Source organism: Salminus brasiliensis, chromosome 12 (assembly GCF_030463535.1).
Source record: "Salminus brasiliensis chromosome 12, fSalBra1.hap2, whole genome shotgun sequence".
In the NCBI taxonomy this organism is placed as follows: domain Eukaryota; kingdom Metazoa; phylum Chordata; class Actinopteri; order Characiformes; family Bryconidae; genus Salminus; species Salminus brasiliensis.
In genome coordinates this window covers 3,170,283-3,232,782 of record NC_132889.1, presented here as the reverse complement: position 1 = coordinate 3,232,782, position 62,500 = coordinate 3,170,283, and the positions used below count along the sequence as shown (strand labels likewise).

The 62,500-nt window shown below is 42.7% G+C and overlaps 2 protein-coding genes across 2 annotated transcripts in view; one reads left to right on the top strand and one right to left on the bottom strand.

The window, feature by feature from the left end:
• LOC140573784 (ephrin type-A receptor 7-like) overlaps window positions 1-3,558 on the top strand; it is a 173,925-nt gene extending 170,367 nt beyond the window's left edge. Inside the window, exons 15-17 of the mRNA XM_072693346.1 lie at window positions 1,020-1,210; window positions 1,507-1,674; window positions 3,384-3,558. Of these exons, the coding sequence (XP_072549447.1) occupies window positions 1,020-1,210; window positions 1,507-1,674; window positions 3,384-3,498 (474 nt within the window). The 3' untranslated portion in view covers window positions 3,499-3,558. The remainder of the gene's footprint in view (window positions 1-1,019; window positions 1,211-1,506; window positions 1,675-3,383) is intronic.
• A 9,101-nt stretch (window positions 3,559-12,659) lies between these two features.
• Window positions 12,660-32,994, bottom strand: LOC140573725 (prolyl endopeptidase-like). Its single transcript, XM_072693248.1, has 15 exons — window positions 32,781-32,994; window positions 31,797-31,871; window positions 30,898-31,031; window positions 27,924-28,054; window positions 27,014-27,223; window positions 26,628-26,749; window positions 25,876-25,981; window positions 25,320-25,511; window positions 20,078-20,275; window positions 19,314-19,417; window positions 17,907-18,043; window positions 16,864-16,958; window positions 15,396-15,527; window positions 14,510-14,666; window positions 12,660-13,273 (listed from the first exon to the last, which is right to left on the bottom strand). The coding sequence occupies exons 1-15, from the start codon at window positions 32,820-32,822 to the stop codon at window positions 12,979-12,981; spliced, it is 2,130 nt and encodes a 709-aa protein (XP_072549349.1). The 5' UTR covers window positions 32,823-32,994; the 3' UTR covers window positions 12,660-12,978.
• Window positions 32,995-62,500: the final 29,506 nt, after the last annotated feature.

The following is a 62,500-nucleotide window of genomic DNA, read 5'->3' as shown; positions in this document are numbered from 1 at the left end:
CAGCCTTCATCACACCTGAAGGGGAAACGGCGTGCTGGTTTCAGCAGCTCTCTACTAGATGTAATTGAAGCCTTTTCAGGATGTGAACAGTGCTGCGATGATGATGATGATGTTTATGGTATTCAGCTCTTTGCATTGGGTTTAATGATTAGGTTTAATGATTAGGTTTAATGATTGTGTCTAGGAGATTCCGGATTTGTGCGCCAGAACAGTATCGGCTGAAATGGGTCCAACTGAGAGATTATGGCACCGCTTATTAGACTAAGGGGTCTTTGCTTCAATGCCAGATGTCATAAGTGATAAGAGTGATATGAATAGCCATGAAATAGGCGCCATTTCCATGTGCAGTTTTTATTTATTTACTTATTTATTGCTTACTGAGTGAGTGACTGGCTGGCTGAGTGACTGGCTGGCTGGCTGGCTGGCTGAGTGACTGGCTGGCTGGCTGGCTGGCTGAGTGAGTGACTGGCTGGCTGGCTGGCTGGCTGGCTGGCTGGCTGGCTGGGTGACTGGCTGGCTGGCTGGCTGAGTGGCTGGCTGGCTCGCTGTCTGATCTTGTTGAAAAGCACATGCACAAGAACTGCCTCTTGTTTCTGTGGAGGAGACACCTGAGAGACGTCTGAGAACGTCTTTTCGCCACAAAGCTAAAAAGTATCTGTGCTGCCGAGAGGAGATGCAGTCTTAAGTGAGCTGAGGTTGGCTCGACTTCCTGGAAAACTACAGTAAAGGGTGGCTACTGTGGTACTGTAGCATTAACGTGTGTGTCTAAGTCCGTAGTGATGGCAACACTAGCACAGCATGAGCAGCATCATTACTGCATCGTTAGCGTGCCGGCCGCCGGCCTCGAGCAGCATCGCTACCGCAGCACCATCAAACTGCACCTTTCATAGAATGACTCTATACACACACACAATATACTGTACACTGTACACTACCTGCTTAAATACACACTATATATCCAAACACACCTTCTCAGTAGTATGAAGTAAAACAAGTGTGTGCGCATGTGTGTGTTGTAGGTAATCAAAGCCATAGAAGATGGTTTCCGGTTGCCGGCCCCTTTGAACTGCCCACCGTCTCTGCACCAGCTGATGCTGGACTGCTGGCAGAAGGAGAGGACTGAGAGGCCCAGCTTCACCCAGATCCACAGCGCCCTCAGTAAAACCATCCGCAGCCCCGATAACATCGGCTCCTCCACACTTGCACGCCGGTACTACACAATATAGTGCTTTTCAAATGTTAAAGTGACGACAAGACAGCTTTTAAAAACATCCTTTCAAGAACAACTAAGATATAGGAAATCTTGAATCAGGTCATAGATCTTTGGACTCTAGAAGCTTAAAGCTGGAGTTTGGCATAAAATCCAATTGAATTGAATTAATTGTTTCTCTGATTACCTTAAACCATGGCAGAAACCTTGCTAGCTAGAGTAGGCCACCCCACCGTATAGTTGAGAAGTCCAATGGTGCTCTCCACCTTCATCTCTCCATCTCTCACTTTTTGTAGGACCCTGGCTTCCTCCTCCATCTCTCTGGCTGAGAGGACTCTACCCTCTTTCCCCTCGTTCAGCTCAGTGGGTGAGTGGCTGGAGGCCGTGGACATGGGCCGCTACAAAGACAACTTCACCGCAGCTGGCTACTGCTACCTGGAGTCTGTCGCCCGCATGACAGTCCAGTAAGTGCTCTGTGTGTGTGTTAATGTATAGAGGCGATTTTATATATATATGTATATATATATATATATTATATATATATATATTATTATATATATATAAGTAAAATATATATTTTTGTAAAATAACTTCAAACTAAAAATTCTGTGAAATCTGATATTTGAGAAAAATCCATGTCAGTTTTTTATGCAGGTCAAAGAATTTAGAAAAATAATCTTAAAATAAACAAAGCATGAGAGATTTATCCTCACTGTTAGACATGCAGATCATGCAGTATTATTATTATTTATTTGATATGGAATTATAAATGATCACAATTAGTCTTGTCACAGTTAATTTGTTGATTATTTATTATGTTTTTATATAAATATGAATCAGCCTTTCCTGTCACCTTTTAAAAATGGTTAGAAATGCTACCATATAAAAAAGAGGATGCTTATATCTCTCCTAACGGAATACCCAAAGTTTGTCATAAAGATATTTAAATATAAAAACTATTTTTGTTTATTTTGTGTTACACCGTATGACATTGTCAAACGTAATAACAAAAATGGAAATGAATGCATTACAAGAGAAAAAGAAAGTGACAGAAACAATCATAAACAATACATTATGTTCCAATCTTAATTTTAAAAATCATTTCTACATTATTTCCCATAGAAAATATGGACTTTTTTTAAGTCACTGACTCAAATTCACTAGAATCATAATTGTAATGTGTTCTACTTTGATAATTATACAGTTCTAAATCCTCATTAAGAATATCTGTCAATAATTTTATCCTTTACTTATTTAAAAAAAAAAAAAAAAAAGTTACATCACAGAAACAGTTTTGGGATTTGGCTCAAAATGTAATTAAATCTAATCACAAGCCTTTTCATAACGGGTTGATGTAAAACTAAGACATGTTCATGCATTTAATGTATTTACATATCAGATCTAATAATATATAATGCAATGGTGCTTAAATGTTTGTGAACCTTTATGATTTTCTATATCTCTGCATAAATTTGACCTTCATATTTTTCTAAAAGTAGATCGAAGAACCTAAAAGTAAATCGAAAGTAAAAGGAAAAACAAATCAAACTTATTAGACAAGAAATATCAGACCTGGTCATTTATTTCTTAAGGAAAATGATATATTACACATATTCCAGATCTTTCTCAAACGATAGATGGTTTCTGAAGGCCTCAGAAGGAGAGGAGTTGTTGATGGTTAAAAAAACATCTTGACTCCACTGTTGTTCAAATGGGGGAAATTCAAGACCATCACCACCCTCCCCTGGAATGGTGGACCAACAAAGATCACGCCACATGCATTAATCTGCAAAGTCACAAAGGAACCCAGTGTAACTTCTAAGAAACTACAAGCCTTCCTCACATTAGCTAATGGTAATGTTTGAGTCCACCATCAGGAGAACACTGAACAGCAGCAATCCTGTCTGCAGTTTGCTAAAGATCACATGGACAAGCCTGCATAGAGGCTACTGGAGCAGTGTTTTGTGGGCATGTGAGACCAAAATAGAAGCGTTATGTTGTTTTGATTGGGTTCTCCTGATCTGCTTTTAGGATCTGAGGATGTTTTAGGTCCAATTTATGCAGAAATGTAGTCCTAAAGGGTTCCCAAACTTTCAAGCACCACAGTGTGTGTATATAAACCTGCATTGAATTGATGTAAAGTGCATCTAGCCAATTCTGTCTGTGTCTACAGGGACGTGCTAAGCCTAGGCATCACCTCTCTGGAGCATCAGAAGCAGATGCTGTCAGCCATTCAGACTCTCAGAGCACAAGTCATCCAGATGCACGGCCGTGGAGTGCAGGTCTAACACACTCACACTCTCTCTCTCTCTCTCTCTCTCACACACACACACACACACACACACACACATAAACACACACACACTCCGAATGAACTGGAGTGCTCTCCGTAAGAGTGAGGAGGGAGACGAATGGACCTCTGTTCCCATAGTGACTCAGTAGGACGTCCACCAGTGAGGAGGTCGGGGAGTGGAGGATCATGTGACCTACCAACCATGAGTACCACTGTTCACCCTTTTTCCTCTTTCGCCCCCGTTTTCCTCAAACCAGAACGCTCCCAGAACGTCAAGGAACGTTCCAACGGTGTGGAACACTGGCAGCCTACACTTTGGACACCATGGACGCTTCCATGGAAAGGACTGGTTTCGTCCACATTTCTTGGATTGTTTTCCCGAACCGCGGGGTAAACACTGTCCTCCTATCACTGTCCGCCACCTTGGAAGTGATGGTTCAGAATATGCCACTAAAGCGCTGTCCTATACGCCTCCCCTGACCTGGGAATAGTGGCTGACCCCAGCTGAAAGGACCTGAGGCTGTAACGGACTCGAGGATCCAGAAAACTGTCCAAAATGCCAAACAGCTCTAACTAAGGCTTGTGAACTAGCAGGACGTGCTAGAAGCCACTGCCCTTCCTTTACAGTGGACTGAGGAGCATGTTGCCAAGTCATAAATTCTGCACCTACAAGCAGGAGAGGACATCTAAACCTTCAGGAATAACAAAAGATACTTCTACTGATCTGACAGATCGACGAAAATAAGACTCTGTAAATCCAGACTTTTTATTTATTACCCTTCCCAACCCTCACCTTCCCTAGTGTGCTTTGGTTGTGTCTTACTATCATTGTCACTTTCACAGTTTTCTCTTTCTTGTTTCTTTTTCTTCACTCGCTGCTTCTGAAGAACCCTAAATGTACACTTCAGACCGAAATGAAGGTTTCAGTTGTTCAGTATTATTATTATGATTATTATTACTACTACTACTACTACATCTTCACCATGGAAGATGCGTGTTGCACTGTAAAGTTTTGAGACTCTCAATAGCGTGTATCATATTTATCAGAATATTTACTTCCGTTTCCGGACACTTGCCGACCCTCGTTTTGAATGGACCTGGCTGTGCACAGCTCTATAGACGCGGTGTGCGGATCCGGGCAATAGGGCAGCAGAAGTATATCTCCATACGTTGCCGTTTCATTAGATCGTACCTTCAGATCATGGCTGCGGAGTATTTTTTGTATATTTTTTTACAGCACTTTTAAGAGTGTGTGGGTCACCTGTGAGTGGTCGGTCGCTTACATACAGACGTTATTATGTACTGTAATGACGGCACTTGTCCGGAACACCCGGACCAAAGTGTGGCTTGATGTTGGTATTTTGTACCACAGCTGTTCTTCAGGAAGAGGTGTGCTGAATGTGGTAGTGTTACTGAATTTTGAAGTGTTACTTTTTGCCGTGTACAGACGTGTGGTTGAGGAAAAAAGGGTGTGAAAGGTTCTGAGATTTTTACCTCTCAGATGTAAGGAGTGTTTAAGTGTAATTGCAGATCTGGATTAGCCAATTCATTTCTGTTGGTGTGAACAGCTGATTTGAATTTGTTTAAGATTTGAAGTACTTCAAATGTGTAACGCCTCAAATATGTATGAGCGGTTTATTTGAATTTGAATGAAATGTAGTTTAAAAGTCACGGATACGGATTGAAATGTCTTGAAATGTTAACAGTTGTGGACAGTTGATCTGAATTCAGATCCAGTTTGAAATGTACTGCAAAATCGCGGCATGTAAACATGAGCATTGACCTGAATTGAATACTTCAAACACAGACACAGAGTACTGGTACTGGTATTCATGGTATGAATGGCTTATTTGAATTTAGATTCAGATTAAAATGTACTTCAAAATTGCAACATGTGAACAGTCTAAATGAACTATAAAAGTGCAACATCAACAGCTGATTTGAATTCCGATTCAGATCGAACCTTACTTTGAAAGTGCAACTTGTGAGCTTGTGTGAACGATTGATTTGAATTCTGATTCAGATTGAAATCTACTTCAAAATTGCAACTTGTGAACAGTTGATTTGAATTGAGATTCGGTTTGAAATGAACTGCAAAATCGCAGCATATGAGCATAAGTAGTTCACATGAATTAAATACTTCAAATGCAGAATTGGTTTAAATGGTGTGAACAGTGCTTATTTGAAATCCTCATTCAGATTGAACTGAACTGTAGTGTGAGCTTGTGTGAACGGTTGATTTGAATTCAGATTCAGATCTAAATGTCAACATCTGATTTGAATCCTGATGAGGATCGAAATGTTCTTTGAAAGCTCAGCTTGTGAGCATGTGTGAACAGTTGATTTGAATTCTGATTCTGATTCAGATTGAAATGTATGTGCTCAACAGCCCAACACACCTGGATTATATGACTTAGCTGTTATTAGTTTTGTCTTTGGTTTCTGCATATCAGACGTCCTTGTTTAGTTTCACTGCAGTAAAAGATGGAATGTGTTTAATGGAAAGTACAACACAAGCATTTCCCTCTCGCTTTTCAAACATTTACACACTGTAGACTCTGTCAAATACACACATGCACCCACACAAACACACACACACACACACACACACTAATACATACAACAACAGTGTTGCACTGTCTGACGGCCGTTTACTCTTTCCCCTAGTGAATGATACTGTATCCTCTCTGTGCATTTAATATATCAAGATCTCTGTTTGATACTGTAAATATGTATTTGAAAATGCAATCTATTTTTATAATTTGTTTGAGAAACAATGCGTTGAACATATCTTCTCACTGTGTTCAGGAGTTTCATTGTTTGAATTAGGAGAGTAGCGAAAAGCCTTGATTATTTGGAATAAACAGAAAAAAATGTTTTGGTTTTTTTTCTTGGTTAGAGATTTTTTGATGATTTTTACTTGTTAGAAAAACAATGGCTGTTACAATATTGAAATGTGTTATTAAAAAAGACAAGACAAGCACTCTTGGGTGTGCAGGGTACTGTTTTTATCCTCATTTCCTGAGATTTGGACTGTTTTGCATGAAAATGTGTCCCCAATTCGTCTTCAAATGATTAAAATTATTGTTTTGCTTCACTTTTTTGAGAACGTTAAGGTGGGAATCAGTAAAATACTAGAGCTAAAATATGATTCTGTTGAGATTTATAATAACTAGTGATACATTATAGCAATATGACGTGTATAATTTATCATATCATATAGCATTATCAGCTATGTGCTGCTGATTTCTCTTCACTGGCTTCCTGTAGCTGCTGCCCAAGTCATCAGATTCAGAACCCTGACTCTGGCCTACAAAGCCAAGACTGGACCAGCCAGCCCCTCCGTACTTGATGGCGATGGTCAAAAGCCGATCTGCACCAAGAGCCCTTCTAGCTCCTGCACCGAAGTGGTGGAATGGACTTCCAACGTTCACTGGTTTCAAACCCAGACTGAAGACCCTCCTCTTCTGAGAGTACTCAGGTTAAGAGAAGAGTATTATGGTCTCCTTATTGACTTGTGTTTAGTAGAGTCTAAGCTTAGAGGATCTTTGAATTTTTAGTCTATTTAAACTAGCTTCAGTAAATAGAAAGCATTTTTGTAAGTCGCTCTGGAGAAGAGCATCTGCTAAATGCCTTAAATGTAATATATATATATATATATATATATATATATATATATATATATATATATATATATATTTTTTTTTTTTTTTTTTTTTTTTTTTTTTAATTAATTTATTACTGCAAAGTGTTGTATTGTATGTGTATTGTCTAAAAAAACTAATCAATGAACCTGAACATCTGACCTGCAATACAACAACAGACTTCAGTAAATTTCTCCTCCAACCTCTGGAGTCTACCAGGGCATTTTCTCAATTTTTCTCAAAAGGTGCTTTCGTAAAAGAGAAGACCCACAGCTTGTAGACCAAAATGTTCAGAGCAGTCTCGGCTCTCCCCATGTGACTTAGAGCTGCTCCGACCATAAACCTGAAAAACCAAAGTCCGATTTTAGAAAATCTTTATTTTCCCTGTAAAAACATCCCTTTGCTCTTGTGGCCGAATTGTTTTGGTGCTTGAAACGGGTTTCCCAGAGTCTCAGCTGCACACGAATCCCCCAATTACAGATGAGAGGCAACTGGCGGACCCACGAGTTCTCCAGTAAGACCCGACGAGAGCCAGAGACGAGTATCTTGACCCTTCTTCATACTCTCGTAACTCTCGTCACATACGATCTGTCAATGGACACGGTGGAAAGGGTGGAGTCTTCAGATTCAGGCAGTGTTTGAAGCGTATTTCTGAGCTGGATGATCTCAAAGATATTAACAGAAACATGGAGAAGCATCGTTCACCAACTCCTTGCTCCAGTCTTGATTTCTACATTTGACAAAGTCTCATTACTCTTCTCCATATTCTGCTTTTTACAGAATGACCCTTGCTGTACGTAAAACAGGGCTGATTTACCATGTTTATATAATATATATATATATATATATATATATATATATATATATATATATATATATATATATATATATATATATATATATTACACTAGCCTGACATTATCCAAGCAATAAAAGTAGCGCTAATGCATTTCTATTAACAGCTGAAGACCGAGCTAGTTAGCTAAGCTACCTCAAATCTTCAGTCACAACCAGATATTTTGCCACAGTAACGTAAAGGAAATTTACTTAATGCTTTAAAATAATCGACATTCTGTTAGAACTGATATTTATTCTCAATAATCACTTTCTACTTGAACTTTATTGTGTTATGAAAGGTTTTCTCTTTTCCTCAGATGCAGCGGTTAGCTGTTAGACATTTGGGTCTGTTGGGATTGCCTGAGATCGCCCACTCAGCTATACCTATATTCATATACGGCCAGCTTTCATCAATACTGTACCGTTGAGCCCCAATTACAGCTAAAATGATGGTTCTGATCAATAATCAATATCCCAACATTATCAATCATTATCTAGTAAAACAGTTCGACATTGTTGGGCCTCTTTTAGCTCTTTAAGCCAGCTCTGTAGCACTGGGGGCTTATGTGCAGCTGTGGACTGGCTGATCTCAGCACTGCATGTTGGCGTCACAGGCCTCCGTCCCATTGACTTAACCTCATACAGTCCTGTACAGTACAGTCTCCCACATTTCCATTTACACTGAAGGCCTTTAGCAGACGTTCTTCTTACAGACGATCTTCACTGTTTACTCAGAAAATACCCTTAATACCCTTAGCTAGTTTGTATAGACGTGGATCCAAAAGATACCTCTTAGCTCAGATACAGGGCCGGCCCAAGCCTTTATGGGGCCCTAAGCAGATTTTCACTTGTGCCCCCCCACCTATACCACCACTTCAGCACCAGAGGGATCATTCCTTTTTTGAGACATGGGAGGAATGCACCTATTATTAACCGGTCCCCTGACTCCGGCCACCTCTGCATATTGCGCAATTCCCTTTCTCTCTGGGCCAGAAAAAACGAATCTAGTGGAAGGCCTTAGCTGAGAGAGGGAGCGATATCGTGCACTACGCTGAAGCGCCCGGGCCTTTATCGTCCACCCAAGCGGCGCATATCTGCATTTGCAGTGGTTGTGGCCACCAGCAGGAATTGATTAACCTAGTATAGGTGTGGGAACTATGAAAATACATTAATATATGCTATTTTTAATATATGCATTTTTATCATGATCTCTTGGTGCTCTTGGGGGCCCCCTGGTGGCCTTGGTCTGGAGACCACAATACTCTACATACACTACACTCTGCCCAGGTACTCTTGGAGGAGAAGGGTCAGCCTGGAGACAGCCTGACCCTCTTCAGCAGCGCGTGCTCGCTGCTTCTGTGGGTGCAGAAGCTGCAGAGAGAGTCATCATCTCGTTTAAATGTTCTCCAGCTTTGCTAATGTGCAACAATTCTGATTATGCAGCTGACTCGTAGTGAAAGCAGGCACGCGCTCGTGTGTGTGTGTGTTGCTGTAATATTTGTGCAGAGCTGCTGAGATTCATTGTTATTATTGAAGCTTTATTGAAGTGGAAAGCTGAGCTTTGAATTAATGAGTTTTACCCCCCCACGTGCTCAGTTCTCAGGTGAACACCTTTCTCATAACGGAGCTCGCGCGTGATGCTGTCGCTGTTTCTCCAAAAGGTATAAACTGCTGATCCTCGCGCTCCTGTCGGGCTGTCACTGTACTCGAGACGTTGCTCTTCTTGTCAGGGTCAGGGCGCGTGCGTTAAACCGCGCGCGAGAAACGCAATAAAGGCTCCTGCTTCTGAAGGCGCGCGCGCCTGACGCTGCAGCGCGAGCTGTTTGTCTCGGTGACATTTAGGGAATCCCATTTCTTCCCTCGTGCACGCAGCAGTGTGGAGGGGAGCGCGCGCGCGGTGAAGTGGAGGACGGTTAAGGAGGAAGAGGGGCAGTTAATACTTCGGTGGCTCCCAACAGTGCGAGCATCAGTGTGTGTGTGTGTGTGTGTGTGTGTGTGTGTGTGTGTGTGCACCTCTCTAAGCCAGTGTGAAGGGGAAAGTTTCCTCACACACAAGTTTGATCCGGGCGGTGCGCGTGCCAGCGATTTAAATGGGATTTGGGAGATTAATCCGGAGTGTGTGTGTGTGTGTGTGTGTGTGTGTGTGAACAAACAGTGGAGTGGGACGGGCCTGGCCCCTAAAGGTGCACACAGGCTCTATTGAGGGAGTTCATCCCACTCACCAAGGAGGGTGGAGATGTCAAAGCTGCTGTGTGTGTGTGTGTGTGTGTGTGTGTGTGTGTGTGTGTGTGTGGCTGTTGAAAGGACAGGGCAGGTCGACTCTTGGAGGACGGACTCTTGGAGCACCTCAAAGACAGGCCTCCGTCTCCTGCTCTTCTCGTCTGTGTTCAACTCCCACTAGATGGACAAAAGTATTGGGACACCTGCTCATTCACTGTTACTTCAAGGGTACTAAAACAAGGGTTGATCCAGCACTGTTAAAAGTGCAAGTTCCTCGAGGAACAAGAGCACCACCACGTCAGTCAGGGTCACTGCAGAGCTGAGAATGACCGACCCACCACCCAAATACTACAGCCAGTGGAGAGAGAGAGTGAGTGAGTGTGTGAGGTGGAGCTAATGACCCATCCTCAGCAGTTCTGCACCTGTCAGTCTCTTGGTTATATCACATCTGCGTCATCCAGAGCATCTGACCATGTGTGTGTGTGTGTGTGTGTGTGTGTGTGTGTGTGTGTGTGTGTGAGAGAGAGACAGAAAGATATATCAGTAAGAGAGAGCACCTTAAAGACAGTCCTCCGTCTCCTGCTCTTCTCGTCAGTGTTCAACTCCCACTAGATGGACAAAAGTATTGGGACACCTGCTCATTCACTGTTACTTCAAGGGTACTAAAACAAGGGTTGATCCAGCACTGTTAAAAGTGCAAGTTCCTCGAGGAACCAGGACCTTTTTGCGGTTCTTTAATTTGAAACTGAAACCATTGAGGAACCTTCAAGGAACCTTAGGAGAACCTTAAGAGGTTCGTCCACAGTGTCAAACTAAACAACCTCCAAAAGTTCCTCAAGGAATGTATACTTTTGACAGCGTGCCTTGGTTGGAGCTACTGTCTCTACTGTCCAGGGAAGAAGGCTTTTAGATTTTGGAGGAGCACTGCTGTGAGGATTTGATTGCATTCTGCAACAGGAGTGCAGCACATGAGGGCAGGATGTTTGATGATTGATCATAACCCCACCTCATCATCCCCAGCTCCGGCAGCAGCACGGCTGGGTCTGATCTACACACACTACTAACACACTCAGCACCACCACGTCAGTCAGGGTCACTGCAGGGCTGGGAATGACTGACCCACCACCCAAATACTACAGCCAGTAGTAGAAAACACTGTCCACGTCCAGAGACAGAAAGACACAGTCCACGTACACCCATTGAAACCCAGTGAAGTCCGTATGTATCAGTCTTTAATCACCCTGGCAACCATGTCTGATTACTCTCTGACAACAGGCTGTCGTCTACCTACAGGCCCACACCTGAACACCACCCGTTTACCTAGTCCCAGTCTGGACAGTGACCAGCAGTGGTGTTTCAGTGTGTATTCTGCTACGCAAACAACTGGCTCCAAATTCCTTACTCAACTCTCCATGACCCCCAGCACTGCCCGCTCTACCCAGCTATCCTCTTAAGCACCTCCACAGACTCTAATTCAGAGCCTTTGCTGGACCTCTACGTCGCCCTCCATACATCGGACCGAAGGATCTCAATCTAAACCCGCCTGTAATCAGCTCAGAGCCCTCGCTGCTTTACGGCCCTCGCTGACCCTAATGTGTGAGAGTCCGATGTGTTGGATTACACGTTGAGGGATTGAGGGGTTGAAGGACGGAGCGCGGCAGAGATGGTTAAGGGCATGGATTGGTAGGCTTCTCCATGACGGAGGATGAAATATGAATAAGAGAGAGGGCAGGCCTATGCTGCCCCTTAGTGGTGTGTTTGAGCATTATAGTGGATCACCAGTGTGGTAAATTAGAACAAGCTGTAGACAGAGACAGATAAAAACAGACTAATAGTCCGGCAGATAGATGGACAGACAGATAGACAGTCGGACAGTCATGAAAACCTTTGTCTTTTTTAATATCAGCAGAAGACTAAAGCTTTCCAGAGAACACAGAGACCAAGACCAGGACATCTGGGGCAATGTGCCGTGGGCAGATGAATCCAAAGCTGCATTATTTGGACACAGTAACAGAGGACATGTTTGGTGTAAACAGCATTTAAAGCACAGGATAGCACAGCATATCAGCTGTGAAGCATGGAGGTGGAAATGTCATGTTTTGGGGCTGCTTTGCTGCAGTAGGGCCTGAAGAGCTCCCACATTACATCCACTAGGAGTTCTTTATTGTATCAGGGGACGTTTGAGGGAAATGTGAGACCATCTGTCTAAAAACCGAAGCAGAAACGACACACAGGTGAAAGATTTCTGCTTGGAGGAGTTGGAAACACCTTCTCCCAACCGATGTCCGAGACTAGTAGATCGTTATAGGACGCGTCGAACTGAAGTTAAGGGGGAAATACCAGCTATTAGGGCATAGGGATGTTTTCCTCACAACATCTTATGCTTTCATGGGGTGTCCTAATGGTTTTCACATGGCTGTAGATAGACAGACAGATAATAAAAGCTCAGACCGGCTGAAAATGGTAAAGTTTATTGGATTAGTTACAGTTACTAGAAGTTACAGTATTTTATGATTTTGTTGAGGATGATTACCCGAAGCCACTTTATCAGCCTTCTCAGAGGAAGAGCGCTGACCCAGGGTCAGTTGTTAGTATGTGTGTAAAAGGCAGTGATGTGGATCAGCTCTCCTCCAGACAAAGCTGATAAATGAACACCCCAGACATACCCGCACAGACTCCAGAACATTATCAGAACCATCTCAAATCTTAAATCTGCCAGACCCCACCGCCTTTACCCTCGCTCGGCACCTCCTCCTCTTCTCCGCCCTGACCTCTCACTCCTTCCAGCTGAGGCCGAGGGTCTGAGCGATGAAGGAGAAGATGTGCGTGTCCTCCAGAATGGCCTTGGCCGTGGGTTTTCCGGCTCCGTGGCCACTGCGGGTGTCCACCCGAACCATCAAGGGCTGCTTCTGACCGGGCCTGCGGCCCACGCCATGCTGCAGAGTGGCCGTGTACTTCAGAGTGTGCAGGGGCACCACGCGGTCATCGTGGTCCGCTGTCAGCAACAGTATGGCCGGATATGGGGGACCCTCGCTGTCGGGTGATGGGAGGTTATGGAGAGGGGAGTACCTGCAAGAGGCGGACAAACAGTAGGTGTTGGATTTATGATTATAAATGTGTTATGTAATATATATATATATATATATATATGTCTCATGCAAAAGTTTGGGCACCCTTGGCTATATGACACATTTTGTGATTGGTTAGCTACAGAGGCTGTAGACAAACTGTCTGAAGATGGGCAAGGCTATAAGGGCGGCAGCCACGCCTTTTCAGCTTGCGGTTTCTACAATGTGGTTTCTTCTGATCAGATCCGAAGAAAGAGAACTCTCAGAGAGAGTAGACTGGTTGTATGCTGGTAAGACTGGGAAATCACCCCCCCCCCCCCCATCATTATTGCCAAGAACCTGCATGAATGTCTTAGCGGAGTCAGGAGAGTGGTGCACTGTTCGACTGTGCAGCACTGCTTACACAAACACAGCTGAGAGTCATCAGAGGAAACATCTAGAGAAGCCAGCTGAGCTGTGACCTGATTATTTGCTCGCTCTACTGTCTAATAAACCCTAAATACCCTCCAGCTAAATCAAACCGTACAAAACTCTGCTGTAAGCTGAGAGAGGAAAAGCCCTATTTTAAGGCCATCAAACATCAAAGGCTACTTTTCTCAGATCCTAATTAGACCTGATGACAGACTAAAGGGAAATACAGTATAATGAGGAGAAGCTTTACATCTGTAAGAAAGCCTTCTATTCTTTTAGTCTTCACTCTTTCATCTGACTGCTTTCTGCAGAACCATTAAGCAGCACTTTGTACAAAAACACTAATGTGGTTAATAGTGAAGCAAAACTGGTGGTGGCCAGTTAGCGTGAGCACCATCTGCAGACACGCACATGATTAATTACCTTATATCCTGAACTCGTAAAAATAGATGTAAAATTAATAAAATTAATAGATGTTTACATGCTTGCTATGAGGGTTCCTGAGGACCTGTTTGAAAACCACTGCGCTAAAGAACTGTGATTGAAGGAGATTCTGAAGGTGAAGTAGCTTTCCCTGAAACAAAAAGTAGGTCTTTTTTTTCAAAGTCCCGCTGGTGACATCCCGCATTGGCCACAACTGAATTATCTCATTCCCACGCCTTACTATGTCGTGGCCATGACTTTTTATCTTATTTATGTGATATAAGATATCAACCGGTGGGAACCGTAATTGACTCTGTAATTGAAGTCTGCAGGACTACAACATTCAGGGCAGTGGTTCTCCAGAAGGAGAGCTTTGTAAGTTATGAAGGACGTTTGTTTGTACTTGATGAGCCATTTGAACTGCTCGGGGTCATCTGCACATCCGTAGTCGGTGGTCCAGGCATGGCCGATGGTGAACTTGTGGAACTTGAGCATGTCCATCACCCCCACCTCAGCCACGGCACAGCCAAACAGGTCTGGACGCTGGTTCACACATGCAGCTGGAAGAGGATGAGCGAACCACTTTACTGGAACACTTGCACTCGTACACTTGCACTCGTACACTTGCACTCGTACACTTGCACTACATTGGGAACACATCTCCAGGCTTCTGTCTGTCTCAGATGATCCAAGCTAAGGATGGTTTTAAGCATCTACAGCTTTTAAACTGTATTTAAAGAGATTCTGAAAGTGTAGAAGGTGAAGAAACTTGTAAAGGTTTAAAGTGCCTTCAGATAAACTTCTATGCCAGTAGAATCTTTTCTACTATTAAAAAAGGGATGGGCGGTGACCTTACAAATTATGACTCTCCCACTTGTTTGCATGGCAATGTCTGCAGCAGAGAGGCCTCTGATTGGCTAAGCCCTGCCTCCACAATGTTTAAATGTGCTGAGAAGGCAGAGACTCGCTGATACTGAGGGTGGATGTACTGCTTATAAAAGCATCACATGATTTTTACCATTTAAAACATTTTTAAAATCCTCTTTTTTTTTTTGCTTTTTTGTTTCATTCCAGATAAAAACGTCTGGGAGAAGCACATTTTCTAAAAGAAGAGCAGGGGTGGCCATATTGATGGCCGTGATTAATTTTAAAGGAATACTTAGCATGCTTTATTTGTGAAGGATAAATTAGAGCTAATGGAGATCATTTCGCATGGTCTAACATGTGCAGAGCTGACCAGCCCGTTAGCTCTCGTTCCTCAACTGTGAAACATATTCAGACCCACTTACCCACAAGTAACCCCCCGTTGGAGGCTCCGTTGATGGCGATGCGGCTGGAGGTGGTGTAGCCCTCCTTGATCAGGTACTCTGCAGCACTCTGGAAATCATCAAAGCAGTTCTGCTTTTTCCCCAAGGTGCCCGCTATAACACACACACACACACACACACACACACACACACTTTTTTTTTAGCTTCTTTTTGTCGCTGTCATACAATAATCATGTGTCTCCATTTTTCATGTTTTTCATTTAGTAACTAAATAATGTGAATCTGGCAGTTGAAATTAAAAAAAGAATTTCCATTGACTTCCATTGAAAGTTACAATCTTTCCTTCTCCTAAAAAAAGGCATTTCAGAGGAATTATGTTTTTTGAGTGACGACAATAAAATGGGTATTTTACAATATGGACAAAAGTATGTGGTTATGTAGTGATGATGCTAAAGCTAATAGCTAAAATCATTAAAATAATGTTAAAATAGCTTAAAATATTGTCGCTATATATAATGAATTTCCCACATCAAGGCCATTGACTGCAGAAATGAATGTAGATTTCTTTTTTAGAAGTCATTTTGAGAACATACCCTATTCTGGTTAACCAGATTTTGACTAGCATAGCGTAGCATATGTTAGACATACTGGTCATGTTCGTCGACCAGCTTGTTCATGCTGGTTTTCTAGCTTGGTCAGGTGGATCATGCTTGTAGAGCAGCTAAACCATTAAACTCCATCAGAAACATGCCCTGTACTGGTAAGGAGCTAAACTGGTCAACCAGCTTTACCAGCTTGAGCTGGCCTGGCTGTTTTGTCAGCAGGGCAGTGACCACAGGTGTATCTGTCTAACTGTATATTGCAGGCATTTATCTATAATAGTGTTAATAAATGTGTGTATCAGTAGAACAGTAGGGCACTGTTAATAATTTTACAGGCAAAATAAATAAATAAATAAATATATAAATCATTTTAAAATACTGATAAACACCTATTTGCTCAAACCGCTCAGTCCAAAAAAAATGATCACCACTATTTCTGGAGCTCTGGAGAATGGGCCTGCTCTAACATTGCTGGACCAGCAGGGGGAGCACTCACACCAGCAGCAAATCTCAAAAGACTGGTCCTGCTATTTTCACACTTTCAGAAATCTGAAAAGTCTGTGTTTGCCTTGACCTCAGAGTAGCTTAGGCACATCTCAAAGGCTTAATATGTGCACAGCTCTTTTCAGGGTAATCAATCAACAGGCCTCTAATTGTATTCTGATGAATTCTGCACCAGTTGCAGCTCCTTCCCCCTCTGGACAGAGTGAACCATAGGCAGCTGCAGGTGGAGAGATGTGTGGTTGCAGGCTAATAACTCTTTGGTGTCACGTTGGTGTTTCTTGATCTCGTTTTGAGTGTGTGAGCCTTTTATCTGAATCCCAAGGTGTGATCCAGCCAAGGAAGAGAGGTGGGTTTGATTTGATTGAAGTGGTGAACGCTTGTACCTTTGTGCCAGGTCTGGCCGTATTCCCCTCCTCCTCTGATGTTGGCCACAGCCAGGATGCCCCCCAGGTGCCTGACGAAGAGCAGGTTCGCTGTACTACACACACACACATACAAACACTCAATAAAGCCACTGCCCCCTTAATTACTCAAGCAACAAAGCAACACATTTAATTGAGAAAAGTATTGGGACACCTGCTCATTGTCATTGTTTCTTCAGAAATCAAGGGTATTAAAAAGAGCTGATCCAGCTTTTGTTGGAGTGACTGTCTCTACTAGGCAAGGAAGGCTTTTGGAACATTGTTGTGAGGATTTTATTGCATTCAGCGACAAGAACATTACTGAGGTCAGACTGTTGGATGATTGATCACCATCTCACCTCATTCATCCCCAACTCCCCAACTCATCCCAAACGTACTGGATGGAGCTTAATCACCATCATTCCAGAGAGCACAGTTCTTCCACTGCTCCACAGCTCCTCAATGCTGTTGAGGGGCTTTATTATACCCCTCTACTAGCCCACGCCTGGCATTATTAGGCAGCAGCATGGTCCCAATAGGTTCATGCTTATCTGCTCCTGCAGAGAGTCCTATTTTATAGCTGTGTGTGTGCATTTGAACATCTGGAGAAAGCCTAATGTCAGCCTAATGAAGGCCTCCATCTACTGCGTTGAAACTTCTGAGAACCTCATTCTCCTAGTTCTAAGGAACGGCTGCAAAATGCAAATTCGATACTTGGAATCAACTCCAGACCCTTTGTCTCCTTAACCTGTCATGAAATAACAAGGGAACCTGACCACACCTGTCCATGAAACAGCCTTTCGAGCGTGTGAAAGCGGATCTTAAATGGTTCGAGATATTTTTGTTCAACCCCCTGAATTCTAGCAGGTCAGCTTTCCATTTAAAATCCAGTGAAATCCAGCTGTACAGAGGCGAAATTACAAGCACTGCCTCTGTCCAAATACTTAATGCACTTCCACTTCCCTGCTTTATAATGTACGTTTCTGCGGCCCGAACAAACCCAGCGTTGGGGGCATGCTCCTTACTTGTAGTACGGCTGAATGGAGTTCTCAAAGCCCCCGTATCCGTACAGGAAAACCGGATGGGAGCCGTTCTTCTGAATGCCACGGGCATGTACCAGGAACATGGGTATTTTAGTGCCATCCTTACTGGAATAGAACACCTGCAACGTGCACAGACACAGGTCAGGTATATTTGAATTTGTGTGTGTGTGTGTGTGTGTGTGTGTGTGGCAGAACCATACATAATTTATTTACTGGAATTTTTGTGCCCAGCAACACACTGTTGTAACAGGCTACAGTGAAGAGTCAGAGGAATTCCGATATTGGCACCAGTCGTGATGTTGACGTGCCAGGTGAAATCAAGCGTGAGCAGAGCATTTTAGACTTCTGAGTAACAACTAATTACACACAGGTACGACTGGTTCAGTGTCGTTTCTTCCTCCGTTTAGTTGTAATGTCAATATGGCAGTTGTACATGCAAAGTTCCTGATGCACTGATCGACAGGTGACATCATGTCTACAAAAGTTTGTGGACACCCCATCTAATGAATGCATTCAGCTGCTTTAAGCTGAACCTATTGCGGGGACACATGCACTGCTGAGAAAGTACCACATGAACCGAATAGAGGGGTAGAAAGCCCCCCCCCCCCCCCCCAGCATTGAACTGTGGAGCAGTGGAAGAACTGTGTTCTCCATCCAGTACTTTTGGGATGAGTGGGGTGGGTGGCCGGAGGTTATCAGACCTCACTTCAATCACTGCAATCAAATATTCACAGCAATGCATGCCTTCTTCTCTGGTCAGTAGAGACAGCTACTCCAACAGCTCCAGCTCTTGATTTCACAATGAGCACAGAAGCAATGAATGAGAAGGTGTCCCAATACTTTTGTCCATGTAGTGTATATGTATTACGAATTCCTGTTGATCTACTGTTTAGCCTCAGTCTTAGTCTAAAACCTGTGCTGAGGAATACTAAGGAAATCCCAGATCTCAGGATATAACAGTCCCCTGTGGTCCGATCTGCAGTTAGAACCGAGGTACGTCCTGCCGTACATTCTCTGCCACTGGAATTTGAGCCGGACCTGTTTAGGTGAGGTTGAGGATGCTGAACCTCATTACAGGAAACAGTAATGCCTGTTACTCAGGGCCACGTTTCTCGACACTGGTGACACGTGTGTGTGTGTGTGTGTGTCATTTCTGAAAGCTGGTGTGTATTGTGAGCTACTGTGGAACTGAAGAATACTTCCTTGTAAAGGGAAAACACACTGGGCCAATAAAGCCAGGTTCTGATCCGTGAGCCGAGCTGCAGGTGCTTATTAGGATAATTGGAATTTCTAAGATTGTCACAATTAACCACATACCTTAAAAGAAGTGTAATCCACTGTGTGTGTGTGCGTGTGTGTGTGTGCGTGTGTGCGTGCATACAGGCCTACCTGGCTGGTCTGGTAGTCTGAGGCTTGTACTCCCTTCACCTCCACCTGTCTAAAGACTGTGGGCTCTGCATTGGACTGACTCAGATCATAGTGATAGATTATTCCTGCAAACAACACAGAAGACACACAGCTCACATATGTAAATATATGCAAATACAGCACTTCATAGATAAACCGATAAACAGACATAGATATGCACTCTATGGACAAAAGTATTGGGACACCTGTTCATTCGTTGTTTCTTCTGAAATCAGGGGTTTAAAAAAGAGCTGATCCTGCTTTTGTTGGAGTAACTGTCTCTACTGTCCAGAGGAGAAGACTTTCTACTAGATTGTGAAGGAGACTTGCTGTGAGGATTTGATTGCATGGAGCGACAATAGCGTTGGTGGGGTCAGGATGTTGGATAATCACCTCCTCACCTCATCATCCCCAACGCATCCCAACTCATCCACTGCTCCACAGCTCAATGGTGTGGGGCTTTATACCCCTCTAGCCCACGCCTGCCATTATTAAGCAGCGGCATGGTGGCAATAGCTTCATGTTGATTTGCTCCAGAGAGTCATTCATTAGACGGGGTGTCCACAAACATTTGGACATGCAGTGTATTGCTATCTATAAAAGATCTGACATGGTTTACATGGAAAGTGAAGCTTAACCATAGCTCCACTACTGACACAAACGTATAACATGAGTGTGTGTGTAAAGGTGAGTGTGAGTGGCCGCTGTGCATGTGTGTACCTCTGTGTGTGGAGCGCAGTGCTTACCAGGGGTGGTAAAGGAAGTGAACTTGTAGAAGAAGTCGGCGTGTTTCTTCTTGCAGCTCAGACCCACCACCGTGCCCACGTCCAGAGGCAGGTCCCGAATCCACTTCCCAGTGGAAAGCTCGTACACCTGCAGGATGTCCTTCACGTCATGCACGTAGTTCACCAGTAGGTGGTGCTGGTTGACACACTGCACAAAGCCTGGAGGGATTCACAAAAAAAGTGTAAGTGCTCACCTGTACAAAACTCTTACAAAACTCTTTCAAACTACCTGTAGGTCCTGTGATGACCTTGTGATAGCACTGCTGGAGATGTCTTTACTTATCTTGAGGTCGCTGCTCTTGGGCTGAACTTTCTAGGACGGCCTGATCTGGCCAGGCTGGCAGTTGTTTTAAATGTTCTCCACTTGTAAATGATTTAGTGTGTGTGTGTGTGTGTGTATATATATATATATATATATATATATATATATATATATATATATATATATATGTGTATGTGTATATATTTATGTATGTGTGTATATATAAATACATACATATACACACACACATATATATATATGTATGTGTATATATATGTATGTGTATATATATATGTGTATATGTGTATATATGTATGTGTGTATATATATGTATGTGTATATATATATATGTATATATATGTATATATGTATATATATGTATATATGTATACATACATATATATACATGCATACTAAATAATTTAAGTGGAAAACATTGTGTGTGTGTATATATATATATATATATATAAATAATGTGTGTATGTGTGTGTGTGTGTGTGTGTGTGTTATTCATCTGTCTCTGTGCATACTTTGTCCTTTCACCCTGTTCATTAATGGTCAGGACCACAAAGCAGTAGTATTTGGGTGGTGAGTCAGTCATTCTCAGCCCTGCAGTGACACTGGCTGACATGGTGGTGGTGTGTTAGTAATGTGTGTTGTGCTGCTGGAACAGTGAAACAGACACTGAGAATAGTCCACCACCCAGAAATACCCAGCCGGCAGCGTCCTGTGGGCTGCGTCCTGTGGGCAGCATCCTACAGGGTAGACCGACTACGTAAGGGTGTCTAATAGAGAGTGGACAGTGAGTGGACAGACACAGTGTTTAAACACTCCAGCAGCACTGCTGTGTCTGATCCACTACTCATACCACCAGCAGCACAACACACACTACTAACACACACACTCACCACCACCATGTCAGTCAGTGTCACTGCAGTGCTAAGAATGACTGACTGACCCACCACCCAAATACTACAGCCTGCTCGGTGGTGGTCACAGAACAAAGGAGGTGAAAGGAGGCTGATAACAGAGACACAGTCTGGACTTATAGAGCTACACAGTGCTGCTAGAGGGGAAGTGGAGCTGATATGATGAGCAGAGGTAAAAGACGGAGGCCAAATTCCATCTGTGTCCAACACTAATAGTGGATAGTGTCAGATTCACTGGAACGTCCACTGTGGTCCACTTTGTTGGAAAAGACTTTCTTGGAACTAATCTTCGTATTTATTCGTTTTAAAGGAAGACCGTAGATAAACATGCCTCCATTTCCTCTTTTCTGTCTGTTTAGGGCAAATAAATCCAGCAAGTGAAAGTACTTAGTCAATGAAGTTGCGGCAGCTTTTCTGAGAAGAAAAATCGAATGTCACAACCGTTTTCATAACATTCACATGAAACACAACAGCATTGCAACACCAAGACGCACTTAGTGGTATAGCTGGTCTGAGTAGGTTCCTGCAAGAAGAAAAACAAGAACATGAAGGCTGCGTTTGGGAAACGAGGTATTGCTGTAATCTCAGACCTAATCTGTGTGGGATCTGAGACCCTGTATATCGGGGACCCTTCTGTGAGACCTTGGTGAGAAGATGCAGATTTGGGTGCTGATCTTTTCAGAGAACTTCAGCCACTGAATGGATTCGCCTGATTTACTGTAATGAAGGACTGGCTAGGTAAAGTAGGTGTGGGATGGGACCTGGAGATCCTGGCCTTCCTCCAGGAGAGCTCTGACGTGATAAAGCGAACCCACTCACACACACCGACAATCACAGAGAACTGTTTATCACTGATTTGATAGACAGCTCTACAATTCACTCTCTCAGAGTCGGTAGCTGGAGTAGCTAATACCGATCACCTGTGGCCGTGCAGGCTAATGAGCCAGAGACTGGAACATTCTGTATATGTGTGTAAGAGCCTAGGCCCTAGACTAGAGCCGGTATGTTCTTCTGAGGTTTTCGTTTGGGTGTGGTGGAGGGTGCAAACTAAATGTGTGTGTCACTTGAGCCCTGTGTTTGTGTCGTCTCTGAGCCCCGCTGCCTATCAGGCCACAGTGGTCACGGCCCTTTCCCCAGGGGTCGTGTCACATAGGGCTGCAGTGATACACTAGGTGTTCATACGGTGGAAACGTATCAGAGGTGGATCCACTAGGACAAGTTGAGGCAAGCCGAGAAGGAGCAGAGCGTGTCTTTATGCTAACACCATCACTGTCCATCTCTGGGACTAAAGAAGGACCTTGTTCCAAAAGCCAACGTTTGTGACAGACTACAGAACATCTAGAGAAGCCAGAAGAGCTTTGTAGATAAGTGCTGTGGACTGAGGAGGTCAACAGAGGACTCTTTGGTCACAGAACCTTGTCAACTGTGAAGAATTTTGGGGGAGGGGTTATGCTTTTGGGCTGTGCTGTGGTCAGTGGCACTGGGAGTATTGCATAAGTAAAGGTAGAAAAATGAATTCCATAAAATACCAGCAAATCATTTCTATGATTTCTATGCTTATGTAAACTTAGTACTGACTCTCTGCACAGGCTGCTGTAACTGTGCTTTAGGATTCACTGAAAATACTGCTGTGTTTACTAATTCGTAAAAATGACCAAAACATAAACAAAATGTAAATTCTGCCACTTTGGCCGACGTGGTCCAAACTTTTGCATAAGACTGCACTTACACAAACACATGCTTACAGAAATTTGCATGTGGTTTTGCTTCTGCTTTGCTCGGTGTTTATTGGATTCTGCAATACCTGTGCAGTGTTACCTGTTTAAAAGCCTAGCCAGAGGGCCGCGGGGGAAGCTAATTAGCTTCATGCTCCCTCCACACTTCGCTACACGTGTCGCTTTTACACGCAGCGTGTATCCACAGAGATACGATAAAGTGATAATCTGACAAATTAATCCATTGCAAATGATTTTTAGCTGGAAGTCTTGGGTTAGTTTGAAGTAGATTTTGCATATCCAGGACTGCGCCACATTAAAGATATTCCGTTTGGTAAATAGTTTAATTAATAGCGTCTGTGTGTGTGTGAGTGTGTTAATAAGCAGGGATGTGCTTCGGTCTGCCCCTACTTTTAAACGTTTCACAACACGCTGAAAAGCACCTGATCTTCTGAAGCTGAGTGCATCAGTCAAATCAACACCTTGATCGTACACACTCACATCAAAGCCTTGAACGAGACGGCAGATTATTGGAAATGATCATTTTAGCCACATGCAATAACACGCCTGTAAACTGGAGGAGTCACAGTCATTATAATGCTGAACTGGCTGTGATATTGCCCAGAGCAAAGACACTCACACACACACACTTTTAACCCAATAAAGGCCTGTTTTTCAGTTCCTTAATAAGAACTTACACAAGTTTCACAGTAGATGCTGAGTAACTCGTTCAGCCTGCAGGTTAAAGGGTTAACTTATTTAGTGCTGCAGTTGAGTGCTCTATATATATATATATATATATATATATATATATATATATATATATATATGTAATGTATGTATATGTATATATATGTGTGTGTATATATGTGTATATATATATATATATATATATATATATATAGGTGGTGTCAATCTATTAAAAAAGTTCATCACAGCTATATTAATAGTGATTAATTCTGATTAATAATAAATTAAAATGCTAGCTTTATGAGTGGAAGAATAAATAAATACCTAATCAACTGTCTAAAGGAATTTGTTTATTTTTCTTATAATATCTCACTGTAGTTTTGAGAACTTTAGGCTATAAAATGATGAAGCTTTAATAAAGAAAACGCTTTTTAAGAGATACATCAGTCGTTAGGATGGATTAGGCCCAGGGATTGTCACATGGCTTATTTCTTTTATTTAAAATTTGTGCAGTTTGTTAAACAGCAAATAAACTGTACTTCTGCTCTACAGTGTGCAGAACTGTGTTTCTCTGTAGATGTAACTTGGATATAAACACACCCCAATCATTAAATAAATACATACCATAATAGAAATGTTACTTTTTGATGTGAAATTATTATGAATTGTATTTTCCACTTCTTTTCATTGTGAAATGTGTTTTGGGTGTCCAAACTTTTGTGTACAACTGTATACGTACATAAACCCATACATACCTACAGTTGCTGTCACACAAAACCTGGTATCTCCAAGAGGGCAATTATACAAGTGAAGAAAAAAACAACTTTTAATGGAAGTCGATGGAAAAAGATTTTACTGTGAGTCAGTTTGGAGCGTTTCTATTGGTCCGGTCATTCTGAAATTTGGATACAGTGTAAAGAACAAAGATGGCGAAGATGAAGATAAAGGTTTGTGTGTGAGCGTGAGTGTGTGTTTAATATATAGATATATTAAAAAGAATTACGTGCTGGACAGACAGACAGGTGTTGAGGTGTGGCTGAGCAGTGCTGGCAGTACCTGGCTGTGTGTGTGTGTGTGTGGCTGAGCAGTGCTGGCAGTACCTGGCTGTGTGTGTGTGTGTGGCTGAGCAGTGCTGGCAGTACCTGGCTGTGTGTGTGTGTGTGTGGCTGAGCAGTGCTGGCAGTACCTGGCTGTGTGTGTGTGTGTGGCTGAGCAGTGCTGGCAGTACCTGGCTGTGTGTGTGTGTGTGGCTGAGCAGTGCTGGCAGTACCTGGCTGTGTGTGTGTTTGGCTGAGCAGTGCTGGCAGTACCTGGCCGTGTGTGTGTGTGTGTGGCTCAGCAGTGCTGGCAGTACCTGGCTGTGTGTGTGTGTGTGGCTGAGCAGTGCTGGCAGTACCTGGCTGTGTGTGTTTGGCTGAGCAGTGCTGGCAGTACCTGGCTGTGTGTGTGTTTGGCTGAGCAGTGCTGGCAGTACCTGGCTGTGTGTGTGTGTGTGTGTGGCTGAGCAGTGCTGGCAGTACCTGGCCGTGTGTGTGTGTGTGTGGCTCAGCAGTGCTGGCAGTACCTGGCTGTGTGTGTTTGGCTGAGCAGTGTGTGCGGCCTCTTACCCAGGACGTCTTTGTCGTGCTGAGGGATAAGTGTGCTCCACTTCTCTCGCTCCGGCTGCTGCAGGTCGATGTTGATGACTCGGTAGCGTGGGGCATCCAGGTTTGTGCGGAAGGTGAACACGCTGCCCTCATTGGTCACGTAGGAGTACTGTGCCTCGAACGTCTCCACCAGCTTCACCCACGGCAACAAGCCTACACAGAGCACTTAAACTCAGATGTGCATGTGTGTAATAGTTATACTACCAATACTATCATTACTGATACTAACAATACTACAATTACTAATACTACTAATACAATTACTGATACTACTAACTACTAATAATACTACTATTACTGATAAAAAAAATACTATTATGAATACTACTAATAATATTCCTTGTCCTACAACTACTACCACTACTAGTACTGCTACTACTCCTACTAATAATACTATTGCCATGAATACTCCTATTACTACTACTGCTACTACACACACACTCTCTTTCTGTCTCTCTCACTGTCCTTTCCCATCTCTCTCTCTCATTTCCACACACACACACACACACACACAGACCTGAGATGCCACTGGGCAGTTGCTGTAAGTCGCAGTACCACAGCTGATTAACCGGCTCACAGCCTTCAGTAATGCACAACACTGCATACCTCCCATCATCAGACACCTAGAGAGAGAGAGAGAGAGCGAGAGAAAGAGAGAGAGCAGTACAGAGTTACTCTGCAGCTGGCTGGAAGTGTGTGGTGGTTAGGGTTAAAGCTGGTTTTGGGACTAAGGCTAGTGTTAAGTTTTAAACTTAGGCTAGGTATTAAGTTTAAAGCTGGTGTTCAGGTTAAAGCTGCTGGTGTTGGGTTTGGGTTGAAGCTGCTGGTGTTGGGGGTTAAAGCTGCTGGTGTTGGGTTTGGGATAAAGCTGCTGGTGTTGGGTTTGGGATAAAGCTGCTGGTGTTGGGGGTTAAAGCTGCTGGTGTTGGGGGTTAAAGCTGCTGGTGTTGGGTTTGGGATAAAGCTGCTGGTGTTGGGTTTGGGATAAAGCTGCTGGTGTTGGGGGTTAAAGCTGCTGGTGTTGGGGGTTAAAGCTGCTGGTGTTGGGGTTGGGTTAAAGCTGCTGGTGTTCAGGTTGGGATAAAGCTGCTGGTGTTCTGGTTGGGATAAAGCTGCTGGTGTTGGGGTTGGGTTAAAGCTGCTGGTGTTCAGGTTGGGATAAAGCTGCTGGTGTTGGGGTTGGGATAAAGCTGCTGGTGTTGGGGTGTGGTGTGATGTCATGTGGAGTATGAAGGTGGAAGAGGTCATGTGACCATGCTGCTTTCTCACCGTGACACTGCTGTGCCATTTTGGGTGGTCAGGAAATTCAGCCACCAGGATGTCCTCTGATTGGTTGGTGCCGATCACATGGTAGTAGAGTTTCTGATTGAGGTTGGTTGTGGTCTCAGTGCCTAGAGGGAAGGACAGAGCGGAAAGCAGAACCAGGGATTAGACTCAGCGACGGGCTGAGGTCTCCTGAACGGTTAATCACGGTGCTTATCTGCACAATCTTATCTGCTCCGGCAGAGAGTCCTATTCTATTGGCAGTACGTCTCCACAGCGATTCTCTACAGTGTTTGTGTGCTTTGTGGGGGCATCTTAAAGTGCATGCATTAGAAGGGGTGTCCACAAACATTTAGACAGTTCGTTCACACCGACCCGAGACCCTCACTCACCATCAGCCTTGCCGTCCTGTAGTGGGTAGCAGTTGTAGAACACACCCTTGGCGTCATGAGTCCAGGCCAGGCAGCTGAACTTCACTCTCTCCAGAACGTCCGGCAGCTGAGTGAGGTCATCAGCCTTCATAAATTTGACAGTCACCCAATCAGAGCCAGCGCTGCTCAGACCGAATGCAAAATACTCACACTCCTCTGACAGACGTCCCACTGCAGAGAGAGAGAGAGAAACATTTTTGACGTTTTTCATTTTTTGACATAATACAAATCTGCCAGTTATTTTTTACATTGTGTCCAAATTTCATGACAAATGGACCAATAGAAATGCTCCAAAATGACTTGGAATAATATCTTTTTACACTGACTTTCATTAAAAGGTCAGAAGGTTTTTTCCTTCTCCTGTAAAGTTCACAAATTAAAGCTATAAGTTCAGTGACTATATATATATATATATATATATATATATATATATATATATATATATATATATATATATTAGTGCTGTCAACATTAACACACCATTAATCTGCACTGAACTTTAACACGTTAATAATTTTTTTTAACACAAATGAATCATCTTTCCAAGTTTGGTCCCAACTTCCTCCGGTAGGTCTCTCTTTTAACAGAGCCTAGTAACGTATTAGTGGCTTTTAATGACTGATCATCCATTTATCTCTTAAAAAATGGTTGATGTTCTTTAGTTTTTTAAAGCTTCTGCGTCCAAGTGGCTTCGTGTTCCAGGTTAAAGTTCTCTACACTACAAACTACACTGAGATATTATAAGAAAGCCGGGATGCTCTAAACAGTTTATAATCAGAATTAATTAGAGAATATTGTTGTGATTAAATCTTTTAATCAATTGACATCACTAAGAAATTATATTCTGTATGTAATATTTGTGAGTACTTACTTTTGAGAGCCACTGTCCCATCTTCAGAGAGCTTGTTTGGGTCAAAGAACACAGAGGCAGGGCTGTCCAGAGAGTCCTGAACATACAGGACATCTTGGTTCTGCAGACCCTCATTATGGAAGTAAAAATACCTGCAGAACAAACCTGAGTGAAACTCAGGACAACTTAAAAAGACACAGCAACCCAACCAAGCCCACCTTTTGAGTTGGTGGGATTCGATCTAGTTCAGTCGAAAGTTCTCATTGGCAGTGTGCATCTCAGTTTGGTCGACAGTACCAAAAACTGTCCTCAAAAATATTGGTAAATAAGCAGAAACTGATTCAATACTGTTTGAGTCTTAAATCTTTAGTCTGTGGCTGGGATTTGAACTCATGACCTTCTCAAATTTGATAATGAGCAGCAGTTAGACCGCGGGGCCGGTCCAGAGCTGTGCAATTTCACTACATAAAATCACAGTTCCGAATGAATTCAGAGTTGAATTGAATTTCGTTAATTTTTTAACACGGAAATATACACAGCTTTGCAGCTCTAGGGTGGCACAACTGTCTAACTGCCTGCTCAACAGAAGACTCCGAAGATCACAAGACTCGAATCCTGCTAACACCTCAGGCCTGCATAGGAAGGTTTCCCACCATGTGGCAGGGGCAGGTTCTAACCTGCAGATGGGAATAACAGTAAACAGATTGAGGGGCGGAGCCACAGACTAAACATCTTACACAATATTGAATCAGTTTCAGCTGCAGCTCATTTACTGAAAAATAGGAGTTACTCAAAAATGTCCTGTAATCAGTTCGTGAATCAGTTGCAAGTTTAAACCGGTTTGATGTCAATGCAATTCTTTTCTGCAAGCTTACTTTGGTTCTCACAAAAGATTGATGCTATTTTGACATGTGGGTCTGTACCTGAGCTCTGAATCAGAACACTGAGTTTCAGTTGTAAAATAAAGCTCAGGCATGTCTGACACCTTTCGAACAAAATACTCAGTGCACACACATACAGCTGCAATGAAATTATGCAACAGATATTCAGCAAAATTAGCAAACATTCAGCTGTTGCAGTAAACCAATCAAACAATAGCAATTTCAACATCTCAACACAACTAATAGAACCAGTGCTTTCTCCATTTTCAATGCTTCAACTCCTTCATCAAGACAAGCGTCTTTAGTCCTTAGTAGAGAACCTTCTTCTGTCACGACCTGCAGATAGCCAGATACCAGCTACTGGCAGCAGCGTTCCTGAGAAATTCTAGCACATTCCTCATGGCCAGCGGCCTCCAGTTTACTGATACTCTTGGGTTTGCCACTGAAGGTTTTCTATGGGGTTCAATTCAGGTGACTGTGACGGCCACACCAGAATCTTCCAGGACTTCTTCTAAAGCCGAGCCTTGATAGACTTTGAGGTGTGCTTGGGATCATCGTCCTGTTGCAAGGTCCAATGGCGCCCAGGTTTCTGGTTCCTCACAGAAGGCATGAAGTTTCCTCCTAGGATTTCCCCACATGAGCATGCTGGCTGGGTAATGAAGCTCTTGATATGCCACCAGATTTGCGAATGCGTTCTTATGAGGGATTCTGTTCAGAGGGTTGAAAAATTCCAAGACTATTTATTGTGTTGAGCTGTTTAAAATTGGACTTGTTTGAGTGGTTAATTGCAAACGGCTGAAAGTTTGCTTATTTTGCTAAACAAACAATTTTGCTACACTGCCCCTACATATGTCCGCACGCACCAGTTATCACATACAGGAACGGGCTCCCTGTAAAGCCTGTTCGACTTAGCAACCGTCGCTACCAACGGTGGACAGGTGAACAGGTTTCTTGTGAAGTTTCTTTTTCCACCACTGAAACAAATCACTGTTATCTCTGGTGTTGGCATGGCAACAACCAAATAGAGGGATGCATGTGATCTGCCAGCAACCAGAAAAGCAGAACAAACTGCTGTACATTTACATATATGGCATATATTTGGCAGAGGCTCTTATCCAGAGTGACTTGCAGAAGTGTCCATTCACAATACGCTACATGGACAAAATTATTGGGACACCTGCTCATTTACTGTTTCTTCCTAAATCAAGCGGATTAAAAAAAAACAAACAAAAAAAAGAGTTGATCCTGGTTTTGTTGGAGTAACTGTCTCTACTGTCCAGGTAAGAAGGCTTTCTACTAGAATTTGGAGCATGCATTGCTGTAAGGATTTGATTGCATTCAGCAACAAGAGCATTAATGAGGCATTAGGCATCCAGATAGTCCTATTCTGTTGGCAATGCATCTTCTCTACAGTGCCTAAACTAGCAATGTGTGTGTCTCAGCAACTGGTGCAATTTAAGCTGATTGCATTCATTAGGAGGGGGTCCACATACTTATGACCACATATAGGTCATATAGATCTAGATAAGATGAACTGACTAGAGTGCAGGGATACTCAGAGCCTAGACCCAGAACAGAGAACAGAGAGCCTAGACGCTCGTATTCTGTACATCTTGGGAGATGGTGGGTCAAGCTGAGTCTTCCTTGAAGCTCTAAGGGCTCTTTTGACCATTGACCTCAAGTAGGGTCTTGGCTTTGTAGGCCAGGGTCAGAGTTTTGGATCTACAGGAAGCCAGTGGCAAGGGCGTGTGGAGCATGTGGTGCTCCAAAAGTATCCGAGAAGCATCTCCAACTGAGTTAAGCTGTGGTGTGAAACTGCTAATTAGGTCGTCCTCAGTGAGGAGCACATTTTGGCCAATGGACCGGTCATTTTGGCGACCACATTCGCGCTAAGGTCATCTCATTCTGTTGAACTGGATTTAACTGGATTCGGAGCAAATGTGAACGGGGTATTCAGTTACAGAGCACTGTGATGCATGCAGGCAGCAGCTCCACCTCCTTGGAGGCCAAGGAACAGCAGCAGCAATAAAAGAACCGAATCAAATTGAATCAAATTGAATCAAATTTAACAAACAAACAAATAAAACCACGTCCTGCTGTGTCTGCTGTGGTACCTGGTTCCTCTCTTGTACGGGCAGCTGTATTTGGGGTAGTTGTAGAGCTCGGTGAGGCGCTGCTGGAACCGAGCCTTCACCTCGCACTTCTCCAGAAATGGCAGGGTCAGCTTATTCTGCTCCTCCACAAACGCCTGCAAACAAGCAAGCATACATCCATTTGCTCTTCACACTCTGTGATCATGCCATGATGAACGGACCAGGAGAATGACCCGACTTCTATGGAACGTGAAGAGCGTTTTGGGCTCCTCCTGTAAAGTAACCGTTTTTGGACAGCGACAGACGAGCTCTAGATACACGAACATGCATCAACCTCCCCGCAGATAGCCACATCCGTTGATGGGCACACATGTACGTAGTGTGATGCGCCCTTGCGGTAGCTTAAAACACATCGGTGGATTGGTGAACTGGTGACACTAGCAGTTGAAGATTAGCCTGGCCAGATGATTCATCAAAACACACCCACAGAAACTCAACTCTGCAACTGAAGCGCACAGTTAGAGGTCTCGTTTTGCAAAGTTGAGGTCTCTCAAGCTTTAGCGGTGCCATGCAATGCATTTACTGAGCATGTAAGTTGCAGTTTGAGGTGTAAATAGTGAGTCTGTGACTTTGGTCAGCGCGAAAAATGGTTTTACAAGCCTATTTACCACCCTGTTACGTCCCCCTGGAATAAAACACGCTAATTTTCCCTTTATGGCGGGCTTTTGTGGAAAAGCAACGATGAGCTCTCCCCTGATTGGCTGTTTTACACCCTTGTGAGAATGACTGACCACACATATAACACCTTCTCTGTGATGGTCAGTCCTGTGGGGTCCTGACCATTGAAGAACAAAGATGGTGAAAGGAGGCTAACGAACAAATGGATGGACTACAGTCTGGAATTATCATCATTTACTGACCTTGGTCTCGTCACTGTCTGGGTCCTCCAGCCACCAGTAAGGGTCAGGAATCTTTACCCCATTATAGTCGTCCACCTGAGAGACACAACAACAGACAAACACAGGTACACAGCTTATTCACTATCCAAACCCAACAGTGAACCCACACAAGTCTCCTGAGTATGGAATACAAGATGCTAGCAGCCTTCGTCCACTGTCACGGTCATATCACAATATTATGACCACCCCTGGTTTGGAATGAATGAACTCATGACAGGGGTTTGCTGTATGGGTAAATAAGCGAGCACACCAGTCAGTTGTAGCAGAGTGCAGAACCATAGTCAGGGGCAAAGGATGTGATCTGGCTGATGCCCAAAAGGGCATGATAACAGAGTACAGGGCGATGGGTGCTAGCATTTCGGAAACCGCTAACTTCGTGGGAGGTTCTAGAGCCGCCACAGTGAAGTTGCTCAAAGAGCGAACTTCTCGCACATTGAGTGGTCATAATGTTCTGATATGACTGTGTGTGTGACTGTGGATCTGGTTACTAGTAGTCCTGATACTCCAGACGTGCTGAAGTGACCAGGTGTAAACGGGGCCAAAATAGACCCAGATCTTATTAAAACGAACGAACTTCGTTAGTCTGAACGTTTTTTTTAATCTTATTTTCACAGACTGAGCTCTCTGCAGAGTGTGTGTGTGTGTGTGTGTGTGCATGTGTGTGTGTGTACGTGATTAAGTATGTGGCAGTTGGCTTTCCACAGAACACAGCACAGGAACGAAACCCAAACAACCCTGACCCCAACACATGCCACCACCCCCCCTCTCCCAAACACTACCAAAGCGCGCACACACACACACACACACACACACATACATCAGCCTGTTGGCATAATCATGACAAACAAATTGCAGTGTGTCCTTCTCAATCATTCCATTGTTTGTCATGAGGGAGTGTGTGTGTGTGTGTGTGTGTAAAGAATCTAAAGTGAAAGCCACACTGACCTTTTTCTCATCTCGTCGAGCTTCAGGGTATTTGAAAGCCATTTCTCTCTGAGTGTGTGTGTGTGTGTGTGTGTGTAGGCTTGTTTTTGGTCTTTTCAGGTGTTCTGTGTTTCTGTGTATATGTGTATCGACTTCCACGCCCGGTGAATCAGCTTTAGTGTGTGTGAAGTGAAAGTGAAAGTCTGCTCCTCTTTCTATGTGTGTGTGTGTGTGCCTGTCTGTGTGTGTGAGTGTGTGCTCTACGTCATTTCCACACACAAAGGAAGTGATGTCACTTGTGGTGGAGCTAAGAGAAGCAGTATTGAACCTCATTCCACATCCTGTGTGTGTGTGTGTGTGTGTGTGTGTGTGTAGTGTGTGAAAATGAATGTAGGATATTGTATGATTATATCAAGCCAAAAGATTAAAACCACTCAGAGTACCACTCTGAAATTCTCAGGATGTTTCCTAATCAAGCCAGAAAAGAAAATGCAGATACACAAAATGGACAAAAGTATTGGGACACCTGCTTATTCATTGGTTCTTCAGAAAAACGGCCATATTTTATTGTCTTTTAAAACGACCTGTTGCTACACTTAGAGGAAACACCTCGGACCTCTAGTGTCTGCAGGAGTCGACTCATAGCCGAGAGTCGACTCATCAGAATTACTGTTATTATAATCAAGCAGAAACTTCAAAAATGTAGCTAACATTAATCTACTTAACTTCATCTACGCCTAAACCGAAACCTACACCTAACCTCAGCAACCGCAAACTTGCAAAATCCTTAACGTTTCTCCATCGATTTCAGTCGATTCATTATTTATAAACTTCATAAAACTTCATAAACCGCAGGACCTTCAATATTTCAGCTATGTTAAACCCGATCCAGTTCCGATACTTTGTTTTTACTGCTGTATTCCAGTAAAACACTCTCTGGCGCCCTCTAGGCACCATTAACAAACACTACTGGGTATCGCCTGTTTTAAGGCAGTTTCGATCCTTTGTTTTCACCGCTGTGTTCCAGCAGTGCACCCTCTGGGGCCCTCTAGGCTCCATTAACAAAAATGATTGGGTATCGCCGGTTTTGAGGCAGTTGCCTTTGTTTTTACGCTGTGTTCCAGCAAAAAGAAGAATTCCGGCCTTCTGTAAATCGACTATAATGAAAATAAAGGTACTTAAACAAATGGGTTCTATGCCAAGGTGCCCTGGAGCTCCTACCTTGTCACTTTTCTATTAGCTAGAATTCACTATCCTGACATTTGCTCACACTGCATTAAAGCTGGGCCAAATTTCAAGCTTGCCAGTCAAACATTTAATGGGTAGTTTCGGCTGCTCACTGAAGCACATGACCTGAAGCACTATATCATATTATAACGTCAGGATGACTGAAGAATCACGCTGGGGAAAAAAAGCTTCCCCCAATTTGCACCCTTCTGTCAGTTGAGTCCACTGCATGGTTGACCTGTAAAGAACATGCACCTGTAAAGAACATGGGTCATGCTAAAAAGGGAGTGTTCAGTCGGGCAAGAAAGAGCATGAGATGTCTGGGAATAAATCTCAACACTGTCTCGTGCTGAATTCTTACCATTTCTTCATCGGTTTCAGTCGATTAATTATTTATAAACTTCATAAAACTTCATAAACTGCAGGACCTTCACCTGCTTACCCCCCAAACCCTGTTTTCCATATTTCTGTCCTCTTCGAGTCCATTACAGAGACGGTTTTGTGTAACTATTTGTTTGTATTTTGCTCAACAGCGCCACTAGTGGACGGAGAGAAAAATGACCAAATATGCCGTATTATGGGACTGGAACACTCGACCCATATAAGTGCTTCTGTGTGAGCTCATGTTAAAGAGTGTACCTGCTTTGGTTGGAGTAACTGTCTCTACTGTCCCGGGAAGAAGGCTTCCTACTAGAATTTGAACATTAGAACATTCAAATTTTTGGAAAATTAAACACTGAAAACTGGAACTTTTAAAAAATTCAAAATGAAAAAATTTTTGATTTTTGAAAAATCCAATTTTTGGAGAATGAATTTGAGAATTTCAATATTTCAAAAATTCTAAATTTGAAAATTCTTTGTTTTTACCACTGTGTTCCAGCAGTGCACCCTCTGGCGCCCTCTAGGCTCCATTAACAAAAATGATTGGGTGTTGCCTGTTTTGAGGCAGTTGCAATTCTTTGTTTTTACCGCTGTGTTCCAGTAGGAGTTGATTGACCGGTGTTGATATCATGGAAACTGCGTGACGATATAATAAATATCTGACCGATAAATCAATGAGAGGCCTAGAGTTTACAGGCTATGTCCATAAGTTGAACAGTGGCAGATTAGCAGACATGGGATCTCAGAAGTTGAGAATTTCAATATTTCGAAAATTCTAAATGTGCAAATCTGGACAAATTTGAAAATGTAGCCATTTGTCACTAAGTCACAGATTGAGGAGTTCAGTCAGTCAGCGTTCAGGAAATTACTCAACCTGTCTCCCAACCTGGGGCCTCAATTTGAAATTCTCTTTTTTTTTCTTTTTTCTTTTTTTGTGCACGTATTTGTCACTGTACAGTGTACACTGTGCAGCGAAATGTGTCCTCTGCATTTAACCCATCTGGTAGTGAACGAACACACACACACACACACACACACACGTGTGTTAGGGGCAGTGAGTGCACACACACACACAGAGCAGTGGGCAGCCAACTCCAGCGCCCGGGGAGAAGAGAGGGTAAAGGGCCTTGCTCAAGGACCCAAAAGTGGCAGCTTGCCGAGTCCGGGAATCGAACCCACAACCCTGTTATCGATATCCCCACATCACTTAAACTAAGCTTTTAGACATCACATCTTATCAAATGTACCATTAATCTGAACTTTTTCCTAACACTTGTTTACCCATATGGCACATAATAACATATATCATACACAGATCAGCCAAAACATTAAAACCACTTGCCAGTCAAACATTTAATGGGTAGTTTCGGCTGCTCACTGAAGCACATGACCTGAAGCACTATATCATATTATAACGTCAGGATGACTGAAGAATCACGCTGGGAAAAAAAGCTTCCCCCAATTTGCACCCTTCTGTCAGTTGAGTCCACTGCATGATTGACCTGTAAAGAACATGCACCTGTAAAGAACATGGGTCATGCTAAAAAGGGAGTGTTCAGTCGGGCAAGAAAGCCACAGATTGAGGAGTTCAGTCAGTCAGCGTTCAGGAAATTACTTAAATCACTTAAACTAAGCTTTTAGACATCACATCTTATCAATTGTACCATTCATCTGAACTTTTTCCTAACACTTGTTTACCCATATGGCACATAATAACATTAATCATACACAGATCAGCCAAAACATTAAAACCACTTGCCACCAGCTCTGATGGCTCTGATGATGCCCTGCAGGGTCTGGACACCTTCAGATATTTGCTGCAGACCCTTTAAGTCCTGTAAGTTGTGAGGTGGGGCCTCCATGAGCATCAGTTAGCTTTGGACACCTATGACCCATGAAGCAGATAAAATCAATGGTGGTTTTAATGTTATGGCCGATCAGCCATAATCATATTAAACTGTATGATTGGCAAATTTGTTTACATTTGCATCCGAATCATTAAACTAAACAAGGTTGTCAGGCGTCAGCGGGTGAAACGAAAGAGAGAGAGAGGGTGTTACAGAATGTGTGTAATTACACAGTAAGGAAGGCTCAGCCTCACTCACTCTACAGGTACTGCATGTGAGTCGTGCGTTGGCTCGTGTGTCATGGGAGGTGTCGCTATAGTGTCAGTCTGTGCTCTAGGCACTACTTTGATGTGTATAAGACCACAGGCATGTGACATCCACACATGTGACTCACACTCCTTTAGTTTGATTAGCGTGTTATAAGCACGGATTCCGCATTTGTTGTTTATCTATTTAATCTGTTACTTTAAGGAATGCTTATTAGACGTTAATTGAGGTTCCAGGTACAAGAACGTCCACACCTGATACTTCTGAACTGCTCTGAACTGTTCTCCGCCATAGAAAATGGAACCAGGCGTATTTAAATTGTCTGATATCAGCTATTTTAAACCCGATCCAGTTCCGATCCTTTGTTTTTACCGCTGTGTTCCAGCACAGCACCCTCTGGCACCCTCTAGGCACCACTAACAAAAATGATTGGGTATCGCCAGTTTTGAGGCAGCTGCGATTCTTTGTTTTTACCGCTGTGTTCCAGCAGAAATTCCTCTGGCGCCCTCTAGGCTCCATTAATGGACACTATTCCCAAGCCACAGCAGTTGCTATGGTATTCTAGGTGGTTGCTAGGTTTTTGATAAGTGGACACTAGATGAGTGCTACAGAATGGCAAGATGATTGCTATGGTACTTCAGGCAGTTGCTATGATGTTGGTTATTGGTTGCTATGGTGTCCCATGTGCATGCTGTAGTGTCTCCGGAGGTTAATCAATGGAGTTGCCAGGTGCTTGATGCGGTACCCCATGTGTTTGGTTGGAAGCCTAGAGTTTACAGGCTATGCCCATAAGTCGAACAGTGGCAGATTAGCAGACATGGGCATTGAACCCACAACCACTGCATGATTGACCTGTAAAGAACATGGGTCATGCTAAAAAGGGAGTGTTCAGTCGGGCAAGAAAGAGCATGAGATGTCTGGGAATAAATCTCAACAGACCTGTAAAGGCATCCCGCAGGGCCGTAATGAAACCACCCAGGATAACCACCTACGCTTCTGGAAAGGTCAATAACAAAAAAATAAATAACAAGAGTTCACACAGCAGCAGGCTCAAAGCAAACAGAGCCACTTTGAAAGTACCAGTGTTGTACCAATGACTTGCAGTGGCACCTGACCGTGTCCTGAACCCAAAAGGTCATATGGTAAGAAAACAAAACTGGAGATAATGTCAGAAACGTAAGGTGACTCAGCAGGGGAAATGCACAGTCCTCAAAATAATTAACCACTCAGTCAGCCATGCCAGTAGAGAGAGCTGCCGGCTCTCGCTGTGGGTCATGCTAAAAAGGGAGTGTTCAGTCGGGCAAGAAAGAGCATGAGATGTCTGGGAATAAATCTCAACACTGTCTCGTTCTGGGCCGGGTCCGTGAGTAGGAAAGTCCCCGCCTGACTCACCCCAAAGTTCAGTCTTACTTGTGTTTGCCTTTAGGTTTAAGGCACTTCACAAACAGCACACCTTTTTCCGAGTAGTTAGAGCTCAGAGCATGTCAGCTTCAGACCTGCGGGTTCTTCTGCTGGGCTGAAACGCATGAACTCAGCTGAACTTCAATTCGAGCAACATCAGCATGTAACTGTATGTACGGTCACTGAGGAACCCAGAGGAGATATGAAGTAGATACTTCCATTGACTAGTCCAAATCTGATTAATGACTGTCGGAGTGACGTCAAATCCAAATATTTCCACTTCTACAGAAGAATATTTGTATGGACAGGGATCTATTTTTATGGACAGGAATCCATTTCATTCTGCTGTCAAGCCAGGCCAACTCTAGACGTTGATGTTTTGGAAGCAGGAAAAATGGGCAAGCATGAGGACCTGAGCCATTTGGACACTGTTACTTGTGGATACTTAATGCATCTTGGGTACCGAGGTTATGTCCGGATTAGGCTGAGTCACATAAAAATGCAAACATAAACGACCAGCCAAAGAGCCATTTAAACCAGATTTAAAAATCTGATCACTTAAACAACATCAGAAGATGGTCTGATGCCCCATTTACACCTGGTCACTTCATGCGTCTTGAGTATCAGGGTTATATCTGATTAGGCCAAACCACATAAAAATGCAAGTGTAAACGATGCAGCCGAGACTCATTTAATCCATATCCAAATCCGATCACTCAAGCCATTTTAAGGGGTGGTCCAAGAGTAATTTAAACCAAATTAAAAAATCTGATTAGAACATCAGAAGGTGGTCTGACACTCCATTTACACCTGGTCCCTTCGTGCATCTTGAGTATCAGGGTTATATCTGGGTTAGTCTGTAAACGATGCAGCTGAGACTCATTTAATCCAGATCCAAATCCAATCACCCGAGTCATTTTAGGAGATGGTCTGATGCCCCATTTACTGGGATGGCAAACTGGGATGGCCAGACCACTGGAGGGTCAGAGCTTCTCCAGAACATCGGGCAGATCTTATGGGATGTTCCCGATATGCAGTGGTCAGTACCTACCAAGGGTGCTCCTGCCAAAGGCACCCAAGGCTTATTGATGCTCGAGGAGGCCCCACCTCACAACGTACAGGACTTAAAGAATGCTAGGCTATAGGCTGCCGTCTTGGTGCCAGATTGAGCAGGACACTTTCAGAGGTCTGAAGGCAGGTGGTTTTAATGTTACGACTGATGTTATGGTGCACACGTTTTTAAATGGGCTCATAATGGTGTCACCATAAAGAAGATAAAAATACTACACAGTAAGTGTGAATTCTGTGCCTGTGTGTGATGAAAGGAGATATAAGTACTTATACGGCCTCCAGGGTGTTATCAGGGTGAGTCAGACTACCTTAGGCTTGTGTCCCGGAACCCATGTTCATCATTACTAAGCACCATAAAACCATGTACACCCACCTTGCACCCACAGCACCTGCCAGAAATCTGTGTAAACCGGAATCCCATCTCCTCCACTCAGAGCAGAGTCGGAGGCCTGGAGGGCCCGTAAGAGTTCGGATATTGCTGTGGCTCTTGTGAAAGTGTTGAGCTGTGCCTGAGTGTGTTTCCTGACATGTGTCAGAACTGGAAAGCTTCTGTCAGTGGCAGTAGCTGCAGGGTGTTGTGTCTAGCACCTTCAGGAAGCGTTCACCTATACACCTCTCGGAAATTACTGACAGACATGCGTACGCACTCCAACCGTTAATGAACACCTTCAGCTTTGCGCTGCAATTGAACACGAGCTCCCTCAGAAGGGAGGGACAGAGCGGAAACTCTACCGGTGCAGAAAACGGCACATGCTAATTTTATGTAATCACCTTGCCTTTGGGCTAATTTGGGCTTGATTCGCTAACATAACAGTAAGAAGAAGACAACCATGTTCCAGGCTTCCGCCTTTGACCCATCCGTGCAGTGAACACACACACACACCAGTGAAACAGTGAGCCACTGCTGCAGCGCCCGGGGCTCAAGGGGCCAACAGTGGCAGCTAGCCGAGCCCAAACTTGTCATCAACAGCCTGGAGCTCTAACCTCCTGCCATCGATGCATGGACTCCACAAGACCTTTGAATGCGTCCTGTGGTATCAGGCACCAGGACTAACCTTAGCAGCAGATCCTTTGGGTCTTGTAAGTTGTGAGGCGGGGCCTCCATGGGTCACAACAATGAGCCTAGGTTTCACCGGTTCACTGGTGGTTCCATCTCTTGTAGGGACTGACCACTGCATACCAGAATCATCCCACAAGACCTGCCTGATGTTTTGGAAATGCTCTGACCCTCCAGTAGTTTAGCCTTGGTTCTTGCAAAGTCGCTCGATTCCTTAAGTTTGCCCATTTTTCCTGCTTCCAACACATGGGCTGTGTCCCAATTGCATACTACACACTAGTGCTATAGGCTATAATCTTAGTAGTGTGGGCTTGGCGGGTTAGCATGTGACTAAATGAACATACCATACATGTTTTGTACTAACAGGAAGTGGTGAAGCGTTGCTATGCCAATATAAGTTCTCAAGTTCACTGCAGTTCTCGGATCTGGCATACGGGTCTCCACCGTAGTTGGGATGTCGTGGCTGGGGGTTTTAGGTAGGCCTAAGTTGTAGGACCGTGGCAGTGTGTGTGTGTGTGAGGGTGAAAATGCCTCTAAAGCCCTGCAGCTACAGTATGCTACTATTAATGTACATTAATACACACATTTACTCACTTAGCAACAGACCAATAAATAGCCTTAATAGTCTATATGACCCAATCAGCTCCTTTCAGTTTAAAGTATAGCTTAGGCCCACTTAACCCCCCCCCCCCCCCCCCCCCTCATTTGGATCAGCACATGTTCAACCAGGTGTGTCCAAACTGATCAAATGGATCAATACAAGTGTGAGTTTCTCTCTGACCCTTGGTACGCACTGGGCAGGTCACACGGCCAGCTGGCACAGACATGCCCGAGCTCAACAGCCTGTGCTGAAACCTGGATTGCTCCACAGCAGAACTTCTCCTGTGTATGAGCTCATGCTCCGGCACACTCCGGCACAAACACACCGGAGCAGGAGGAACGTGCAGCGGGTCCTGCCCACGTTTGACTCAGAAGTGGAACTGAAGCGTGATCAGTGAAACACCTCCACTGCAGGCCCTGATGGTGTAACTCCACACCATCACCGTACACAAACACTGAACGCTCACCAAACAGCCCCACCACCAACAGCCGGTGACATCACCGCTCCTTTTTGGAAATACAGTCAGTGAGTTATTGTGTTACCAAACTCCAGCCTACGCTCACATGCTCTCTCACACACACACACACACACACACATACACACACAAACACCCACACACATACACATCCAAGCACACTCATGTTGAGCTCATGAGTCACCGTGATGAGACAGCGTTTTTCAGAAGGTGTGCTGCTCCACACTGTAGTGTTTCTGGTTCTGTCTTTATTTATTTATTTATTTTCACTCATGAGTTTATTCCTTTTCCTTCCTTTCTCTGTTCTCTCATTTCTTTCTTTTTGTTTATTATTAATTACATTTTTTTGTTCTGAATGTTTTCTCTTTTTTCCTGTCTTTTTGTGTTTCACAGTTTCTTTCTCTCCTTTGTTCCTTTTTTTCTTTTGTTCCTTTATTTTCTTTATTGTTTTCTATTTTTCTTTCTTTCTTTCTTTATTTTTCTTTTTTCTATTATTTTTTTTACATTTTCCGTCTTAATTTTTATCTAAATAAAAAGATAAAAATGAAATAATTTTGATTAATTTTTATCTTAATCTTTATTTTTTCTGGAATTGTTCTTTTTCTTTTTCTTTCTTCATTAATTTTTGTTCATTTAAATTTTCTTTCTTTCCTTCTTTCTCTCTTTGATGTTTTTCTTGAATTGTTCTTCTTTCTTTAATTTTTCTTTTTTTATTTTATTTCTTTACATTTTCTCTCTCAATTATTTTTCTTTCTATCTTTTTCTTTCTTCATTTAAAATTTCTTTATTTCTTTTTATTTCTTTATTCATTTTCTTTTCTTAATTTCTTTCTTTATTTTTCCTTTATTTTCTTTTTTTATTACAATTTTCTTTCTTTCTTTCTTTTTTATATTTATTTATCTTTTTTTCTATCTCTAATTTTGTTTCTTTCTTACTTTCTTACCGTCTGTCTTTCATCCTTCTATTTTTTCTTTCTTCTTTTTTCTTTCTCACTTTTTCTCTCATTTTTTTCCTCTAAACGTTTTCTCTTTTTCTTCCTTTGTTTAATTTCTTCTTGCTGCTCGTCTTTCTTCTGTTTCTCATTTCCTCTTTTGCATTTTCTTTCTTTCCTTCTTTTGTTGTTTTGTTCTTTATTTTGCTCTTCCTTTTTTTCTTTCTTAAAAAGCCACTTTCTCAGTTTCTCTATTTCTTTCTTTCTCTCTCACCTTTTTTTCGGTATGTTTTTCTTTCTTTCCTTCTTTCTCACTTTTTCGTTGTTTCGTCTTTTTTTCTTTTTATTTCTGTTCTTTCTTTCTTTCTTTCTCTCTCTTTTTTTTTGCCCTTCCCTTAAAAAGAAAAAAAAACCCTAACGTCTGAAGAACGTTCAGGTGTGAAAGGGTTAACACTGCTCGTTTAATAAGCCAGAACATGGAGAGTTCAGTGTGCCTCCTGTCAGAGCTCTCAGTGACCTGAACTGCTGATGTAACTGTAAGAAGGGCGCGAGAGCTAAATGTGAGCTGTGAAAGAAAAGCATGTGATCCACTGCACTGGAGTGTGTCTGACGTCTAGACACTAACACACTTCCCACCTGTATGTGTGTGTGTGTGTGTGTGTACAGGTAAGAAGAAGGGGAAAGAGGCCAGGGTCAGCTGATGGGTTATTATGAAAGGCAGGAAGACAGACAGACAGACACGAACACACTTCCACTCTTCCACTCTCTCACAGACTGATGAGCAGAATAGATCGGGAGCCAGCCAGTCCTAGCCTGAGTAAGCCAATCAGCTTATACACACACACACACACACACACACACACGGCTGAGAGAAAGAATGGAGAAATAAACTCATTCAGAGCAGTCTTAGCTGAGCTGAGTCTTTGGTCAGTCTTAGCTCGGTCTTTGGTCAGTCTTTGCTGATTCTTTGCTTAGTCTTAGCTGAGCCTTCACTAGGTCTTAGCTGAGTCTTTGCTGAGTCATAGCTGAGCCTTTGCTAGGCCTAAGCTGAGTCTTTGCTCAGTCTTTGTTCAGTCTTAGTTGTGCCTTTGCTAGTTCTTAGCTGAGTCTTTGCTCAGTCTTTGTTCAGTCTTAGTTGTGCCTTTGCTAGTTCTTAGCTGAGTCTTTGCTCAGTCTTTGTTAAGTCTTAGTTGTGCCTTTGTTAGTTCTTAGCTGAGTCTTTGCTCAGTCTTAGCTGAGGCTTTGCTCAGTCTTTGTTAAGTCTTAGCTGTGCCTTTGTTAGTTCTTAGCTGAGTCTTTGCTCAGTGTTAGCTGAGGCTTTGCTCAGTCTTTGTTCAGTCTTAGCTGTGCCTTTGCTCAGTCCTAGCTGAGTCTTATCTAAGTCTTATCTAAGTCTTATCTGAGTCTTATCTAAGTCTTAGCTGAGTCTTATCTAAGTCTTAGCTCAGTCTTAGCTGTGTCTTAGCTGAGTTAGGGGTGGTGGTGCACTCTTCCATGCTGTACTCGAGCACTGCTGGAAGCGGGAAAATCAGCCGGTACAGTCGTATTTACAGGTGGGAAACGTAGGATTCTAGATGATGTGCAGTATACAGCGATCTTTCACCTTTTCCACACATTTTTCATTTTCAAGTTATTATTCTTTTTTTAAACATTTATTTACACTTCAGCGCTCAGCTGATCATTATTAATCCATGTAATTTTATATTTCGCAGTGTTTGTCGACAACCTGGTGCCTTATTTGAACTGCTATTATAAAATCAACCAGCCAACAAGCCCTCCAGGTATTTTCTGAAGTGACTAAAAAGCGTACAGCCCATTTTTTTTTGGCATGGTTCACAGCTCTGTGAGCACCAGCTTCTCACAAAACAATGCTCACTTCATAATCGCCCAGAGCTACTGAACTGAAGCAGTACAGGCCAACAGTGAGTGATCCTCACCCACATGATGCAATAACACACTGCTTTGATTGCTCTGTTGCTGGGGGGTTGGTGCGAAACGCTGGTGTTTTATATTATTATTACATCAAAAACATTGATTGCCTTCATCTGCAGTGGCTGTCAATCTGTCATATGTGGCTGGGATCCACATATCAGGCAGTGAGAGAACAGGTGCGAGTTCTTGAAGTTCTTGATGTGTTGAAGCAGGAAAAATGGGCAAGAACAGTAAGCAGAGGCACTTTTACAAGAACCAAACTGTGATGTTCTAGACGACTGGAGGGCAGGTCAGGCAGGTGTTGTGGGGTCTTCCAGGTTTGCTGTGGTCAGTACCTACAGAAAGTGACAGAAACCAGTTAACCGGCGATAGGCTCATTGATGTTATGCATAGAGGCCCCACCTCACGACTTAGAGGAATTTTAGGTGGAGATGCTAAAGGACGGCGTCAAATATTTCTTTCTTTTTTTCTTTATTTTTTGTTCATTTTTCTCTTTTCATCTAAACATTTCCTCTTCATTTTTTCTTTTCTTCTTTCTCACTTTTTCTTTGTTTCAGTTTTTTTTGGTTTCTTTTACTTCTGTTTTCCTCTTCATCCTCTCTCTTCTTTCTTCCTTTCTCTTGCTTCCTTCCCTTTTTAATTTTTGTTACCCTCTTTCCCTCTCTCTCTATCTCTCTCTCTCTTTCCCTCTCTATTCCCCTTTCTCTTTCTCTCTCTCCTTTTTCCCTCTTGACAACTCGATGACTGGAGGGTCAGAACATCTCCAAAACATCAGGCAGATCTTGTAGGGTGTTCCTGGTCTGCAGTGGTCAGTACCTACCAAAAGTGGTCCAGGAAGGACAACCAGTTAACCGGCAACAGGCTCACTGATGTGATGCGTGGAGGCCCCACCTCACAACTACAGGACGCTGGTCAGATGGACTACTGAAATGGTACATACTCAATATGAGGCAGGTGGTGCTAATGTTATGGCTAAAGAACATATATATATATATATATATATATATATATATATATATATATATATATATATATATTCAATAAGTGTACCTAAATCGTACACCCCAGCCCATCCTTCAAAGGGCACAGTCGACAAAGGCTTAGCCTTCATGGTCTGCGTAGGCCGAACCGAAATGAGACTGTTGTTTTTTTTTAAACAAGAAAAACCAGGCAGGACTAGTTTTGCCGGACCATCATTGGCTACATAGAATCATCAATGGAATTTCAACAGTGGGGAATTTGGGACTTTAATCCCGGCTCTTTATTGTGACAAAGGTTCTGTGTCTTAAATTCTCCATTGTGTTTCCTGTTGCATTTCCTGTGACCCTGCCCTGGTAAAGACTCAAGCCTTGCCCTCAGAGCCTTGCCCTAAGCTGTAGACCCCATATTTACTAGTATTTAGGTGATGTGAGGGGCCCAGGACCTCATGAACATGGCTTGTGACAAAGGCTGCGTTAGCGATGCTGTCAAGGTGGGCGGCTGGTGCTTTAGCAATGCTAATGCCGTGATAGTGATGTTAGCGCTGTGTTAGTTAGTGATGCTTGGCGTGGCTGGCAGTTGTCCCAGTAGCAATGCCTTGCCCAACATCATCGCCATGGCGTTAGCAGCTCAACTGCAACAACTGCCAGCCTCGCTAAGCATCGCTAACACTGCAGTATCGATGCGGGGCAAGGCTGGCGGCCTGCCATGCTAAAAACATGCTAAAAAAGTGCATCAATTTTTGTCATTTTTTACATTTTGACACAGCGGGAATCTGGATGTTGTGTATTACATTGTGTCAATAAAGATGGATCAATAGAAATGCTCCAAAATGACTTTTTCCATTGACTTCCATTGAAAGTTAAAAAGTTTTTTTCCTTCTCCTGTAAAGTTGTCTGTTCGGAGATCCTGTAGCAGTTTTTTTTTTTAAGATTTTATATTTTAATATAATAGATCATGATATAATAGACTGTGTATTTTCACAACAGAAGGAGATTAAGTGGACTATTCAAGAGCCAGTGTATGAAGAAAATTCAAGTTGGGGAAAAATTCCACTGCCCTTTTTTTAACCTTGACCTTTTTGTCCTGCGTGAATCTAAAATTCGATCTAAAATAGAACAGGCCGCAGGGGAAGTAGTTGGGGTCACATGTTACTGTTCTGTGATGAAAAAAAAAAATAGATCTCCACCCACGAGTGATGATCTCCTTTTTTCCCTATTATGTCACACTTTGTCTGCAGGTTTCACTTTTGATCAGCCCCTGATGGTGATAACGAGACTTTGAGCAGGTGTGAGTGTCTCTGACTGACACAGGGAGAAAACAAGACTCTGCTGGGAAGTGGGTGTGAGCGCCCCGGCTGTGTCAGCACAGGTCTTGGTTTCTGTAGGCGGCGAGCGAGAGAGGGCGATCCTTAAGGAGCGAGAGGATTTAGGCAATTAGCAGCGTTGATTGTTGTCCGAAAGAGGGGCTGAACGAAGCAGATTAGGTTAAGAGAATTAGGTCAAAGTGATGAAGGAGTGGAACAGGAACGAGGGAGAGAAGGAGGGGGGGTGGAAACGAGGTCAGAGGAACAGTGACCGGAGGAAGGACGGGTAAAACAGGGGTGAAACGAAGGGGGAAAGGAAAGGTAGAAAGAGGCAGCTATGGCGGGGTGGCTGTGGAAAGGTCTAATAGGGCAGTGGTGGCTCTGTGGTTTGAGTGCTGTTGAGCCCTTGAGCAAGGCCTCTTAGCCTCTCTGCTCTAGGGGTCGTGTAGCATGGCTGACCCTCTGAGTTTCATTATATTGTCCAAGTATAAATATCAAATTACACATTAATAATATGGAGTCAAAGACAATGACTTCATGACATAAGCAATATCATAAATAATAATCAATAAATAAATACAATTATTAAGTATTATTTAAACTATTAGGTACGTAGAAAAGTCTGTATTTATCTTCATTACAACAATAAAACAGTGGAGGCTCAGTGGTTATAGAGCTGGGTTAACGACCGCAGGGTTGTGGGGTCAATACCCAGGTCCACAAAGCTGCCACTGTAGTGTCAAGTCAGTCAATAAGTCAAGTACAATGACTTAATGATACAAATAACAATAGCAAAAACATGCTCATCCAGTACGTTTGGCTAACAGAGCTATGTCCACAAACTTTGGCTAAAAAGTGGGGTGCATAAAGATCATCGACAGCTCTGCTTCTCCTAGCTGGTGTGTGCTGCTGCTGAATAACGAAAAAAAAAAAACATAAAGGTGAACAGTGGGACACCTTCTCAAGGTAAAATCCCCTTTTTACACTCCATCTGTCTGAAAGCTTTTTTTTCCCCCGTCTAGACGTCTCTGAATCACTACAGCTCTGTTTACACTTCCCCTCCTTTCCTGTCCACTCCTCCACTCGCTCCCTCTCTCCTGGCCTTAATTAGCAGGCGCATTCATTGATCTGCCGGATTTGGAAGGTAAAATCCCCTCGTCTCTCAGACGGATCTGCACTCAAATCTTTTTTGGAGGGTGACTGAGGGGGTCTCTTGCCCTGGCCAGACTGAAATCCACCTGTTACGTCCAGCCCAGGACCCCCAGCCTGAGCTTAACTCCCACTGTCCCCCTCCCACCACCTGCAGTATGTCATATAATTAGCCAGTAGGGGCTTTTTTTTTTGGGGATGATGGTGGAGGTGGGGTGGGGTGGGGTTAAGATGGGGGATTTTGTTGTTCTGCTAACTGTCATGAGTAACTTGGAACAGCAGAAACCACACAAGCGAGTTTAAACCCATGCATAGGTTCAGATCTGGTGCACCTGGTATGATTTATGAATTATTAGACACTGAAAGCTGCAATTAAGCTACATGAGTAATCAACAAAATGGCATGGCAATAAAAGTAAAAGTGCCCATAAAAGAGTGCAGTGAGTATTACGCAAGTATTACTAACACATAATTAAGGCTGCTTTTCCATCCATTCTGTTGGTTGTAGTTTCTCTATTTTTGTCCAAGGTTGCTAAGACATCTCTCCAGTCTGTGTTTTTGAAGGTGTATCACTCCAAAGCCATGTGCACTCCGAGTTCCTTAGATTTGGCCACATCACCTATTTTGAAAGACAGCACAAAAGGAATACTCCAGTGTTTTTCAGCCTAATCTCTACCCTTTTCCTTTCACAGCATATCATCAGTTACCACAGACAGGGCTGGGCTTGGAACTAAATTCAGCTCTGGCCTTTTGTCTAGACCTGCCCACTACAATCACAGCAACTTCACGGTGAAATGGTACCAATCTAAATGTCACAATATTCGCTATACAGTGGTAAAAGCAGTGGGTTGTTGATCACAAGGTTGTGGGTTTGATACCCAGGTTTACTGAGCTAATGGTGAAACAGCACAATGTTAAATTTCACTAGATTTACTATACAGTGGTTAAAGAAGGGTTCTTGGTCATAAGGTTATGGGTTTGATACCCAGGCCCAAGCTGACGGAGAAAACGGGAACTGTGAAACAGCACAATTAAAAATGTCACTGTATTCAGTATACAGCAGTTGGCAGCACTGGGTTACAGATCACATGGTTGTGGGTTCAATACCCTGGTCCTCTTAGCTAGGCTATGCTTTTTTAGGGACTGAGCTTGTAGGCTGAGAAACCTTAGAGCAAACAATGGAGTGAAACCATGAACTACCACAGTTCTAAATGTCAGTATATTCACTGACCATAGGGTTGTGGGTTCAAAACCCAGGTGCTCTAAGCTAACCTTAAAACACACCTGTTATAAAGGTCACTATGTTCAATAAACAGTGGTTAAAGCACTGAGTTACTGATAACAGGGTTGTGGGTTTGATACCCAGGCCCTCTAAGCCAACTAATAAACCACAAAACATCACAATTATAAATGTCACTATATTGATTATACTGTGGTTAAAGCAGTGGGTTACTGATCAAAGGGTTGTGGGTTTGATACCCAGGCCCTCTAAGCCAACTAATAAACCACAAAACATCACAATTATAAATGTCACTATATTGATTATACTGTGGTTAAAGCAGTGGGTTACTGATCAAAGGGTTGTGGGTTTGATACCCAGGCCCTCTAGGCTAACCATGAAACTCCCACAATTATAATGGTCTCTATTTTCACTATAAAACATAAAACTCAAATAAAAAGTGAACCCCTAATTGCGATGATTTCCACTGAAATTAATTAATTGAACAGTAAATATTGAGTAAGTAAAATTGACAGTAAAATTGACAGTAAATTGTGTGTGTTTTCTGGACTTTTAGGTGGATAAACTTAAGTGAACACTGGAGTAAGACAGTAAAAAAGTTCCGGTTACTTTGCTTTAGGCCCTAGGTGATCAGGCAGGAGCCCACATCAGCGTAGCACATTTTACCACCAAAACTGTTCGGACTAGCCCTAAAGCACCTCTGACTGAAAGATTAATGAAGGTGTTCTACAGAAATATGCTTTGCATAAACGTTTGCCAGCAGATTTCTCCGGCTGCCCATTGGCCTCCACTGCAGGTTTGCTTTGAGTCACAAGAAAATAGACCAAACGGCCAGCGTTACTGAGGCGTCCTTGCTAAGACACCGCTCTGCTTGTGTACACTTTCCTGACATGACTGGTTAGCATGAGGTCATCCACCACAGCTGCTTTAGACCCACTGGGAGGCTGGATGTGCAGAGATATTTTGAGTCGATGAGAGATCGTAGCGATATGATCATCCGAGTGGACTTCCTCTTTTCTAATTTAAAGCAACGGAGGTGTGAACTCTGCGGCGGCTGCATTCAGCTGCGCTGCGCATCCTCTCTCGCCAGCAATGGCCATCGCAGAGTGTGAGAAAGTGCAAACTCTCACTTGCTGAAGGAACAAGAAGTTAATTTCACAGCCTTCGCGTGGCCGCAAATGCTTGATTTGCTCACAAACCCTAAGCGACCATGGCTTTCCACATGTCCACGACCTCTTGTCCACTGCTGTCCATTTGATCGTGTTCATGTAGAACCTGTCGTAATGCTTGTAGGGGCTTTTTTTTTCTTTTGAAGCTTTCACAGCCTGAACCTCTAGACCTTTAGACTAATTCACCCGTAGGATCTTTATCCGCTCACTAACTCTCTAGCTTGGCATTGCTTGTGTGTTTTCACTCGTGCTTGGTGGCATGTTTTCATCAGTATATTGGTTGCTAGTCTTGCATAATATACTTTTTTCTTCTTCTTCTTTTGGTCTAATGGATGTTGCAATGAGTTGGAACTTGCCCTGAGGTCTAAAAATCACCTCAGCAGCTTTACACTGCTGTTACTTACCACTATAGGCCAATTAAACCACCTTAATATAGTGCTTCAGTGTTTTTCAGGCTAATCTCTATTGGCTGTATGTGCAGTGTACTGTTGATTAGCACTGATTGACTGTTGATTAGCGATCATAAAAGAACTCAAAACTGACCCAAAACAATAAAAGAATAGAAGTCATTGGGCAGTTGCTGAATTTCACGATGAACTGTTTGAATTGTGTGACCATATAATATCTACTATCTAATCCAACTAGTCTCCATTAAAGCAAAACGAAAAGTAGTTAAGGTAACTTCCGCTTTTCCGAAGTTTTTCATGTATCCATTGGTGAAAACTCCACCCACAGCCCGGAAAGAGGCTGAGTCACATGACTAGACGACTGTGCAAAGCTTAGAGACACATATAGACAGCTGCATATAGCTAACATCCTGTTTACTGGGTTTCATTGCCTTAGCCGTGAGGCTAGCGTCCTTTATATTGTGTTTCACTGCTTAGCCGTAAGGCTAGCGTCCTTTATATTGTGTTTCACTGCTTAGCCGTGAGGCTAGCGTCCTTTATATTGGCTTTCACTGCTTAGCCATGAGGCTAGCGTCCTCTATATTGGCTTTCACTGTTTAACTGTAAGGAATTTCATTCTCTCTACTGGCTTTCACTTCTTAGCCATGAGGCTAGCGTCCTCTATATTGGCTTTCACTGCTTAGCCATGAGGCTAACATCCTTTATATTGGGTTTCACTGCTTAGCTGTGAAGCTAGCATCCATTATATTAGCTTTCACTGTTTAACTGTAAGGAATTTCATTCTCTCTACTGGCTTTTACTGCTTAGCCATGAGGCTAGCATCCTCTATATTGCCTTTTACTGCTTAGCTGTGAAGTTAACATCCTCTCCACTGTCTTTGACAGCTTAGCCATGAGGCTAGCGTCCTCTATATTGGGTTTTGCTGCTTAACTGTGAGGCTAGCATCCTCTATATTGGCTTTCACTGCTTAGCCATGAGGCTAACATCCTCTCTACTGGCTTTCACTGCTTAGCCATGAGGCTAGCATCCTTTTTATTGGCTTTCACTGCTTAGCCATGAGGCTAACATCCTCTCTACTGGCTTTCACTGCTTAGCCATGAGGCTAGCGTCCTCTCTACTGGCTTTTACTGCTTAGCCATGAGGCTACCTCTATATTGGTTTTCATTGCTCAGCCGTGAGACTATCGTGCTCTATATTGGGTTTCACTGCTTAACTGTGAGGCTAGCCTCGTTGCAGCGAAAGAAAGCAAGGCTAAAAAGGCTAAAAGCTAACACAAGCCGAGTTGGTGAAGCCTCGCTCAGAGAAGTGCTGACCAGAAGTGATGTCTGAGTGGGCTGCTAGGTTAGATGCTAACCCAGCTGCTTGGCTACAACCTATTCAGAGGAGAGTAACACTATCTGTTAAGTAATTACAATGTTCTTGTTACAGTGCTAAGCTATCCTATGCTATGCTATGCTATGCACAGGTGAGCTTTTGCAATGGGATAAATCAGCCAATCAAGGCAGAGCTAATCATTTTGTTCAGCAGGTTCACTTTTGAGGCAAAATAACAGGGTGGTAAATAGACTAACCACAATTACGTTGGGTATTTAACCTGAAATCCTCAGTAGATGCTTCCTGTAGCATTTATCGTTTCACGAAACGGTGCTCCCAAAGTACTGGATGTGTTTCGTAAACATGTTTACTGAGGAATTCAGCAACTGCCCGTTGACTCCTACTATAAATATGTATTTTTGTTCTTTTCTAAATACACGGAAACACACCGACATTATTATCCATGCTAACTCCATGGATTAGGATGACAAATTCTGGCCTATTCCTTTAAGACATGGCCTAATACATCGTAAACACAGCAGCGAAACGAGAGTCACTCTCTTTGATCTGATCTGGACGCAATTCCTGAGCACAACCGGCCTCAGCTCGACAACTGTTGTTTGTCTCTGAGGGGACAGATGTTGAACGGTAGCGCTGGCAGATAATGTGCATTGTTTCATTGTCGCCTTTAATCCACTTTAAAGGATGAGGTGTGTAAGCCTTGTCCGCGGGGGCCGTCATTGCCTTGCAGATGTTTCCTCCTCGTTACATCACCAGAAGCCCCTGGCCAACCAGAGCGCAGGCATGACCTCGACCTGCCACGTCACTGGAGGATAAAGCGCCTTTGTCCTTGAGGACGGCCTTGGAGACTTAAGGAAAATTGAATTAGAAATAAGATAAAGGGAGGGGCCAGAGACAAGAAAACAATCCTAAATCTGGAAGCAGATGGACGCCTTAGCGCTTGTTTGTTTCTGCCGACCCTTCAGGGAAGAGGGCAGTGCCCGCAGGCCTGGCAAATGGACTGTTTTTTGTAGCAGTAAATACCAGATTATGATGTACGGATTAAGATGCTATGCTGTATTTGCGCTCTTGGGGAAAATCTATGCCAATCCTTAGATAGATTGATCGGTAAAAACAGCTTATTCGTTCTATAACATGTTCAGCGTTCATCTCAAAGCTGACAATAACAACAGTCTTGGGTGTTTGTTGTAACGTTGGCGTGAGAGCAACAGCTAGCCGAACTCCAGCATGCCGATATTTACCTCGCCCCCCTTCGGATTAACACAACTGCAATGTTTTTTTTTTTTTTCGTAATCAAAGTCCATAAAGACCAGATTGAAGGAGAAGAGATGATTTTCCAAAGCCTGTCAGTACGAATAATATATGACGTGAAATGGTTGATATATTAAACCCAAGTCTGGGAAAGGCCTCAGCTTAGATACCCAAGCTTGGGAGAATTGTCGCTAGAGCACTAGCCCAGGTGAGTGTTGGTGAGGATGATCACATTAGCATTATGTCGCTAAAACTGGTAATTAGGCTTGTGGCTAAGTTCGTTCTCCAGCCACACTGGCTAATGGTTGAGGGTGTTGAGGGTGATGTACCTCCCCAGTTTTGTTAGCTAGTACAAATTGTTAGTGGTAATTGATCTTTCATAATAAAAGGGGTGGGGTTATGGTCAATCACTTCCCTGAGTTACACTAGTACAATTATTCCTCTAAAAAAATCCAAAGCTCGGGTCCCAGATGTGTACTAATTACTAATACTAACTGGTTTTTGAGTATGAAGGATGTACTGCAGATAAACGTGTCAAAGTTTGAGTATACGTTTTTTCAGTATGGCCATGATGGACACAGTTATCCCAGCACCCGTAAAGAAAGGAGGTACTCACATCTGGAACAACTGGGAAAAATGTCGGATAACATTGTATGTAGCTGCAACGATGGCTGGAGAACTTCCGGTGGCGTATGTTGGCATCACTTGTTGCATACACCTGTTAGTACAAAACCGGTATATTAATATTTTGTGTAAAAACCTGCAGAACCTGCACTATTAAGATTAGTATATAGGCTGTACCTTATAATATTAGTGTGTAGTACTCAATTGGGACACAGCCTTAAAGTTAAGGTTAGTAGGTTCTGATGATGTTAGCCAGTACAGAATGCTCCTTCAAAACATATTAAGGGTTAAGGTTAGACCTAGTCAACTCCCCAGCCATTAATTACTGGGTATAGTCCCTTCAAAATGAAAGAGTTAGAGTTATTGTTGGTCCCTTAGTCCCTTCTCTGCCTAGTGTCGGCAGCATTGGCGTTCGGGTTGGGTAATTGGCAATCCAAATTGGGGAGAAAATGGGGAAAAAAATGATTAAGGATAAATTATATAAGATTACCTTACAGTAAGAGTGTAGAGGTGCACGTATTTGTCACTGTACTATATACAGCGAAATGTGTCCTCTGCATTTAACCCATCTGTGGTAGTGAACACACACACACACTAGTGAACTAGGGGCAGTGAGTACACACACACACCATCAGGTTCCTGAACAACTGCAATTGGTCACTTTATTATTAATACTATATATATCACTGCGATGGACAACATCACTAAGTCACTTTATACAATAAGAAGATTTAAACATACATATTTATATTTAGCTCCAATCTCTCTCAGACTATACCTGTCTAATAAATGTACATATCAAAGAATTTCTACAAATCCCTTCAGTCTTTGTATATTCTGTATTTTGTGTATATTTTGTATTTATTTAATATACTTTTTTATATAACTATGCATAAATGTCCTGACATGTTGTGCAGATGACAAAGAAACTTGAAACTTGAACACACCCAGAGCGGTGGGCATCCAACTCCAGCGTCCGGGGAGCAGAGAGGGTAAAGGGCCTTGCTCAAGGCAGCTTGCCGAGCCTGGGAATCGAACCCACAACCCTGTGATCGATAGGCTTCATGTTAAGAGTAGAGTTCCAGTTTTTATAGGCTGTACTTTTTTATATCTGATCCCAAATAAGATCTAATAAGCTTGAAAGAACAGCGCTTACGGCACATTTAAAAAGTTTCAGAGCTATGAAAAAATAAAAAATGGCCACAATGCAGAAACACGTGCAGGTAGGGAAGAATAATCTTGCTAAGCTTCACCAGCAGCTTTTAACTGGTGTTTAAATTCCCATTTTCATATTGTGAATATGAATAATTTCATATTCAGGTCCTTGTCTCTGTGTGAAAAGCTACTAAACTTCAGTGTCTGGCCTTTAATCAAACTGCTGAAACTCACCAACACCACACTGATAGTCTGTTTAATGGTAATAACTATTTATGACTGGCTTTTACTGGTTGTTTAAATGTTCTTAACTAAAATGTTCTATGTAAAAAAATAAAAATAAAAAATAAAATGAGGCCATCACTAAGCTTCATGGTGTCTGTGCTCTCTATTGCCAATACTGATACTGTGTGTAAGTGGCAGTTTCAGTGCTGATGCTGATACGGTCTCAGTATTGGTGCAACACTAGTAAAAAAAAAATCTATAGCCGGGCTTGTAAATGCTTTCCTTTGAATGTGTGAATTCTCGATTTCAGTGGCATCGTGCTCTCAGGTAATGCTAATATAACCAGAGCTGCACTGTTTCCTCTGTGAGGCTCTTTACAGCTCATTATTTTTGAGGAAGTAGATGCACGTCAGTGATGTGTATCAAGACCAGAGAACACTGAGGCTTGAGGCAGTTAAATACGCCACAAACCCTGAACCACTCCTGACCTCTCTGTGATCTCTGAATCAAGCCTCCCATGAAGAAAAAGCAAAAGCAAAAGCAAGAGTCTTTTCTGAGCTTTTCCGAGCTCCTAAGACGTCTTTCGTGTTCTTTTTGGTTCTCCACTGGGTTTAACTGGCTCCAGGACAGGAGCCATAGTGATGGCTCTACAGTTATATGGGGCACAGGAAGGTCCCAGATCAAACTTTTTAGTGTTACGCATTTGTTCGTGGAAAATAATGCAGTCGATTAGCAAATATATGTTTGGTAGTGTCTGAAGTTTCCTTTTTTACTCATTGCTAATAGGCTAACGTAGCTAACAAAAGTGATGGAAGCCTGTTAGCGTCACCAGGTAGCCTTGTGCAGAAGTGCAAACTAGAGGAAACTGTTAGGTCATTTTAAAAAGCCTTGCCTGTATAATGTCTGACACTGTGGATCTTGTGGAGGTGACAGGCTAATGTGGCTACCAAAGAAATAAAGGCCTGTTAGCATCACCAGTTAACACCACGCAAAACCGCATAGCTAAATGACTGTACACGCTCCTCAACCCAGATTAAATTGTTAAGTAGTCCTAATATACTTGGTTCTTCAGTTCAGAGCACTGTATGAATCTTGTAAAGAGGAAATGCTAATGTAGCTAGCAAAAGTATTGGAAGACTATTAGCATCACTGATTAGCATTGCATCAAAAACTGTATAAAAAATAATCACAAACTCGACCTTAAACCAGATTAAATTGTAGTATGGTAGAATAAATATAGTAGTGCTAATGCTAATGTAGCTAGCAAAAGTTTAGGAGGACTATTAGCATCACTGATTAGCATTGCATCAAAAACTGTATGAAAAATAATCACAAACTCGACCTTAAACCAGATTAAATTGTTATGTATTTCCTAATATACTTGCTTCTATAGTTTTGAGCACTGTATGAATCTTGTAAAGAGGAAATGCTAATGTAGCTAGCAAAAGTATTGGAAGACTATTAGCATCACTGATTAGCATTGCATCAAAAACTGTATTAAAAAATCATCATAAACTCGACCTTAAATCAGAATAAATTGTAGTATGGTAGAATAAATATAGTAGTGCTAATGCTAATGTAGCTAGCAAAAGTATTGGAGGACTATTAGCATCACTGATTAGCATTGCATCAAAAACTGTATTAAAAAATCATCATAAACTCGACCTTAAATCAGAATAAATTGTAGTATGGTAGAATAAATATAGTAGTGCTAATGCTAATGTAGCTAGCAAAAATATTGAAAGATGATTAGCATCACCGACTAGCATTGCATCAAAAACTGTATGAAAAATAATCACAAACTCGACCTTAAACCAGATTAAATTGTTATGTATTTCCTAATATACTTGCTTCTATAGTTTCGAGCACTGTATGAATCTTGTAAAGAGGAAATGCTAATGTAGCTAGCAAAAGTATTGGAAGATAATTAGCATCACTGATTAGCATTGCATCAAAAACTGTATAAAAAATCATCATAAACTCGACCTTAAATCAGAATAAATTGTAGTATGGTAGAATAAATATAGTAGTGCTAATAATAATGTAGCTAGCAAAAGTATTGGAAGATAATTAGCATCACTGATTAGCATTGCATCAAAAACTGTATTAAAAAATCATCACAAACTCGACCTTAAACCAGATTAAATTGTTAAGTAGTCCTTAAATTACTTGTTTCTTCAGTTCCTAGCACTGTATGAATCTTGTGGACATTGAAGGCTAATGTAGCTAGCAAAAGTATAGGAAGATAATTAGCATCACCGCCTAGCATTGCACCAAAAACTACATAAAAACGCTTCAGATAGCTACTGCTAATGTTTTTAGCTCCTAATTTAGCTGGCTATCTTTAGCTGTTTGTACTATGTTTAACTATCCATATATCTATCTATACTCTATGTCCAAATGTTTGTGGACACCCCTTCTATTGAATGAATTCAGCTACTTGAAGTTGCACCCATTGCTGCCTCAGATGTGCAAATGCACACACACAGCTTGTCTAGTCTCTGTGTAAAGGTATTGCCAATAGAATAGGACTCTCTGGAGCAGATAAACATGAAGCTGTTGGCACCATGCTGCCTAATGCCAGGTGTGGGCTAGAGGGGTATAAAGCCCCCCAGCATTGAGCTGTGGAGCAGTGGAGCGCCATCCAATACTCCATCCAATAGTGACAAGCAGTTTCTGCAGTTTGATTAATAATTGAACAGCAAACTTAAGGTTTAAAAGGTAGATTATCCACCTGGTAGGCCTCCCCATAATGTACAAGGAAACTCTCTATATATGTATGTGTTTGGTATGAGGACACCTCTTCCAATGTCATAGTGCGACACAAGCTATCTATCTATCTCTCTGTGGTCAGTGTTCACTTCACCATCAGTGTCAACAAGGCCACAGCGAAGAAAAGGCCGCAGGGGAAAACAAGCCGAGGGCACTTTTGGTGATTGAATAATGTAATCATATTTAAGGCTCAGATAATCTGCGTTTAACGGGATCTGTGCGCGCCCTAAGCCGAGCTGTGACGGTAAACAAAGTAGCTCAGTGCCTCAGCGCAGAGACGGCGGCCTCCGCTGACCCCTCGCAGGGGCGACCAATCGTGGCCACTGAGGGCGAGGTTATAGGGCTACAGCGGCCTGAGTTACTGACAGGCTGACGCTAATCTTCTCTAACCAGCTCAAATCAAATAAAGGCACATCAAATAAAAAAAAGGAACAGAAAGAAAAGAGAGAGTGAAAGAAGGAGTAGGAAAAGAGGAAACGGCACGAAAATAAATCATGTGATGTTTTTGTTTGGCTGTTAAAAGTTCCTAATGACTAAGCGCGTCTAGTTGCCAGAAATTCGACTTTTCTGCTTCACTGACCTGGGTCCAGTTCTGCCAGCTTTCTCTTGGAGTCTAAATATTAGAGAATCAAACAAAGCTCCTAACCCCCAGTTTCTGAGTAACCGGGTTGTATACTCTGAGCTGCTGGAGCTACTTATTTTGGCTTAAGAAATATTTTGCATGTCAGTGTACCATCAAAATAAGCTCAGAGCTGTTATTAGAAGGTGCTGTTGCTATGTAAGGTTGTTTTACAGCCTTCACGGGTCTGTTATGGCAGCGGTGTTACTGCATTGTGGGCCAAACTGGCTCAGGCCACATTTGAGGCCTACCAGCACGCAGCATTTGTATTTGGGCCAATAGTCATTGCCGTCATTCCACAGTGTTATGTGGGCCAATGTGTGGGCCAATGTGAGTCCTTCTAATGGAGTTACAGCACTGTGGGCCTAAGTAGATCTGCTATAGCAGCCACATTTAAGGCCTACCATGTGAAATCAGTATACAGCATTTGTAATTTGGGCCAAAACCATTGAATTTTGGATCAAAAATCATTGTATTTGGGCCAAAAGTCATTGCCACCATTCCACAGTGTTATGTGGGCCAATGTGTGGGCCAGGGTCCTTCTAATGGAGTTACAGCACTATGGGCCTAACTAGATCTGCCATGCAGCCACATTTAAGTCCTACCGTGTGAAATCAGTATACAGCATTTGTAATTTGGGCCAAAACCATTGAATTTTGGGCCAAAGTCATTGCCGTCATTCCACAGTGTTATGTGGACCAGAATGTGGGCCAGAGCTGGGCCATGGTTTGTTAACAAAGTCATTCTCAGTGTTGAAAAACTTACCAACTCAAATGTCTTTACAATGATGGTGAACAGAGCCAGGAGTCGCCATGACTACAACACATATAGCCCTTTTATGTGTCATCTAAAACCACCTACTCTCACCACCATGTGTCTTCCAGGAGTTTTATGCGTAAAGTTGATGAATATGGGTAATCTGAGTAAATCTGAGAAAAGAAGTTTTGGTTGGGGACTATTTTAGTTCTAGAATGCCCTGCATGTATCTCTCCACCACTAATGCTCTTCCAAAATCCTCCTCCAAAATCTAATACAGTGTTTCAGACAGCAGTGTATTCTGTTATGTCCACCATAACAGGCTGCCTCAGTCCTGAAACCCTGTACATGCCCTGCACTCCCTCATCTCCAGAACTACAGTTCTATCATAATTAACATCAGTTTCATTGACCCTACAATAGAACCCTGTGGGACTCCACAAAATATGCTAAATAACAGTTTCAGTATGTAATAACAGACAAACAAGCCTATGGTTCAAAAGGACCTCCAATGGAATAGAGCGGTCTTTTCCTGACCCACAGGGTACCTTATCACAAGCATCATCATTACACAACAGCCTGAGCTGCTTACTGACTCAGTCTTCGGCATTTCAGTATCACTCTGACTGAAATGGTCAATGTGTGTGTGTGTGTGTGTGTATGTTTATGTGGCATAGCTTTACACACATGGTAGGCCTCCCCATAATGTATCAGTTCCATCTGGAAAGTATATATGTATGTATATACAAAAGTTGGACACACTTTTGGGGTGTCCAAAAGTATATGGACACCCCTTTCGATCTCAAAGTGTGATACAAGGTCAACTGTAAGGGATCTTTTATTGTGTTTTTTACACCTGTCCTGATTGTGGGCTTGTTTAGGGGAGGGGCTTATTAAGACAGACTTGTTTTAACACAGGCAAATTTCTTCTGAACTGTGGATCGCTTTTACTATTCCAGTGCTTCACCTTCGCTCGTCCTGTTTGGCAAACTGGCAGATTTTATGGCATGGCAATGGCAATGGTGATACCTACACTGTGCATAAGAGTAACATCCTGATCCTGATGCTCTTAAAGGGGCCTTAGAATGTAAAATTGTGTAAAGTTGAATAAGGAGAGTTCGGTACCATGAACCTCAAAGCCAGCTGTTCCTCCTTCAAAAGAACATCCAGCAGAACCGAAACAGAGCTGGAAAACAGGCCAGTTCCAAAACCCCAAAATGTTTACACAAAAAAAAAAACACCCACAAAGCTGGAGAAACAGTAAAATGCAACAGTGTCTACAACAGACAATATGCTGTTGTTGATACTAGAGAGCAGATCATCACCCCCAGACTCTGCTACCTATTGGAATACGGGCTGCTACAGGAACCAGGCCTTGTGAAAGCTTCAGGGGCAAACAGGGATCTGCGCTAGGCTAAAAGCTAACAGTAGCTGATGCTAGCTTTTACCATTTACATTTACATTTATGGCATTTAGCAGACGCTCTTATCCAGAGCGACTTACAAAGTGCTTTGCTATTTACCCAAGAAAAGCCTTAGCTAGTTTAAAATAGGCTAATAATTCAAAAGACACCTCTAAGCTTTAGACATTGCTAAACACAAGACAATAAGGTGACCATAGTACTCTATTCGCCCAAGTATTCTCGGAAGAGGTGGGTCTTCAGTCTGCGTTTGAAGACAGCGAGCGACTCGGCCGTTCGGACACCCAGGGGCAGCTCGTTCCACCACTTTGGTGCCAGGACAGAAAAAAGCCTGGACGCTTGTCTTCCGCGGATTTTGAGGGATGGCGGGTCGAGCCGAGCCGTACTTGAAGCTCGAAGGGCTCTTGGTGCGGATCGGCTTTTGACCATTGCCATCAGATACGGAGGGGCTGGTCCATTCTTGGCTTTGTAGGCCAGCGTCAGGGTTTTAAATCTGATGCGGGCAGCTACAGGAAGCCAGTGGAGAGAACTCCACTCTCCTCTCTCCATCAAGCTGGACTCCCTCAGCTGAACCAAACCGGAGCTAAACTCACATCAGAAGGGAAAGCACCGGCTTATTTTTGTTACTGGTAAAACCGGAGAAAGCGAAACCTGGGGAAGTGAGTGAGGACAAGGCTAAAAGCTAACCGGCTGCAGTCTCTTCAGCTTGCTAACAGCACATTGCATTGCACTGAGAGGACACAGAGGGAGGACAGCAGCACTATCTGGTAAGACTTTGGGAATAATTACAGTGTTTTTTGCTAAAGTGTTAAAACTATGCAGGCTTTGTGAACCATCCCCAGTGCCGTAAATCGGCCAATAAAATAGATTTGAATGTTTTTTTTGTCCCACGAGCCCTCCGTAAAAGAGTGTTTCATTCAGAGATAAAGTAACAGGGTGGTAAATAGGCTTTTTCAATGGCATCAGAGCATTTTCAGTCACTTACTTACTATTTAAACGTCCAAAAACAAATGAAAATGAAGCGTTTAAGCTTCTCATATCAAGACTGATGTGCAAAAAGATCTGGAAACCCTTGCCCGAGTATGTGTGTGTGTGTGTGTGTGTATACATGAGAGTATATTTGTGCGTTTGTGTATGCATATTTGTGTGTGTGTGTGTGTGTGTATACATGAGAGTATATTTGTGCGTTTGTGTATGCGTATTTGTGTGTGTGTGTGTGTGTGTGTGTGCATGTGTATGCGTGTATGTGTGTGTTTTGATGAGGGAGGATGATTCAAAGGTATTTCCAGTGAATTTATTCTGAAAGGTGCGCAATTACCTGGTAGTAAACGCGTGACAGATTTGACAGGTCATATTCTTCTCTTTTCAATTCCGCTCTTCATCGTTACTCATCCCTGCCTGTGTGTTTTCACCACCTCAGGTCTTTTCACCTGACCGACTTAAAAAAGGCACTAAATGACTCACTGAATTCATCTCTCCACTCTAGTGCTCTATTATAAACGGTCAACATTATGTAAAACAGAATTTGCCTAATTTTTTATAATGAAACGGTTGATAGTCTGTATGCATCACCGAAGTCCCAAAATGCACCACTCATCCCTCAGCCCAAACAGTTCCTTTATGGATGTTAAGCAGCAAAAATACCCTGTTATGAATATAATGTGTTTTTTGAATTTTGATCTAGTTTTGATTTATTGAAAATGATTTCACAAAATTTGTCACAAGAATTTTCAGAATGCACCACTAACGCCTCAGAATTACGCAGCAAAACTGTAAAAAAACATTGGTTTCAATTTAGGTTCCTTTTTTTTTTTTTTTTTTTTTTTGATGCCACACAAATAATTTTTCCACACTTTTAAAAATAATTAAATGACAAACTGAAAATGTTCTGTTCATGTCTTAAAAATTAAGATGCAACATCTGCAAAACTGTGAAAACACTTGTTTGAGTTCAGTTTTTTCAGATGTCAAAAATCCTGGATTATATCCTCACTATTTATTTAGCTTTGATATAGTGTGACCCAAACAGTCCATTTATGCAAATTAAGCTGCAGAAAATACCTTATATTTATATATATTTTATATATATAAAATTAAGCTGCAACAACAGTCTGTTTAAAATTGATTGTTTGTGAAGACATAAAGCCTA

Coding starts and splice junctions, on each gene's coding strand:
- LOC140573725 (XM_072693248.1), bottom strand. CDS start 32,822: ATGGCTTTCAAATACCCTGAAGCTCGACGAGATGAGAAAAAG. Junction 25,512..25,875: donor ACTGCCCAGTGGCATCTCAG/GTCTGTGTGTGT, acceptor TGCTCTGTGTAG/GCTTGTTGCCGTGGGTGAAG. Junction 15,528..16,863: donor CGGCCAGACCTGGCACAAAG/GTACAAGCGTTC, acceptor TGTGTGTTATAG/CGGGCACCTTGGGGAAAAAG.